Raw genomic sequence first — 72089 nt, 5'->3', positions numbered from 1 at the left:
TAAACTACACCGCCACATCTGCATCGCATCACTTGCTGGCCGGGTCGTGGCGTCACGTGCCACTGCTGGATCCTGCTTATGCGCATTGTGGAGTGCGCAGTTTGGCCCGGCTGCAGTCTACCACGAGGCGGCGCATCACTTCCCAAGATCGCCTATAAAAAGGGGCGGGTTCAAGACGGCAGCTGCAGTTGGCGGCATGTTTTGAACTGGCACTGACCATTGTTTTGCATTACTGCAGGTCGACGTTTTTTTTGCTTTCTTCTCCTCCTTGCAATGGACGCGTTCCTGCTCGCCATCACTCTTCATTGAACTACACCGCCACATATGCATCGCATCAATTGCTGGCCGGGTCGTGGCGTCACGTGCCACTGCTGGATCCTGCTTATGCGCATTGTGGAGTGCGCAGTTTGGCCCGGCTGCAGTCTACCACGAGGCGGCGCATCACTTCCCAAGATCGCCTATAAAAAGGGGCGGGTTCAAGACGGCAGCTGCAGTTGGCGGCATGTTGTGAACTGGCACTGACCATTGTTTTGCATTACTGCAGGTCGACGTTTTTTTTGCTTTCTTCTCCTCCTTGCAATGGACGCGTTCCTGTTTGCCATCACTCTTCATTGAACTACACCGCCACATATGCATCGCATCAATTGCTGGCCGGGTCGTGGCGTCACGTGCCACTGCTGGATCCTGCTTATGCGCATTGTGGAGTGCGCAGTTTGGCCCGGCTGCAGTCTACCAAGAGGCGCCGCATCACTTCCCAAGATCGCCTATAAAAAGGGGCGGGTTCAAGACGGCAGCTGCAGTTGGCGGCATGTTGTGAACTGGCACTGACCATTGTTTTGCATTACTGCAGGTCGACGTTTTTTTTTGCTTTCTTCTCCTCCTAGCAACGGACGCGTTCCTGCTCGCCATCACTCCTTATTGAACTACAACGCCATATCTGCATCGCATCACTTGCTGGCCGGGTCGCGGCGTCACGTGCCACTGCTGGATCCTGCTTATGCGCATTGTGGAGTGCGCAGTTTGGCCCGGCTGCAGTCTACCACGAGGCGGCGCATCACTTCCCAAGATCGCCTATAAAAAGGGGCGGGTTCAAGACGGCAGCTGCAGTTGGCGGCATGTTGTGAACTGGCACTGACCATTGTTTTGCATTACTGCAGGTCGACGTTTTTTTTGGTTTCTTCTCCTCCTTGCAACGGACGCGTTCCTGCTCGCCATCACTCCTTATTGAACTACACCGCCATATCTGCATCGCGTCACTTGCTGGACGGGTCGTGGCGTCACGTGCCACTGCTGGATCCTGCTTATGCGCATTGTGGAGTGCGCAGTTTGGCCCGGCTGCAGTCTACCACGAGGCGGCGCATCACTTCCCAAGATCGCCTATAAAAAGGGGCGGGTTCAAGACGGCAGCTGCAGTTGGCGGCATGTTGTGAACTGGCACTGACCATTGTTTTGCATTACTGCAGGTCGACGTTTTTTTTTTTGCTTTCTTCTCCTCCTTGCAACGGACGCGTTCCTGCTCGCCATCACTCCTTATTGAACTACAACGCCATATCTGCATCGCATCACTTGCTGGCCGGGTCGCGGCGTCACGTGCCACTGCTGGATCCTGCTTATGCGCATTGTGGAGTGCGCAGTTTCGCCCGGCTGCAGTCTACCACGAGGCGGCGCATCACTTCCCAAGATCGCCTATAAAAAAGGGCGGGTTCAAGACGGCAGCTGCAGTTGGCGGCATGTTGTGAACTGGCACTGACCATTGTTTTGCATTACTGCAGGTCGACGTTTTTTTTTGCTTTCTTCTCCTCCTTGCAACGGACGCGTTCCTGCTCGCCATCACTCCTTATTGAACTACACCGCCATATCTGCATCGCATCACTTTCTGGCCGGGTCGTGGCGTCACGTGCCACTGCTGGATCCTGCTTATGCGCATTGTGGAGTGCGCAGTTTCGCCCGGCTGCAGTCTACCACGAGGCGGCGCATCACTTCCCAAGATCGCCTATAAAAAGGGGCGGGTTCAAGACGGCAGCTGCAGTTGGCGGCATGTTGTGAACTGGCACTGACCATTGTTTTGCATTACTGCAGGTCGACGTTTTTTTGCTTTCTTCTCCGCCTTGCAATGGACGCGTTCCTGCTCGCCATCACTCCTTATTGAACTACACCGCCATATCTGCATCGCATCACTTGCTGGCCGGGTCGTGGCGTCACGTGCCACTGCTGGATCCGGCTTACGCGCATTGTGGAGTGCGCAGTTTCGCCCGGCTGCAGTCTACCACGAGGCGGCGCATCACTTCCCAAGATCGCCTATAAAAAGGGGCGGGTTCAAGACGGCAGCTGCAGTTGGCGGCATGTTGTGAACTGGCACTGACCATTGTTTTGCATTACTGCAGGTCGACGTTTTTTTTGCTTTTTTCTCCTCCTTGCAATATACGCGTTCCTGCTCGCCATCACTCTTCATTGAACTACACCGCCACATCTGCATCGCATCACTTGCAGGCCGGGTCGTGGCGTCACGTGCCACTGCTGGATCCTGCTTATGCGCATTGTGGAGTGCGAAGTTTGGCCCGGCTGCAGTCTACCACGAGGCGGCGCATCACTTCCCAAGATCGCCTATAAAAAGGGGCGGGTTCAAGACGGCAGCTGCAGTTGGCGGCATGTTGTGAACTGGCACTGACCATTGTTTTGCATTACTGCAGGTCGACGTTTTTTTTGCTTTCTTCTCCTCCTTGCAATGGACGCGTTCCTGCTCGCCATCACTCTTCATTGAACTACACCGCCATATCTGCATCGCATCACTTGCTGGCCGGGACGTGGCGTCACGTGCCACTGCTGGATCCTGCTTATGCGCATTGTGGAGTGCGCAGTTTCGCCCGGCTGCAGTCTACCATGAGGCGGCGCATCACTTCCCAAGATCGCCTATAAAAAGGGGCGGGTTCAAGACGGCAGCTGCAGTTGGCGGCATGTTGTGAACTGGCACTGACCATTGTTTTGCATTACTGCAGGTCGACGTTTTTTTTTGCTTTCTTCTCCTCCTTGCAATGGACGCGTTCCTGCTCGCCCTCACTCTTAATTAAACTACACCGCCACATCTGCATCGCATCACTTGCTGGCCGGGTCGTGGCGTCACGTGCCACTGCTGGATCCTGCTTATGCGCATTGTGGAGTGCGCAGTTTGGCCCGGCTGCAGTCTACCACGAGGCGGCGCATCACTTCCCAAGATCGCCTATAAAAAGGGGCGGGTTCAAGACGGCAGCTGCAGTTGGCGGCATGTTGTGAACTGGCACTGACCATTGTTTTGCATTACTGCAGGTCGACGTTTTTTTTGCTTTCTTCTCCTCCATGCAATGGACGCGTTCCTGCTCGCCATCACTCTTAATTAAACTACACCGCCACATCTGCATCGCATTACTTGCTGGCCGGGTCGTGGCGTCACGTGCCACTGCTGGATCCTGCTTACGCGCATTGTGGAGTGCGCAGTTTGGCCCGGCTGCAGTCTACCACGAGGCGGCGCATCACTTCCCAAGATCGCCTATAAAAAGGGGCGGGTTCAAGACGGCAGCTGCAGTTGGCGGCATGTTTTGAACTGGCACTGACCATTGTTTTGCATTACTGCAGGTCGACGTTTTTTTTTGCTTTCTTCTCCTCCTTGCAATGGACGCGTTCCTGCTCGCCATCACTCTTCATTGAACTACACCGCCACATATGCATCGCATCAATTGCTGGCCGGGTCGTGGCGTCACGTGCCACTGCTGGATCCTGCTTATGCGCATTGTGGAGTGCGCAGTTTGGCCCGGCTGCAGTCTACCAAGAGGCGGCGCATCACTTCCCAAGATCGCCTTTAAAAAGGGGTGGGTACAAGACGGCAGCTGCAGTTGGCGGCATGTTGTGAACTGGCACTGACCATTGTTTTGCATTACTGCAGGTCGACGTTTTTTTTTGCTTTCTTCTCCTCCTTGCAACGGACGCGTTCCTGCTCGCCATCACTCCTTATTGAACTACAACGCCATATCTGCATCGCATCACTTGCTGGCCGGGTCGTGGCGTCACGTGCCACTGCTGGATCCTGCTTATGCGCATTGTGGAGTGCGTAGTTTGGCCCGGCTGCAGTCTATTACGAGGCGGCACATCACTTCCCAAGATCGCCTATAAAAAGGGGCGGGTTCAAGACGGCAGCTGCAGTTGGCGGCATGTTGTGAACTGGCACTGACCATTGTTTTGCATTACTGCAGGTCGACGTTTTTTTTGCTTTCTTCTCCTCCTTGCAACGGACGCGTTCCTGCTCGCCATCACTCCTTATTGAACTACAACGCCATATCTGCATCGCATCACTTGCTGGCCGGGTCGTGGCGTCACGTGCCACTGCTGGATCCTGCTTATGCGCATTGTGGAGTGCGTAGTTTGGCCCGGCTGCAGTCTACCACGAGGCGCCGCATCACTTCCCAAGATCGCCTATAAAAAGGGGCGGGTTCAAGACGGCAGCTGCAGTTGGCGGCATGTTGTGAACTGGCACTGACCATTGTTTTGCATTACTGCAGGTCGACGTTTTTTTTTGCTTTCTTCTCCTCCTTGCAACGGACGCGTTCCTGCTCGCCATCACTCCTTATTGAACTACAACGCCATATCTGCATCGCATCACTTGCTGGCCGGGTCGCGGCGTCACGTGCCACTGCTGGATCCTGCTTATGCGCATTGTGGAGTGCGCAGTTTCGCCCGGCTGCAGTCTACCACGAGGCGGCGCATCACTTCCCAAGATCGCCTATAAAAAAGGGCGGGTTCAAGACGGCAGCTGCAGTTGGCGGCATGTTGTGAACTGGCACTGACCATTGTTTTGCATTACTGCAGGTCGACGTTTTTTTTTGCTTTCTTCTCCTCCTTGCAACGGACGCGTTCCTGCTCGCCATCACTCCTTATTGAACTACACCGCCATATCTGCATCGCATCACTTTCTGGCCGGGTCGTGGCGTCACGTGCCACTGCTGGATCCTGCTTATGCGCATTGTGGAGTGCGCAGTTTCGCCCGGCTGCAGTCTACCACGAGGCGGCGCATCACTTCCCAAGATCGCCTATAAAAAGGGGCGGGTTCAAGACGGCAGCTGCAGTTGGCGGCATGTTGTGAACTGGCACTGACCATTGTTTTGCATTACTGCAGGTCGACGTTTTTTTTGCTTTCTTCTCCGCCTTGCAATGGACGCGTTCCTGCTCGCCATCACTCCTTATTGAACTACACCGCCATATCTGCATCGCATCACTTGCTGGCCGGGTCGTGGCGTCACGTGCCACTGCTGGATCCGGCTTACGCGCATTGTGGAGTGCGCAGTTTCGCCCGGCTGCAGTCTACCACGAGGCGGCGCATCACTTCCCAAGATCGCCTATAAAAAGGGGCGGGTTCAAGACGGCAGCTGCAGTTGGCGGCATGTTGTGAACTGGCACTGACCATTGTTTTGCATTACTGCAGGTCGACGTTTTTTTTGCTTTTTTCTCCTCCTTGCAATGGACGCGTTCCTGCTCGCCATCACTCTTCATTGAACTACACCGCCACATCTGCATCGCATCACTTGCTGGCCGGGTCGTGGCGTCACGTGCCACTGCTGGATCCTGCTTATGCGCATTGTGGAGTGCGCAGTTTGGCCCGGCTGCAGTCTACCACGAGGCGGCGCATCACTTCCCAAGATCGCCTATAAAAAGGGGCGGGTTCAAGACGGCAGCTGCAGTTGGCGGCATGTTGTGAACTGGCACTGACCATTGTTTTGCATTACTGCAGGTCGACGTTTTTTTTGCTTTCTTCTCCTCCTTGCAATGGACGCGTTCCTGCTCGCCATCACTCTTCATTGAACTACACCGCCATATCTGCATCGCATCACTTGCTGGCCGGGACGTGGCGTCACGTGCCACTGCTGGATCCTGCTTATGCGCATTGTGGAGTGCGCAGTTTCGCCCGGCTGCAGTCTACCATGAGGCGGCGCATCACTTCCCAAGATCGCCTATAAAAAGGGGCGGGTTCAAGACGGCAGCTGCAGTTGGCGGCATGTTGTGAACTGGCACTGACCATTGTTTTGCATTACTGCAGGTCGACGTTTTTTTTGCTTTCTTTTCCTCCTTGCAATGGACGCGTTCCTGCTCGCCATCACTCTTAATTAAACTACACCGCCACATCTGCATCGCATCACTTGCTGGCCGGGTCGTGGCGTCACGTGCCACTGCTGGATCCTGCTTATGCGCATTGTGGAGTGCGCAGTTTGGCCCGGCTGCAGTCTACCACGAGGCGGCGCATCACTTCCCAAGATCGCCTATAAAAAGGGGCGGGTTCAAGATGGCAGCTGCAGTTGGCGGCATGTTTTGAACTGGCACTGACCATTGTTTTGCATTACTGCAGGTCGACGTTTTTTTTTGCTTTCTTCTCCTCCTTGCAATGGACGCGTTCCTGCTCGCCATCACTCTTCATTGAACTACACCGCCACATATGCATCGCATCAATTGCTGGCCGGGTCGTGGCGTCACGTGCCACTGCTGGATCCTGCTTATGCGCATTGTGGAGTGCGCAGTTTGGCCCGGCTGCAGTCTACCAAGAGGCGGCGCATCACTTCCCAAGATCGCCTATAAAAAGGGGTGGGTACAAGACGGCAGCTGCAGTTGGCGGCATGTTGTGAACTGGCACTGACCATTGTTTTGCATTACTGCAGGTCGACGTTTTTTTTTGCTTTCTTCTCCTCCTTGCAACGGACGCGTTCCTGCTCGCCATCACTCCTTATTGAACTACAACGCCATATCTGCATCGCATCACTTGCTGGCCGGGTCGTGGCGTCACGTGCCACTGCTGGATCCTGCTTATGCGCATTGTGGAGTGCGTAGTTTGGCCCGGCTGCAGTCTATTACGAGGCGGCACATCACTTCCCAAGATCGCCTATAAAAAGGGGCGGGTTCAAGACGGCAGCTGCAGTTGGCGGCATGTTGTGAACTGGCACTGACCATTGTTTTGCATTACTGCAGGTCGACGTTTTTTTTGCTTTCTTCTCCTCCTTGCAACGGACGCGTTCCTGCTCGCCATCACTCCTTATTGAACTACAACGCCATATCTGCATCGCATCACTTGCTGGCCGGGTCGTGGCGTCACGTGCCACTGCTGGATCCTGCTTATGCGCATTGTGGAGTGCGTAGTTTGGCCCGGCTGCAGTCTACCACGAGGCGCCGCATCACTTCCCAAGATCGCCTATAAAAAGGGGCGGGTTCAAGACGGCAGCTGCAGTTGGCGGCATGTTGTGAACTGGCACTGACCATTGTTTTGCATTACTGCAGGTCGACGTTTTTTTTTGCTTTCTTCTCCTCCTTGCAACGGACGCGTTCCTGCTCGCCATCACTCCTTATTGAACTACAACGCCATATCTGCATCGCATCACTTGCTGGCCGGGTCGCGGCGTCACGTGCCACTGCTGGATCCTGCTTATGCGCATTCTGGAGTGCGCAGTTTCGCCCGGCTGCAGTCTACCACGAGGCGGCGCATCACTTCCCAAGATCGCCTATAAAAAAGGGCGGGTTCAAGAAGGCAGCTGCAGTTGGCGGCATGTTGTGAACTGGCACTGACCATTGTTTTGCATTACTGCAGGTCGACGTTTTTTTTTGCTTTCTTCTCCTCCTTGCAACGGACGCGTTCCTGCTCGCCATCACTCCTTATTGAACTACACCGCCATATCTGCATCGCATCACTTTCTGGCCGGGTCGTGGCGTCACGTGCCACTGCTGGATCCTGCTTATGCGCATTGTGGAGTGCGCAGTTTCGCCCGGCTGCAGTCTACCACGAGGCGGCGCATCACTTCCCAAGATCGCCTATAAAAAGGGGCGGGTTCAAGACGGCAGCTGCAGTTGGCGGCATGTTGTGAACTGGCACTGACCATTGTTTTGCATTACTGCAGGTCGACGTTTTTTTTGCTTTCTTCTCCTCCTTGCAACGGACGCGTTCCTGCTCGCCATCACTCCTTATTGAACTACAACGCCATATCTGCATCGCATCACTTGCTGGCCGGGTCGTGGCGTCACGTGCCACTGCTGGATCCTGCTTATGCGCATTGTGGAGTGCGTAGTTTGGCCCGGCTGCAGTCTACCACGAGGCGCCGCATCACTTCCCAAGATCGCCTATAAAAAGGGGCGGGTTCAAGACGGCAGCTGCAGTTGGCGGCATGTTGTGAACTGGCACTGACCATTGTTTTGCATTACTGCAGGTCGACGTTTTTTTTTGCTTTCTTCTCCTCCTTGCAACGGACGCGTTCCTGCTCGCCATCACTCCTTATTGAACTACAACGCCATATCTGCATCGCATCACTTGCTGGCCGGGTCGCGGCGTCACGTGCCACTGCTGGATCCTGCTTATGCGCATTGTGGAGTGCGCAGTTTCGCCCGGCTGCAGTCTACCACGAGGCGGCGCATCACTTCCCAAGATCGCCTATAAAAAAGGGCGGGTTCAAGACGGCAGCTGCAGTTGGCGGCATGTTGTGAACTGGCACTGACCATTGTTTTGCATTACTGCAGGTCGACGTTTTTTTTTGCTTTCTTCTCCTCCTTGCAACGGACGCGTTCCTGCTCGCCATCACTCCTTATTGAACTACACCGCCATATCTGCATCGCATCACTTTCTGGCCGGGTCGTGGCGTCACGTGCCACTGCTGGATCCTGCTTATGCGCATTGTGGAGTGCGCAGTTTCGCCCGGCTGCAGTCTACCACGAGGCGGCGCATCACTTCCCAAGATCGCCTATAAAAAGGGGCGGGTTCAAGACGGCAGCTGCAGTTGGCGGCATGTTGTGAACTGGCACTGACCATTGTTTTGCATTACTGCAGGTCGACGTTTTTTTTGCTTTCTTCTCCGCCTTGCAATGGACGCGTTCCTGCTCGCCATCACTCCTTATTGAACTACACCGCCATATCTGCATCGCATCACTTGCTGGCCGGGTCGTGGCGTCACGTGCCACTGCTGGATCCGGCTTACGCGCATTGTGGAGTGCGCAGTTTCGCCCGGCTGCAGTCTACCACGAGGCGGCGCATCACTTCCCAAGATCGCGTATAAAAAGGGGCGGGTTCAAGACGGCAGCTGCAGTTGGCGGCATGTTGTGAACTGGCACTGACCATTGTTTTGCATTACTGCAGGTCGACGTTTTTTTTGCTTTTTTCTCCTCCTTGCAATGGACGCGTTCCTGCTCGCCATCACTCTTCATTGAACTACACCGCCACATCTGCATCGCATCACTTGCTGGCCGGGTCGTGGCGTCACGTGCCACTGCTGGATCCTGCTTATGCGCATTGTGGAGTGCGCAGTTTGGCCCGGCTGCAGTCTACCACGAGGCGGCGCATCACTTCCCAAGATCGCCTATAAAAAGGGGCGGGTTCAAGACGGCAGCTGCAGTTGGCGGCATGTTGTGAACTGGCACTGACCATTGTTTTGCATTACTGCAGGTCGACGTTTTTTTTGCTTTCTTCTCCTCCTTGCAATGGACGCGTTCCTGCTCGCCATCACTCTTCATTGAACTACACCGCCATATCTGCATCGCATCACTTGCTGGCCGGGACGTGGCGTCACGTGCCACTGCTGGATCCTGCTTATGCGCATTGTGGAGTGCGCAGTTTCGCCCGGCTGCAGTCTACCATGAGGCGGCGCATCACTTCCCAAGATCGCCTATAAAAAGGGGCGGGTTCAAGACGGCAGCTGCAGTTGGCGGCATGTTGTGAACTGGCAGTGACCATTGTTTTGCATTACTGCAGGTCGACGTTTTTTTTGCTTTCTTCTCCTCCTTGCAATGGACGCGTTCCTGCTCGCCATCACTCTTAATTAAACTACACCGCCACATCTGCATCGCATCACTTGCTGGCCGGGTCGTGGCGTCACGTGCCACTGCTGGATCCTGCTTATGCGCATTGTGGAGTGCGCAGTTTGGCCCGGCTGCAGTCTACCACGAGGCGGCGCATCACTTCCCAAGATCGCCTATAAAAAGGGGCGGGTTCAAGACGGCAGCTGCAGTTGGCGGCATGTTTTGAACTGGCACTGACCATTGTTTTGCATTACTGCAGGTCGACGTTTTTTTTGCTTTCTTCTCCTCCTTGCAATGGACGCGTTCCTGCTCGCCATCACTCTTCATTGAACTACACCGCCACATATGCATCGCATCAATTGCTGGCCGGGTCGTGGCGTCACGTGCCACTGCTGGATCCTGCTTATGCGCATTGTGGAGTGCGCAGTTTGGCCCGGCTGCAGTCTACCAAGAGGCGGCGCATCACTTCCCAAGATCGCCTATAAAAAGGGGTGGGTACAAGACGGCAGCTGCAGTTGGCGGCATGTTGTGAACTGGCACTGACCATTGTTTTGCATTACTGCAGGTCGACGTTTTTTTTTGCTTTCTTCTCCTCCTTGCAACGGACGCGTTCCTGCTCGCCATCACTCCTTATTGAACTACAACGCCATATCTGCATCGCATCACTTGCTGGGCGGGTCGTGGCGTCACGTGCCACTGCTGGATCCTGCTTATGCGCATTGTGGAGTGCGTAGTTTGGCCCGGCTGCAGTCTATTACGAGGCGGCACATCACTTCCCAAGATCGCCTATAAAAAGGGGCGGGTTCAAGACGGCAGCTGCAGTTGGCGGCATGTTGTGAACTGGCACTGACCATTGTTTTGCATTACTGCAGGTCGACGTTTTTTTTGCTTTCTTCTCCTCCTTGCAACGGACGCGTTCCTGCTCGCCATCACTCCTTATTGAACTACAACGCCATATCTGCATCGCATCACTTGCTGGACGGGTCGTGGCGTCACGTGCCACTGCTGGATCCTGCTTATGCGCATTGTGGAGTGCGTAGTTTGGCCCGGCTGCAGTCTACCACGAGGCGCCGCATCACTTCCCAAGATCGCCTATAAAAAGGGGCGGGTTCAAGACGGCAGCTGCAGTTGGCGGCATGTTGTGAACTGGCACTGACCATTGTTTTGCATTACTGCAGGTCGACGTTTTTTTTTTGCTTTCTTCTCCTCCTTGCAACGGACGCGTTCCTGCTCGCCATCACTCCTTATTGAACTACAACGCCATATCTGCATCGCATCACTTGCTGGCCGGGTCGCGGCGTCACGTGCCACTGCTGGATCCTGCTTATGCGCATTCTGGAGTGCGCAGTTTCGCCCGGCTGCAGTCTACCACGAGGCGGCGCATCACTTCCCAAGATCGCCTATAAAAAGGGGCGGGTTCAAGACGGCAGCTGCAGTTGGCGACATGTTGTGAACTGGCACTGACCATTGTTTTGCATTACTGCAGGTCGACGTTTTTTTTGCTTTCTTCTCCTCCTTGCAATGGACGCGTTCCTGCTCGCCATCACTCGTCATTAAACTACACCGCCATATCTGCATCGCATCACTTGCTGGCCGGGACGTGGCGTCACGTGCCACTGCTGGATCCTGCTTATGCGCATTGTGGAGTGCGCAGTTTCGCCCGGCTGCAGTCTACCATGAGGCGGCGCATCACTTCCCAAGATCGCCTATAAAAAGGGGCGGGTTCAAGACGGCAGCTGCAGTTGGCGGCATGTTGTGAACTGGCACTGACCATTGTTTTGCATTACTGCAGGTCGACGTTTTTTTTGCTTTCTTCTCCTCCTTGCAATGGACGCGTTCCTGCTCGCCATCACTCTTAATTAAACTACACCGCCACATCTGCATCGCATCACTTGCTGGCCGGGTCGTGGCGTCACGTGCCACTGCTGGATCCTGCTTATGCGCATTGTGGAGTGCGCAGTTTGGCCCGGCTGCAGTCTACCACGAGGCGGCGCATCACTTCCCAAGATCGCCTATAAAAAGGGGCGGGTTCAAGACGGCAGCTGCAGTTGGCGGCATGTTTTGAACTGGCACTGACCATTGTTTTGCATTACTGCAGGTCGACGTTTTTTTTTTGCTTTCTTCTCCTCCTTGCAATGGACGCATTCCTGCTCGCCATCACTCTTCATTGAACTACACCGCCACATATGCATCGCATCAATTGCTGGCCGGGTCGTGGCGTCACGTGCCACTGCTGGATCCTGCTTATGCGCATTGTGGAGTGCGCAGTTTGGCCCGGCTGCAGTCTACCAAGAGGCGGCGCATCACTTCCCAAGATCGCCTATAAAAAGGGGTGGGTACAAGACGGCAGCTCCAGTTGGCGGCATGTTGTGAACTGGCACTGACCATTGTTTTGCATTACTGCAGGTCGACGTTTTTTTTTGCTTTCTTCTCCTCCTTGCAACGGACGCGTTCCTGCTCGCCATCACTCCTTATTGAACTACAACGCCATATCTGCATCGCATCACTTGCTGGCCGGGTCGTGGCGTCACGTGCCACTGCTGGATCCTGCTTATGCGCATTGTGGAGTGCGTAGTTTGGCCCGGCTGCAGTCTATTACGAGGCGGCACATCACTTCCCAAGATCGCCTATAAAAAGGGGCGGGTTCAAGACGGCAGCTGCAGTTGGCGGCATGTTGTGAACTGGCACTGACCATTGTTTTGCATTACTGCAGGTCGACGTTTTTTTTGCTTTCTTCTCCTCCTTGCAACGGACGCGTTCCTGCTCGCCATCACTCCTTATTGAACTACAACGCCATATCTGCATCGCATCACTTGCTGGCCGGGTCGTGGCGTCACGTGCCACTGCTGGATCCTGCTTATGCGCATTGTGGAGTGCGTAGTTTGGCCCGGCTGCAGTCTACCACGAGGCGCCGCATCACTTCCCAAGATCGCCTATAAAAAGGGGCGGGTTCAAGACGGCAGCTGCAGTTGGCGGCATGTTGTTAACTGGCACTGACCATTGTTTTGCATTACTGCAGGTCGACGTTTTTTTTTGCTTTCTTCTCCTCCTAGCAACGGACGCGTTCCTGCTCGCCATCACTCCTTATTGAACTACAACGCCATATCTGCATCGCATCACTTGCTGGCCGGGTCGCGGCGTCACGTGCCACTGCTGGATCCTGCTTATGCGCATTGTGGAGTGCGCAGTTTGGCCCGGCTGCAGTCTACCACGAGGCGGCGCATCACTTCCCAAGATCGCCTATAAAAAGGGGCGGGTTCAAGACGGCAGCTGCAGTTGGCAGCATGTCGTGAACTGGCACTGACCATTGTTTTGCATTGCTGCAGGTCGACGTTTTTTTTTGCTTTCTTCTCCTCCTTGCAACGGACGCGTTCCTGCTCGCCATCACTCCTTATTGAACTACACCGCCATATCTGCATCGCATCACTTTCTGGCCGGGTCGTGGCGTCACGTGCCACTGCTGGATCCTGCTTATGCGCATTGTGGAGTGCGCAGTTTCGCCCGGCTGCAGTCTACCACGAAGTGGCGCATCACTTCCCAAGATCGCCTATAAAAAGGGGCGGGTTCAAGACGGCAGCTGCAGTTGGCGGCATGTTGTGAACTGGCACTGACCATTGTTTTGCATTACTGCAGGTCGACGTTTTTTTTGCTTTCTTCTCCGCCTTGCAATGGACGCGTTCCTGCTCGCCATCACTCCTTATTGAACTACACCGCCATATCTGCATCGCATCACTTGCTGGCCGGGTCGTGGCGTCACGTGCCACTGCTGGATCCGGCTTACGCGCATTGTGGAGTGCGCAGTTTCGCCCTGCTGCAGTCTACCACGAGGCGGCGCATCACTTCCCAAGATCGCCTATAAAAAGAGGCGGGTTCAAGACGGCAGCTGCAGTTGGCGGCATGTTGTGAACTGGCACTGACCATTGTTTTGCATTACTGCAGGTCGACGTTTTTTTTTGCTTTTTCTCCTCCTTGCAATGGACGCGTTCCTGCTCGCCATCACTCTTCATTGAACTACACCGCCACATCTGCATCGCATCACTTGCTGGCCTTGTCGTGGCGTCATGTGCCACTGCTGGATCCTGCTTATGCGCATTGTGGAGTGCGCAGTTTGGCCCGGCTGCAGTCTACCACGAGGCGGCGCATCACTTCCCAAGATCGCCTATAAAAAGGGGCGGGTTCAAGACGGCAGCTGCAGTTGGCGGCATGTTGTGAACTGGCACTGACCATTGTTTTGCATTACTGCAGGTCGACGTTTTTTTTGCTTTCTTCTCCTCCTTGCAATGGACGCGTTCCTGCTCGCCATCACTCTTCATTGAACTACACCGCCATATCTGCATCGCATGACTTGCTGGCCGGGACGTGGCGTCACGTGCCACTGCTGGATCCTGCTTATGCGCATTGTGGAGTGCGCAGTTTCGCCCGGCTGCAGTCTACCATGAGGCGGCGCATCACTTCCCTAGATCGCCTATAAAAAGGGGCGGGTTCAAGACGGCAGCTGCAGTTGGCGGCATGTTGTGAACTGGCACTGACCATTGTTTTGCATTACTGCAGGTCGACGTTTTTTTTGCTTTCTTCTCCTCCTTGCAATGGACGCGTTCCTGCTCGCCATCACTCTTAATTAAACTACACCGCCACATCTGCATCGCATCACTTGCTGGCCGGGTCGTGGCGTCACGTGCCACTGCTGGATCCTGCTTATGCGCATTGTGGAGTGCGCAGTTTGGCCCGGCTGCAGTCTACCACGAGGCGGCGCATCACTTCCCAAGATCGCCTATAAAAAGGGGCGGGTTCAAGACGGCAGCTGCAGTTGGCGGCATGTTTTGAACTGGCACTGACCAGTGTTTTGCATTACTGCAGGTCGACGTTTTTTTTGCTTTCTTCTCCTCCTTGCAATGGACGCGTTCCTGCTCGCCATCACTTTTCATTGAACTACACCGCCACATATGCATCGCATCAATTGCTGGCCGGGTCGTGGCGTCACGTGCCACTGCTGGATCCTGCTTATGCGCATTGTGGAGTGCGCAGTTCGGCCCGGCTGCAGTCTACCAAGAGGCGGCGCATCACTTCCCAAGATCGCCTATAAAAAGGGGTGGGTACAAGACGGCAGCTGCAGTTGGCGGCTAGTTGTGAACTGGCACTGACCATTGTTTTGCATTACTGCAGGTCGACGTTTTTTTGCTTTCTTCTCCTCCTTGCAACGGACGCGTTCCTGCTCGCCATCACTCCTTATTGAACTACAACGCCATATCTGCATCGCATCACTTGCTGGCCGGGTCGTGGCGTCACGTGCCACTGCTGGATCCTGCTTATGCGCATTGTGGAGTGCGTAGTTTGGCCCGGCTGCAGTCTATTACGAGGCGGCGCATCACTTCCCAAGATCGCCTATAAAAAGGGGCGGGTTCAAGACGGCAGCTGCAGTTGGCGGCATGTTGTGAACTGGCACTGACCATTGTTTTGCATTACTGCAGGTCGACGTTTTTTTTGCTTTCTTCTCCTCCTTGCAACGGACGCGTTCCTGCTCGCCATCACTCCTTATTGAACTACAACGCCATATCTGCATCGCATCACTTGCTGGCCGGGTCGTGGCGTCACGTCCCACTGCTGGATCCTGCTTATGCGCATTGTGGAGTGCGTAGTTTGGCCCGGCTGCAGTCTACCACGAGGCGCCGCATCACTTCCCAAGATCGCCTATAAAAAGGGGCGGGTTCAAGACGGCAGCTGCAGTTGGCGGCATGTTGTGAACTGGCACTGACCATTGTTTTGCATTACTGCAGGTCGACGTTTTTTTTTGCTTTCTTCTCCTCCTAGCAACAGACGCGTTCCTGCTCGCCATCACTCCTTATTGAACTACAACGCCATATCTGCATCGCATCACTTGCTGGCCGGGTCGCGGCGTCACGTGCCACTGCTGGATCCTGCTTATGCGCATTGTGGAGTGCGCAGTTTGGCCCGGCTGCAGTCTACCACGAGGCGGCGCATCACTTCCCAAGATCGCCTATAAAAAGGGGCGGGTTCAAGACGGCAGCTGCAGTTGGCGGCATGTTGTGAACTGGCACTGACCATTGTTTTGCATTACTGCAGGTCGACGTTTTTTTTTGCTTTCTTCTCCTCCTTGCAACGGACGCGTTCCTGCTCGCCATCACTCCTTATTGAACTACACCGCCATATCTGCATCGCATCACTTGCTGGACGGGTCGTGGCGTCAAGTGCCACTGCTGGATCCTGCTTATGCGCATTGTGGAGTGCGCAGTTTGGCCCGGCTGCAGTCTACCACGAGGCGGCGCATCACTTCCCAAGATCGCCTATAAAAAGGGGCGGGTTCAAGACGGCAGCTGCAGTTGGCGGCATGTTGTGAACTGGCACTGACCATTGTTTTGCATTACTGCAGGTCGACGTTTTTTTTTTGCTTTCTTCTCCTCCTTGCAACGGACGCGTTCCTGCTCGCCATCACTCCTTATTGAACTACAACGCCATATCTGCATCGCATCACTTGCTGGCCGGGTCGCGGCGTCACGTGCCACTGCTGGATCCTGCTTATGCGCATTGTGGAGTGCGCAGTTTCGCCCTGCTGCAGTCTACCACGAGGCGGCGCATCACTTCCCAAGATCGCCTATAAAAAGGGGCGGGTTCAAGACGGCAGCTGCAGTTGGCAGCATGTTGTGAACTGGCACTGACCATTGTTTTGCATTACTGCAGGTCGACGTTTTTTTTTGCTTTCTTCTCCTCCTTGCAACGGACGCGTTCCTGCTCGCCATCACTCCTTATTGAACTACACCGCCATATCTGCATCGCATCACTTTCTGGCCGGGTCGTGGCGTCACGTGCCACTGCTGGATCCTGCTTATGCGCATTGTGGAGTGCGCAGTTTGGCCCGGCTGCAGTCTACCACGAGGCGGCGCATCACTTCCCAAGATCGCCTATAAAAAGGGGCGGGTTCAAGACGGCAGCTGCAGTTGGCGGCATGTTGTGAACTGGCACTGACCATTGTTTTGCATTACTGCAGGTCGACGTTTTTTTTGCTTTCTTCTTCGCCTTGCAATGGACGCGTTCCTGCTCGCCATCACTCCTTATTGAACTACACCGCCATATCTGCATCGCATCACTTGCTGGCCGGGTCGTGGCGTCACGTGCCACTGCTGGATCCGGCTTACGCGCATTGTGGAGTGCGCAGTTTCGCCCGGCTGCAGTCTACCACGAGGCGGCGCATCACTTCCCAAGATCGCCTATAAAAAGGGCCGGGTTCAAGACGGCAGCTGCACTTGGCGGCATGTTGTGAACTGGCACTGACCATTGTTTTGCATTACTGCAGGTCGACGTTTTTTTTGCTTTTTTCTCCTCCTTGCAATGGACGCGTTCCTGCTCGCCATCACTCTTCATTGAACTACACCGCCACATCTGCATCGCATCACTTGCTGGCCTTGTCGTGGCGTCACGTGCCACTGCTGGATCCTGCTTATGCGCAATGTGGAGTGCGCAGTTTGGCCCGGCTGCAGTCTACCACGAGGCGGCGCATCACTTCCCAAGATCGCCTATAAAAAGGGGCGGGTTCAAGACGGCAGCTGCAGTTGGCGGCATGTTGTGAACTGGCACTGACCATTGTTTTGCATTACTGCAGGTCGACGTTTTTTTTGCTTTCTTCTCCTCCTTGCAATGGACGCGTTCCTGCTCGCCATCACTCTTCATTGAACTACACCGCCATATCTGCATCGCATCACTTGCTGGCCGGGACGTGGCGTCACGTGCCACTGCTGGATCCTGCTTATGCGCATTGTGGAGTGCGCAGTTTCGCCCGGCTGCAGTCTACCATGAGGCGGCGCATCACTTCCCAAGATCGCCTATAAAAAGGGGCGGGTTCAAGACGGCAGCTGCAGTTGGCGGCATGTTGTGAACTGGCACTGACCATTGTTTTGCATTACTGCAGGTCGACGTTTTTTTTGCTTTCTTCTCCTCCTTGCAATGGACGCGTTCCTGCTCGCCATCACTCTTAATTAAACTACACCGCCACATCTGCATCGCATCACTTGCTGGCCGGGTCGTGGCGTCACGTGCCACTGCTGGATCCTGCTTATGCGCATTGTGGAGTGCACAGTTTGGCCCGGCTGCAGTCTACCACGAGGCGGCGCATCACTTCCCAAGATCGCCTATAAAAAGGGGCGGGTTCAACACGGCAGCTGCAGTTGGCGGCATGTTGTGAACTGGCACTGACCATTGTTTTGCATTACTGCAGGTCGACGTTTTTTTTTTGCTTTCTTCTCCTCCTTGCAATGGACGCGTTCCTGCTCGCCATCACTCTTCATTGAACTACACCGCCACATATGCATCGCATCAATTGCTGGCCGGGTCGTGGCGTCACGTGCCACTGCTGGATCCTGTTTATGCGCATTGTGGAGTGCGCAGTTTGGCCCGGCTGCAGTCTACCAAGAGGCGGCGCATCACTTCCCAAGATCGCCTATAAAAAGGGGTGGGTACAAGACGGCAGCTGCAGTTGGCGGCATGTTGTGAACTGGCACTGACCATTGTTTTGCATTACTGCAGGTCGACGTTTTTTTTTGCTTTCTTCTCCTCCTTGCAACGGACGCGTTCATGCTCGCCATCACTCCTTATTGAACTACAACGCTATATCTGCATCGCATCACTTGCTGGCCGGGTCGTGGCGTCACGTGCCACTGCTGGATCCTGCTTATGCGCATTGTGGAGTGCGTAGTTTGGCCCGGCTGCAGTCTACCACGAGGCGGCGCATCACTTCCCAAGATCGCCTATAAAAAGGGGCGGGTTCAAGACGGCAGCTGCAGTTGGCGGCATGTTGTGAACTGGCACTGACCATTGTTTTGCATTACTGCAGGTCGACGTTTTTTTTGCTTTCTTCTCCTCCTTGCAATGGACGCGTTCCTGCTCGCCATCACTCTTCATTGAACTACACCGCCACATATGCATCGCATCAATTGCTGGCCGGGTCGTGGCGTCACCTGCCACTGCTGGATCCTGCTTATGCGCATTGTGGAGTGCGCATTTTGGCCCGGCTGCAGTCTACCAAGAGGCGGCGCATCACTTCCCAAGATCGCCTATAAAAAGGGGTGGGTTCAAGACGGCAGCTGCAGTTGGCGGCATGTTGTGAACTGGCACTGACCATTGTTTTGCATTACTGCTGGTCGACGTTTTTTTTGCTTTCTTCTCCTCCTTGCAATGAACGCGTTCCTGCTCGCCATCACTCCTTATTGAACTACAACGCCATATCTGCATCGCATCACTTGCTGGCCGGGTCGTGGCGTCAAGTGCCACTGCTGGATCCTGCTTATGCGCATTGTGGAGTGCGTAGTTTGGCCCGGCTGCAGTCTACCACGAGGCGGCGCATCACTTCCCAAGATCGCCTATAAAAAGGGGCGGGTTCAAGACGGCAGCTGCAGTTAGCGGCATGTTGTGAACTGGCACTGACCATTGTTTTGCATTACTGCAGGTCGACGTTTTTTTTGCTTTCTTCTCCTCCTTGCAACGGACGCGTTCCTGCTCGCCATCACTCCTTATTGAACTACACCGCCATATCTGCATCGCATCACTTGCTGGACGGGTCGTGGCGTCACGTGCCACTGCTGGATCCTGCTTATGCGCATTGTGGAGTGCGCAGTTTGGCCCGGCTGCAGTCTACCACGAGGCGGCGCATCACTTCCCAAGATCGCCTATAAAAAGGGGCGGGTTCAAGACGGCAGCTGCAGTTGGCGGCTTGTAGTGAACTGGCACTGACCATTGTTTTGCATTACTGCAGGTCGACGTTTTTTTTTGCTTTCTCCTCCTCCTTGCAATGGACGCGTTCCTGCTCGCCATCACTCTTCATTGAACTACACCGCCACATCTGCATCGCATCACTTGCTGGCCGGGTCGTGGCGTCACGTGCCACTGCTGGATCCTGCTTATGCGCATTGTGGAGTGCGCAGTTTGGCCCGGCTGCAGTCTACCAAGAGGCGGCGCATCACTTCCCAAGATCGCCTATAAAAAGGGGCGGGTTCAAGACGGCAGCTGCAGTTGGCGGCATGTTGTGAACTGGCACTGACCATTGTTTTGCATTACTGCAGGTCGACGTTTTTTTTTGCTTTCTTCTCCTCCTTGCAACGGACGCGTTCCTGCTCGCCATCACTCCTTATTGAACTACAACGCCATATCTGCATCGCATCACTTGCTGGCCGGGTCGTGGCGTCACGTGCCACTGCTGGATCCTGCTTATGCGCATTGTGGAGTGCGTAGTTTGGCCCGGCTGCAGTCTACCACGAGGCGGCGCATCACTTCCCAAGATCGCCTATAAAAAGGGGCGGGTTCAAGACGGCAGCTGCAGTTGGCGGCATGTTGTGAACTGGCACTGACCATTGTTTTGCATTACTGCAGGTCGACGTTTTTTTTTGCTTTCTTCTCCTCCTTGCAACGGACGCGTTCCTGCTCGCCATCACTCTTCATTGAACTAAACCGCCACATCTGCATCGCATCACTTGCTGGCAGGGTCGTGGCGTCACGTGCCACTGCTGGATCCTGCTGATGCGCATTGTGGAGTGCGCAGTTTGGCCCGGCTGCAGTCTACCACGAGGCGGCGCATCACTTCCCAAGATCGCCTATAAAAAGGGGCGGGTTCAAGACGGCAGCTGCAGTTGGCGGCATGTTGTGAACTGGCACTGACCATTGTTTTGCATTACTGCAGGTCGACGTTTTTTCGTTGTCTTCTCCTCCTTGCAACGGACGCGTTCCTGCTCGCCATCACTCCTTATTGAACTACAACGCCATAACTGCATCGCATCACTTGCTGGCCGGGTCGTGGCGTCACGTGCCACTGCTGGATCCTGCTTATGCGCATTGTGGAGTGCGTAGTTTGGCCCGGCTGCAGTCTACCACGAGGCGGCGCATCACTGCCCAAGATCACCTATAAAAAGGAGCGGGTTCAAGACGGCAGCCGCAGTTGGCGGCATGTTGTGAACTGGCACTGCCCATTGTTTTGCATTACTGCAGGTCGACGTTTTTTTTTCTGTCTTCTCCTGCTTGCAACGGACGCGTTCCTGCTCGCCATCGCTCGTCATTGAAAGTCACCGCCATATCTGCATCGCATCAGTTGCTGGCCGGGTCGTGGCGTCACGTGCCACTGCTGGATCCTGCTTATGCGCATTGTGGAGTGCGCAATTTCGCCCCGCTGCAGTCTACCACGAGGCGGCGCATCACTGCCCAAGATCGCCTATAAAAAGCAGCGGGTTCAAGACGGCGGCTGCAGTTGGCGGCATGTTGTGAACTGGCACTGACCATTGTTTTGCATTACTGCAGGTCGACGTTTTTTTTGCTTTCTTCTCCTCCTTGCAACGGACGCGTTCCTGCTCGCCATCACTCCTTATTGAACTACAACGCCATATCTGCATCGCATCACTTGCTGGCCGGGTCGCGGCGTCATGTGCCACTGCTGGATCCTGCTTATGCGCATTGTGGAGTGCGCAGTTTCGCCCGGCTGCAGTCTACCACGAGGCGGCGCATCACTTCCCAAGATCGCCTATAAAAAGGGGCGGGTTCAAGACGGCAGCTGCAGTTGGCGGCATGTTGTGAACTGGCACTGACCATTGTTTTGCATTACTGCAGGTCGACGTTTTTTTTGCTTTCTTCTCCTCCTTGCAACGGACGCGTTCCTGCTCGCCATCACTCCTTATTGAACTACAACGCCATATCTGCATCGCATCACTTGCTGGCCGGGTCGCGGCGTCACGTGCCACTGCTGGATCCTGCTTATGCGCATTGTGGAGTGCGTAGTTTGGCCCGGCTGCAGTCTACCACGAGGCGCCGCATCACTTCCCAAGATCGCCTATAAAAAGGGGCGGGTTCAAGACGGCAGCTGCAGTTGGCGGCATGTTGTGAACTGGCACTGACCATTGTTTTGCATTACTGCAGGTCGACGTTTTTTTTTGCTTTCTTCTCCTCCTAGCAACGGACGCGTTCCTGCTCGCCATCACTCCTTATTGAACTACAACGCCATATCTGCATCGCATCACTTGCTGGCCGGGTCGCGGCGTCACGTGCCACTGCTGGATCCTGCTTATGCGCATTGTGGAGTGCGCAGTTTGGCCCGGCTGCAGTCTACCACGAGGCGGCGCATCACTTCCCAAGATCGCCTATAAAAAGGGGCGGGTTCAAGACGGCAGCTGCAGTTGGCGGCATGTTGTGAACTGGCACTGACCATTGTTTTGCATTACTGCAGGTCGACGTTTTTTTTTGCTTTCTTCTCCTCCTTGCAACGGACGCGTTCCTGCTCGCCATCACTCCTTATTGAACTACACCGCCATATCTGCATCGCATCACTTGCTGGACGGGTCGTGGCGTCAAGTGCCACTGCTGGATCCTGCTTATGCGCATTGTGGAGTGCGCAGTTTGGCCCGGCTGCAGTCTACCACGAGGCGGCGCATCACTTCCCAAGATCGCCTATAAAAAGGGGCGGGTTCAAGACGGCAGCTGCAGTTGGCGGCATGTTGTGAACTGGCACTGACCATTGTTTTGCATTACTGCAGGTCGACGTTTTTTTTGCTTTTTTCTCCTCCTTGCAATGGACGCGTTCCTGCTCGCCATCACTCTTCATTGAACTACACCGCCACATCTGCATCGCATCACTTGCTGGCCTTGTCGTGGCGTCACGTGCCACTGCTGGATCCTGCTTATGCGCAATGTGGAGTGCGCAGTTTGGCCCGGCTGCAGTCTACCACGAGGCGGCGCATCACTTCCCAAGATCGCCTATAAAAAGGGGCGGGTTCAAGACGGCAGCTGCAGTTGGCGGCATGTTGTGAACTGGCACTGACCATTGTTTTGCATTACTGCAGGTCGACGTTTTTTTTGCTTTCTTCTCCTCCTTGCAATGGACGCGTTCCTGCTCGCCATCACTCTTCATTGAACTACACCGCCATATCTGCATCGCATCACTTGCTGGCCGGGACGTGGCGTCACGTGCCACTGCTGGATCCTGCTTATGCGCATTGTGGAGTGCGCAGTTTCGCCCGGCTGCAGTCTACCATGAGGCGGCGCATCACTTCCCAAGATCGCCTATAAAAAGGGGCGGGTTCAAGACGGCAGCTGCAGTTGGCGGCATGTTGTGAACTGGCACTGACCATTGTTTTGCATTACTGCAGGTCGACGTTTTTTTTGCTTTCTTCTCCTCCTTGCAATGGACGCGTTCCTGCTCGCCATCACTCTTAATTAAACTACACCGCCACATCTGCATCGCATCACTTGCTGGCCGGGTCGTGGCGTCACGTGCCACTGCTGGATCCTGCTTATGCGCATTGTGGAGTGCACAGTTTGGCCCGGCTGCAGTCTACCACGAGGCGGCGCATCACTTCCCAAGATCGCCTATAAAAAGGGGCGGGTTCAACACGGCAGCTGCAGTTGGCGGCATGTTGTGAACTGGCACCGACCATTGTTTTGCATTACTGCAGGTCGACGTTTTTTTTTTGCTTTCTTCTCCTCCTTGCAATGGACGCGTTCCTGCTCGCCATCACTCTTCATTGAACTACACCGCCACATATGCATCGCATCAATTGCTGGCCGGGTCGTGGCGTCACGTGCCACTGCTGGATCCTGTTTATGCGCATTGTGGAGTGCGCAGTTTGGCCCGGCTGCAGTCTACCAAGAGGCGGCGCATCACTTCCCAAGATCGCCTATAAAAAGGGGTGGGTACAAGACGGCAGCTGCAGTTGGCGGCATGTTGTGAACTGGCACTGACCATTGTTTTGCATTACTGCAGGTCGACGTTTTTTTTTGCTTTCTTCTCCTCCTTGCAACGGACGCGTTCCTGCTCGCCATCACTCCTTATTGAACTACAACGCTATATCTGCATCGCATCACTTGCTGGCCGGGTCGTGGCGTCACGTGCCACTGCTGGATCCTGCTTATGCGCATTGTGGAGTGCGTAGTTTGGCCCGGCTGCAGTCTACCACGAGGCGGCGCATCACTTCCCAAGATCGCCTATAAAAAGGGGCGGGTTCAAGACGGCAGCTGCAGTTGGCGGCATGTTGTGAACTGGCACTGACCATTGTTTTGCATTACTGCAGGTCGACGTTTTTTTTTGCTTTCTTCTCCTCCTTGCAATGGACGCGTTCCTGCTCGCCATCACTCTTCATTGAACTACACCGCCACATATGCATCGCATCAATTGCTGGCCGGGTCGTGGCGTCACCTGCCACTGCTGGATCCTGCTTATGCGCATTGTGGAGTGCGCATTTTGGCCCGGCTGCAGTCTACCAAGAGGCGGCGCATCACTTCCCAAGATCGCCTATAAAAAGGGGTTGGTTCAAGACGGCAGCTGCAGTTGGCGGCATGTTGTGAACTGGCACTGACCATTGTTTTGCATTACTGCAGGTCGACGTTTTTTTTGCTTTCTTCTCCTCCTTGCAATGAACGCGTTCCTGCTCGCCATCACTCCTTATTGAACTACAAAGCCATATCTGCATCGCATCACTTGCTGGCCGGGTCGTGGCGTCAAGTGCCACTGCTGGATCCTGCTTATGCGCATTGTGGAGTGCGTAGTTTGGCCCGGCTGCAGTCTACCACGAGGCGGCGCATCACTTCCCAAGATCGCCTATAAAAAGGGGCGGGTTCAAGACGGCAGCTGCAGTTAGCGGCATGTTGTGAACTGGCACTGACCATTGTTTTGCATTACTGCAGGTCGACGTTTTTTTTTGCTTTCTTCTCCTCCTAGCAACGGACGCGTTCCTGCTCGCCATCACTCCTTATTGAACTACAACGCCATATCAGCATCGCATCACTTGCTGGCCGGGTCGCGGCGTCACGTGCCACTGCTGGATCCTGCTTATGCGCATTGTGGAGTGCGCAGTTTGGCCCGGGTGCAGTTTACCACGAGGCGGCGCATCACTTCCCAAGATCGCCTATAAAAAGGGGCGGGTTCAAGACGGCAGCTGCAGTTGGCGGCATGTTGTGAACTGGCACTGACCATTGTTTTGCATTACTGCAGGTCGACGTTTTTTTTTGCTTTCTTCTCCTCCTTGCAACGGACGCGTTCCTGCTCGCCATCACTCCTTATTGAACTACAAAGCCATATCTGCATCGCATCACTTGCTGGACGGGTCGTGGCGTCACGTGCCACTGCTGGATCCTGCTTATGCGCATTGTGGAGTGCGCAGTTTGGCCCGGCTGCAGTCTACCACGAGGCGGCGCATCACTTCCCAAGATCGCCTATAAAAAGGGGCGGGTTCAAGACGGCAGCTGCAGTTGGCGGCATGTTGTGAACAGGCACTGACCATTGTTTTGCATTACTGCAGGTCGACGTTTTTTTTGCTTTCTTCTCCTCCTTGCAACGGACGCGTTCCTGCTCGCCATCACTCCTTATTGAACTACAACGCCATATCTGCATCGCATCACTTGCTGGCCGGGTCGCGGCGTCACGTGCCACTGCTGGATCCTGCTTATGCGCATTGTGAAGTGCGCAGTTTCGCCCGGCTGCAGTCTACCACGAGGCGGCGCATCACTTCCCAAGATCGCCTATAAAAAGGGGCGGGTTCAAGACGGCAGCTGCAGTTGGCGGCTTGTAGTGAACTGGCACTGACCATTGTTTTGCATTACTGCAGGTCGACGTTTTTTTTTGCTTTCTCCTCCTCCTTGCAATGGACGCGTTCCTGCTCGCCATCACTCTTCATTGAACTACACCGCCACATCTGCATCGCATCACTTGCTGGCCGGGTCGTGGCGTCACGTGCCACTGCTGGATCCTGCTTATGCGCATTGTGGAGTGCGGAGTTTGGCCCGGCTGCAGTCTACCAAGAGGCGGCGCATCACTTCCCAAGATCGCCTATAAAAAGGGGCGGGTTCAAGACGGCAGCTGCAGTTGGCGGCATGTTGTGAACTGGCACTGACCATTGTTTTGCATTACTGCAGGTCGACGTTTTTTTTTGCTTTCTTCTCCTCCTTGCAACGGACGCGTTCCTGCTCGCCATCACTCCTTATTGAACTACAACGCCATATCTGCATCGCATCACTTGCTGGCCGGGTAGTGGCGTCACGTGCCACTGCTGGATCCTGCTTATGCGCATTGTGGAGTGCGTAGTTTGGCCCGGCTGCAGTCTACCACGAGGCGGCGCATCACTTCCCAAGATCGCCTATAAAAAGGGGCGGGTTCAAGACGGCAGCTGCAGTTGGCGGCATGTTGTGAACTGGCACTGAACATTGTTTTGCATTACTGCAGGTCGACGTTTTTTTTGCTTTCTTCTCCTCCTTGCAACGGACGCGTTCCTGCTCGCCATCACTCCTTATTGAACTACACCGCCATATCTGCATCGCATCACTTGCTGGCCGGGTCGTGGCGTCACGTGCCACTGCTGGATCCTGCTTATGCGCATTGTGGAGTGCGCAGTTTGGCCCGGCTGCAGTCTACCACGAGGCGGCGCATCACTTCCCAAGATCGCCTATAAAAAGGGGCGGGTTCAAGACGGCAGCTGCAGTTGGCGGCATGTTGTGAACTTGCACTGACCATTGTTTTGCATTACTGCAGGTCGACGTTTTTTTTTGCTTTCTTCTCCTCCTTGCAACGGACGCGTTCCTGCTCGCCATCACTCCTTATTGAACTACAACGCCATATCTGCATCGCATCACTTGCTGGCCGGGTCGCGGCGTCACGTGCCACTGCTGGATCCTGCTTATGCGCATTGTGGAGTGCGCAGTTTCGCCCGGCTGCAGTCTACCACGAGGCGGCGCATCACTTCCCAAGATCGCCTATAAAAAGGGGCGGGTTCAAGACGGCAGCTGCAGTTGGCGGCTTGTTGTGAACTGGCACTGACCATTGTTTTGCATTACTGCAGGTCGACGTTTTTTTTTGCTTTCTTCTCCTCCTTGCAATGGACGCGTTCCTGCTCGCCATCACTCTTCATTGAACTACACCGCCACATCTGCATCGCATCACTTGCTGGCAGGGTCGTGGCGTCACGTGCCACTGCTGGATCCTGCTGATGCGCATTGTGGAGTGCGCAGTTTGGCCCGGCTGCAGTCTACCACGAGGCGGCGCATCACTTCCCAAGATCGCCTATAAAAAGGGGCGGGTTCAAGACGGCAGCTGCAGTTGGCGGCATGTTGTGAACTGGCACTGACCATTGTTTTGCATTACTGCAGGTCGACGTTTTTTTGCTTTCTTCTCCTCCTTGCAACGGACGCGTTCCTGCTCGCCATCACTCCTTATTGAACTACAACGCCATATCTGCATCGCATCACTTGCTGGCCGGGTCGTGGCGTCACGTGCCACTGCTGGATCCTGCTTATGCGCATTGTGGAGTGCGTAGTTTGGCCCGGCTGCAGTCTACCACGAGGCGGCGCATCACTGCCCAAGATCACCTATAAAAAGGAGCGGGTTCAAGACGGCAGCCGCAGTTGGCGGCATGTTGTGAACTGGCACTGCCCATTGTTTTGCATTACTGCAGGTCGACGTTTTTTTTTCTGTCTTCTCCTGCTTGCAACGGACGCGTTCCTGCTCGCCATCGCTCGTCATTGAAAGTCACCGCCATATCTGCATCGCATCAGTTGCTGGCCGGGTCGTGGCGTCACGTGCCACTGCTGGATCCTGCTTATGCGCATTGTGGAGTGCGCAATTTCGCCCCGCTGCAGTCTACCACGAGGCGGCGCATCATTGCCCAAGATCGCCTATAAAAAGCAGCGGGTTCAAGACGGCGGCTTCAGTTGGCGGCATGGTGGGAACTGGCACTGACCATTGTTTTGCATTACTGCAGGTGAGAATGGTCATCCAATTTCCTTATTTTTTTTAGAATCTGCCGCCAACTACGAGTTTCTGTGAAATGTCCGATCTAAAATGTGTACATTGTTCTGAAAACATTACCGCAGACCAACAACATTTGAAATGCTCTGTGTGTTTCGGCGCGCATCACTTGGGGCCGGTTTGTGCTGGTGTCGCTGGAGCAACGTTTGCTTCTATGGGAGCGAAGAGGGATACGTGGCGATGCAAAGAGTGCCGTGGCCAAGCGGCTTGGCAGTCAGATCCCTATACCGTGTCCGAGCAACTAGCTGACATTACTGAAAAGCTAGACATCCTCGTGTCTATTACGAAACGTGTCGAGTAGCTCTCATCCATGGACATCAAATATATGAGCTTCTTACCCTGAAACCTCAAGTTGAATCGCTGAAATCTGTTGTTAGGGAAGTTCAGCATTCCCTAGACAACCTTTCGACAAAATACGACACTATTGTGACTGAAATTGATGCTCGAGACGCTACGGCAACTGCTTTGTCATCACAGGTGCAAGAGCGTGAGACTTGTGTAACCTCACAAGCCTGAATTATTGAACAATTTCAGAGTGACTTCAATGAGTCTGAACAGTACAGCCGACTAGAAAACCTAGACATTCACTGCCTTCCCGTAACACCCGATGAGAATCTGCCTGCTATACTCACAAATTTTGCTCAAAAGCTTGACACCCTTTTTTCTTCCGGTGACATTGTTGCTGCTCATAGGTTAGCCCCTCTTCGAAATAAACCGTCCCCTGTTTTGGTTAGGTTCACTTCGGTCAAAGTTAGTAATCTCTGGTTGGATAAGCGTTCAAAACTCAGAGAATGTGCTGAGAACGGTGACCTTCCAGTTGTGGTTTCCTCAGAAAACTTGACGAAGAAAAACAGGGAGCTGTACTGGGCTGCGCGTACGGCGGCGAAGGACAAATCATAAAAGTTCGTTTGGGTAAAAAACGGCCACACGTTCCTCAAGAAGAGGGAGGGTGATCCTTCTATTCGGGTCTCACCTGCAACTGACCTTACACAGCTGGCTTAAAGGGGATAAGTAATCCTTCGTACCAGATTCTTTCATGGCGTCAGACTCCCTTTTAAGTTCAATGCACTTCTTAAGCGCCCCTGAACCTGCGTCCACCGGCGATGTCCGCGCACGTGGAGATGGGCGCGTGCAGCCTGGCCGCTGACATGGGACATACTTACGTGGGGGATTGGCCAGGAATCTCCTCGTCTTCCTTGGCAACGAGGGAGATGGGCGCGCGCTGCCTGGCCGCTGACATGGCACATACCCACGTGGGGGATTGGCCAAGAATCGGGCGTGAGAAGGGCTAATGCACCTGTTTAAAGGAGTACTGACAGGAAATTTCAAAGCTGAGATCCGCTCTAGCAATCAAGTACAACGACAACACAAATAGGTGTCTGTGAATAAAGTCATCTTTCTTTCTTTGTAGTTGTGTGTGTGTGTGTGATCTCTCTTTCGCCAACATTACCGAACCGCGCAAATTGAAATCGTGCATTCGCACTTTCACATTCTTCCCCTCGGGGAAATGCGGGGAATTTTTATTTAAAGATTTCTCGGGTTTTCATAATATTTTTTTATCAACCACTGTTTGTTTTTTTATATGTATTCATGTTTACTTTCGAAGTGTACGTAAGCACTGGGATGAATTTTCTTATATTGTTCACAATTTAAAAGATGCAGTTGATGTTTTCGTACTAACTGAAATAAACGTTGCGGAGAACATAACCCCCCCATTTTCGTTAGCAGTCTATTCTAGTTTTTTTCGAACGAGTAGCAATAATGCGGGGGGCGTCATCGCATTGTTCATGAAGAATAACTGGGCTTCTGATCTGCTCGATTTTTCCCTCGTGACCGCGGAAACCCTCATGATTGATGTTCAGAAGTAACGTCAGATATCAGATTGCTTGCAATCTATAGGCCCCTAACCTAAACCCTCCATGCTTTATCGAAGAAATAAATGACATACGCATTCCCTCCGGTTACTTTTGCGTGTTGGGGGACGTAAATATCAACACAATAAAAAATAAGCTACCATTGGTTATTGAATATTTAAACACTCTTGCAGATAAATAAATTGAAGCTGCGATAAATAGTCCAACCCGTGTCGAGCTTCGAGGTGACAAGATAGTGTCATCATGCATTGATCATGTGAATTTCCGCTTCGAACATAAGAAATAAATCTTTCAATATTGAACAGAAAATGTCAGATCACTTTTTCGTCGGGTGCCAGGTATTCAGTGATTCTAACAATGCTGTATCGAATGCTCAGAAATCCCACTCCGTAGTAATTACAGATAAACGACAAATGGACTTGACAGTAGCAAATTTTGACTGGAACCTTTTGCTTGCTTTTACTCCTTCGGGCGATCTTTATGGCTTCTTTGTTCCCAGTAACTACGATACTGGAAGCTTCGAAAAAAACAGTGATTTTAAAACAGAGGGGAATTGATCGTCCTTGGATTAATTCTTCGGTGCTTGCAGCAATAGCAGAAAGAGAATGGGCCTGGGCCTGTTGCAGACGCTCACCCAAAAATGACCATTTAAGAACCCAATTTAAATCGGCCCGTAACAAACCAAATGCTGTGCTTCACTCTGAAAAAATAAAATATTTTCACAGCGTATTCAGCGATTCCTGAAATATACCGGCCAAAACATGGTCTACCATTAATCGGTTACGGGGCAAAACAGCCAAGCATTCCTCTGATATAATTGCCCAAAACTTTTGCGCGGCATCACTCACCTTCGGTAATGAGTTCAACTGTTTCTTTTCCTCTGCCGGTCAAGCCGTTAGTAGAAATCCGAAGACTCAAAGTATTAGTTCTGTTAAAGATTCTGCTTTTCCTCTCCCATGTACCGAGAAAGTTTTAAGGTATATCTTATCTGGATTTCCCCAGCGGAAATCACCAGGTTTGGATGGTGTATCCATTGAATACCTTTGTAAGCATTTTGATAAACTTAAATGTGTAATTCTTGCCATCATCAACAATATTATTGCAACCCAAATCGTGCCACAAGGTTTAAAAAGTGCTCTTGTAAGACCTCTTTACAAGAAAGGCGTAAAAAATTGTGTCAATAGCTACCGAGGTATATAAATTTTTCAACAATTGGCCTCGTACTAGAAAAACATTTGGCTTTTACAATGACTTCCTTTATCGAAAAACACGACATACATTTGTCCAACCAATACGTTTTTACCGCTAGTAGGGGTACACAAAAAGCATTGGATGACCTTTCGGATGTACTTAATAATGCCAATGATCACAACGAATTTGCCTGTTCTGTGTTTCTTGATGTATCAAAAGCGTTTGATTCTGTAAACCACGATATAATGCTCGACAAACTGCACCAATATGGTTTCCGTGGGCCTTTCCTGTTGCTATTAGAAAATTACATTCGTAACCACCGACAGAATGTCGTATTGGGCAAAATTACAAGTTCCCCACAAGTACTACACTCTGGCGTTCCGCAAGGGTCTATCTTGGCACCATTGCTTTTTAACTTATATGTTAATGATATTTCAAACTGTGTACTTCATTCCCGGGTATTTCAGTACACGGGTGACACTCTGCTTGTTTCTAGGCATAGTGTCTTCGATCATGCCGTTGGAAATCTGCAACATGATTGTGAACAGATAATGAAGTGGTTTAGCAGCAACGAAATTCGAATCAACACTAAAAAAACTCACTTTGTTTGCTTTCGTAATAGTCTAAAGCTAATACCGAATGTTACATCATTTTTTTTGCATGTCCCTGGTTGTTCGAACTGTAAATGCACTCCTATTTTGCCTGTGGACTATGGTAATACTTGGATATATTTTTTAACTCTAACATGTCTTGGAATACGCATTTGACCTTTATACGTTCTCAGCTGAGGAAAACTGCCTGTTTGATGTACGGGCTCAAATCACTTTGTTCCTTAAGAGTACGTAAGCAAATTGCTTTTGCCTTAGCCTGTTCCGCTTTAAGGTACGGAATTTGTTGTTTTTACTTTTGCTATGATTTCTGGAAAAATAAGGTGGATGCTATTTTACGTCCGACACTCAAACACGTTTTGTATGATACACCAGAGATTGATAACAAAGATGTCTTTCGTGTTTTCCGCATGCCCGATTTTACCTTGTTGTTTAAACAAACAATTGTACTTGAGTGTAATTGGTCTCTGCAATTTTGCCAGCCGTACACTCCTGTGCGGGATTTACGCCCTCGCGATCGTTTTCTTTTACCACGAACTAGAACTAGATTTGGTGAACATGTTCGCGAATACTATGTCCCAATGGTGCTGAATTCTTTGCCAGACGACTTCTTTTTGATGAATAGTCGAAGTAAAATTAAAAATAGTCTCATAGACCTTCACTATCGCCTTTAGCAGTGCTGCTTTTCTTTCTTTTCTTTCTTTTCTTTCTTTTCTCTTCTTTCCCTTTCTTTTTCCTTGTTCTTTTTTTGTGTAAATTATCATTGTTTTTTTTTTCAACTTCTGCCTGTTGGTTGGTTTGCGGCGTGTTGCGCTGCTGGGCACTGCCCTTCAAGCCCTTGTGGCTTTGGCAGACCCACATTTGTATACTGTTTTTTGGAATCAATAAACACCAATAATATTATTATTATTATTATTATTATTATTATTATTATTAGGCCCAAAATATTTTCACACTCTTGTGTTAGGCGGGTTGGGGCAGTCACCATTTGTGAGAGTTTAAAATGTGAGCAAACGTCCAGGAAAGCCCCGGCTTCACCTTGGGCCTGTGAGGGCATGGTTTGGTTTAGCCAATTAATACCCGTAAAATTAAAATAACTGAACAAAACTATGAGGGCATTGGGACACTTTTTTGTAACTTCATTTAATACGTCATTAAGGTTATTAGGAAAGTCAGGAAAGCTATTCCTGGGCCTGTAACAGACGCCAAGTAATATTGACAGGGGCTTACAGAACAAAGAATCCAAATAATTTAAAGGTCAGATGACAGGTGAACTAACGAGCTGGACATTTTTTTGGTTAATGGCAATAAGAACCCCTCCTCCGCATTCTCTTTGCGACCCATCCGAAATCGTTGAAAATTAGGCAAATCGGACAAGACCTCTTGATCAGAGACGCTGTCCCTTAACCATGTTTCGGTCAATATAAGAAATTCGCTGTTGGATTACAAAACCACAGTAGAAACATGTTCACGCTTCGAAATGATACTTTTATTGTTAGTAAAGATCACGGAAAACGAAAAACCTTATTTGGGTACAATTTGGTAGGAGGTTGGCTTTGGTCGAGCACGGGATGATTGCTATTTTAATTATTTCACTGTCTGCGATGACTCGTCAAAGATGTAGCGTTTAGTTCCGAGAAGAAGGGTTTCGAAGCGCACCGTGAAAGCTGTTTACTTAGTTCTTGCAAAAGCAATTAGATGTTTGCGCGCATGACGTACCGCAGGGGATAAGTCCTCACCCACGCCGAAGTCTGTGTCCTTGAGTTTGCGGCCGTTTGAAAGGATAAGTTCTTTGGTCTTATATGATTGAAACTTTACAATTATGGGTCGAATGCGTTCTTCTGAAATGCGCCCGAACCGGTGCGCCCGCTCATATGCTGAGGGAGGAATTCTTAGTTTGTGTGTGTCGGAGCAGTGACGAATGATTATTTCTTCCGAGTCCGAAAACGTTTCAGTTTTAGTAGTGTCCGGAATGCTATAAAATATAAGATTGTTTCATCGCGAGCGGTTCTTGCTGTCGTCTACACGGGATTCCAGATTACAGATCTTGCCAGTCATTTCGATTGTGAGTGTCTTTATGCCATCTAGCTCTGTGCGCATGAATGAAAGGGCAGTGCAATATTTTTCAGGGTCAGTGATGCGTTTTGCACAAACCTGTTATTATTACGGCCGTCTTTGTTAGTTGATTTTTATATATCCTGAATGTCAGAAATGTGCTTATTTTTCCCGGCAGATAGCTTTTTCAATTCAGGCAGCAAGTCTTCCGCAGTGGGAGGCCCAGGGTTAGTTTCGACATCCCCCGCCAAAAGCAATAAAGAGCGTATGACCTGCGCACACTCGACAATTATCGCAACGCAGCACCGTGGGCTCGGCAGCTGAACTAGAAAATAATTACTCGATTTCTTAGCAAAAAAGCACTTCTGTTACTGACATGCATGATGAAGGCAAACGGATTAGGCTGCGCGTTCACACAGCTACCGAGTACACAATGCGGCGCGGACAGGAAAGGTTGTTTTGTAGTCGTGACTGCAGATGATGTCTGTCTTGATGGGGTAGTCCACGTGTGGTCGAAGGTCAAGGTTTGCAGTGGCGGCGCTGTTGCTGGATGCGGTGCGATGGTAGCGGGATTGAAGTTTCAAATGCCGTTGTGGAAGGCGGCGGGAACTGTTGACAGTCCGATGAAGCCAGGCATGAGAAACAGCAGCAACAACATTGAAGGCACCGTGAGTACCTGCATGATGAAGGCAAACGGATTAGGCTGCGCGTTCGCACAGCTACCGAGCCCATCAAATTTATATCTGGGAAATTCGCCGAACTTCTCGCAACAAATAGCAGCACTGTATATTTTTGGATTGTTTCCAAAAGTGTTGTTGTAGATATTCGCGACGTTTTCACCTAATGGCGCAATTCAGCTAGAAATAGGCTTTTCCGCACTGAACCAAAATATTTTAAAACAGCAAGAATGTTTGTGGGGGTGCGGCTTGGCGCAATGCCTTCTGGACTGGAAGGTGTTGCTCGGATGGCTTCGGTGCCCCTCACCGCGACCCTTCCCAGTCCCCGCCTTTCGATCGCACACAAGCCGCTGGAGCTGGGGACGCCGGCGCCCGAGAGATGGCGCCGCTGGACACGGAGCAGCGGCCAGCGGTGAGGGGAGAAGGGTCGCCTGTCGGAGATTTCGACTCGGGAGGCCAGGGGGTTCTTCTGGTGTGTGTCTGGACGCTGTACTGAGAGTGAGCTCCATGTGAATAACCCGTTTTCTTTTGCTCAACCGCTGTGTGTGCGCCTCGTTTTTGGCATGCCGTAGAGAGCAGGTTCGCATCTGGCGCCCAAACGTGGGGCTTATTTCAAGCCCACCAGTGGGCATTTACTCTCTGCGGCGGCTGGGAAGGGGCTCAATGCGGTTTCAGCCAGCATTCCTTTGTTCCGTCAAGGAAGCGCCATTTTGGGACACTAGGCTACTCGGACCTTTATGGCGTACCGATGCATGTATGGGAGAAATGTTCGATGGCGGTGTTTTGGTTTTCTAGTTTAGTTTTTATGATAGCTGCGGAAGCGAGAAGTTTTCTTGCATCCTTCGTTCGGTGTTTGTGTAACGGCTTAAGTAAATATATAACATTGCGGGTATATATCAGTAGTGTCTTGTAGGAAGGTATATACCGTTTGAGAAGTGGCTCCTGTATGTATTGTGCGTCTACAGGAGCTTTTCGCATTTTGATGTGCATTTACTTGCATATTTCAGTTATATATTGCGTGGATGCCTCTGTTCCTGTTGTAGATTTCTGAATGTGGTTTGTTTTTCGCGTTACCTGGTAGCTAGCACGAAGTATTTTGTACCTGCCTGTGTAGGGTTTGCGTTTTCGATACAGCTGATTCTTTTACAGAGTTCTCTCGCGATGGCCCCGACCACAAGAAGTGAAAAGGGACAGAACGAGAGCCTGCAGAGCTCGGGGGGAGACGCGGCGGCGGATGACGTTGCGCTGAGGCTGCTGAGTAGTTGCAGCCACCAGATCTCGGCTCAATGACGAGACAGATGACCGCGATGTTCGCGGAGATTACCCGAACCCTCGGTTTGGTGCCGGTGGCCCCCCGCCGCGGCCCCATTAGAGTCGGGCTCGCGGCCGCGCCTTAATGTTGAGGTCCTGTAATACTCCGGCTACGGGCACGCGAAATTGGCGTACGAGTTCCTCTAACAACTGGATTTCTACAAAACGGCGCTAGGCGCATCGGAGGAGGATGTACTGAGGAAGGTCCTGCCCGTGGCACTGGTGGGAACCGCTGCGCAGTGGAGGCGCTGCCGGCCGGCGTTTACGTTGATGGCAGATTTTAAGGACCGCTTCCGAGCGGAGTTCGTGCCACCCGATTACGAACATCGTATGAGGGAGGAGCTCAGTCTGCACACCCTGCCTCCCGATGAGAGCCTCCTGAAGTAGATGTGGGCGATGCAGGAGCTCTACGAACTGGCCAACCCCGCGGAAGCCAACGCGGACGACGTAGCACGGGTGTGCAGGCAATGCCACACGCGTTTTAGAGCGTACTTCCAGGGCGGGAGTTTTCTTAACCTCGAGGCCCTGGAACAGGAAGCGCGCATAGGTTAGGCAGATTTGCTCACCGAGCTGCACTACAGGCTGCCGCGAAGGCCTGGAGAATCGCTCGAACCGGGTGGCGCTTGGACAGGAGCATCGGTGCCCAGCACCCATCAAGCCGACGCAATTGCAGTGAGGGAAGAGACTACAGTGGGTAACTGCGCCTCTCTCAGAACGCTAGACCAGTACTGTTACGAGCAAAGGCGCCGTTCGGGGCTGGACGACCACCGATCGGCCCCTCAACAAAACTGCGGCTTTCGAGTACAAGGGATAGCAAATAGCGGCCACCGGAACTCCTCGGAAGGAAACAACGCAGGCGTCGGATGGGGGCAGCAGGAAGAAACGGCCCGTTTGTGCTGGTTTTGTCGCAAGCCTGGCCACTTCTCCCTTCTATGCACCGAGAACATGCGTACTACGTAGGAAAACTCGAATCGCCGGCGGCGGTGAACGGCGGTAGCTCGTCGTCGCCGGCGGGAAGCGAGAATGGGGGGGGGGCAGACAGAGGGGTGCGAGGGAGCCCCAGAGCACCCCGACGTTGCGCCGCCGGGCAAATGCCCCCTCAGCATTGGGGGTGCATGGAGATCCCTCTTCGTCTGCCCCACAAATGAGAGTGGAATGAGTTGGCCAAGACCTTTTTGCACTGGTCGACACAGGTTCGACGGTTTCTCTAATCGGGGAAGAAATTTCGAAGCCCGCCGGAGAAGATGTGTCCGGGTCAAGTCAGTTGGGACACTCTTGAGCTTAGCAGCAGTGTTAGCGAACGCAGAGGGTGCCGTTAGCGTTGTGCTCACTTTGGACGGCAAGAATCGCGGGCAGCATTTTGTTTACTTGCCTTGCTTGTGTACCTCGGTCATACTCGGGAGAGACTTCATTTCAAGGGAGGGCATTGTGCTCGACATTGCGAGGAACGGCTACCAACACGGGCCGCTAATCCAGTTTTTTCCCTTCCCGAACACGCCCACGCCCGAATTACGACTGCGGCAGGAAACCAACCTTTACTGTGAATTGGTTGGCTAGAGGGATGCTTCAGGAGAGATGAGTGCCGAGGTCGAGGCAATTGTCGCATCTTTTGCAGCATGCTACGATCAGCGTCGAATGTTGGCGGAAATATTGCTCCCCTTTTCGGATTGCTTTACCGAGAGACCTGGGCTGACATTTATGCTGGCGCACGAAATGGTCACGGGGGATGCTTGGTAATTCCTGTTAAATCCGAGACCGATAAGTGTCCAGAGGAGGAAGTTTCTTGACTGCGCACTAGATAAAATGATAGAGACAGGCACAGTGAGACCCTCACAAACCCGCTGGGCATCCCTAGTGGTCTTGGCACTGAAAAAAGACGGTTCAGTACGGTTGTGCGCAGACTACAGAAAGCGGAACGCACTGACCGAGAGATGTTTTGTCGTAAGAACTCGTGGGCGAGTGGCGGCCAGTCGCTTTCGCGAGCCGCACGCTCACACCGGCGGAGCGGAATTACTCTGTAACCGACATGGAGTGCTAGGCTACCATGTTCGCATTGTCAAAGTTCGACATGTACCTAGATGGAGAGGTTTTCACCTTGCAGACGGATAACCAGGCACTGAAGTGGCTAAAGAGCCTTAAAAACCCTGGAGGCAAGCTCGGAAGGTGGGCGCTTACGTTGCAACGTTACCCGTACACAATCGAGTACCGCCGAGGCTGCCCCAATAAGCTAACCGATGCTTTGTCGCGCGCGCGGCTGGAGATGGGGGCACGCGGGGCGAGCAGCACTATAAAGGTTGCAGAAGCACGCGCACCGAGTTGAACGGTTTTTTGGCAGGCGCGCGCCGCCCAGAGATGTGGAGGCAAGGGCCGGACGGAGGAGTCACGGCCGGCCGCAAAGAGAAAAGAACGCGGAATCTCCCAGCGGGGATTTCTCGCCCCCAAAAATGGAAGCAAAAAGGAATCTGTCGTGGGGGGAGTTAGTGAGTAAGGAAGAGCTCATTGAGGCCCAGAAAGCAGATGGTCTGTGCCAGCGGGTGCTGAAAAGGTTAGCGAGCGGCATAGCTTGCACCGGTAATGCTTAGGGGTTAGACACGTATCTGCTTGGCGACGATCGCTGATTACTTCGCAACATTCCCCAACTGGACGACGAACAGGCGGTTTCATCCACCTTTCGAGTCATGGTCCCAAGGAAGCTGCGGAGAAGGTTCATGCGGTACTTTCATGACTCAGCGCTAGCAGGAAATCGCAGCGGCAGTAAGATTTACGCCACGTTATGCCGTGTCGCGACGTCGCTAGGCATGAGGATAGACGTGCTGAGCTATTCCCCGCTTGTCCTGAGCAGTATAACTAAGGCCGTCGTCAACTTGCGTACAACGGTGACCTAGTGCTCAGGAGAACGCACCCACTCAGCAATGCTGCGCGGGGCTTCGCCGCTGCACTAGCACACAAATGGCAAGGGAAATACCGAATTACGGCGCAGACAACTCTGCTCACGTATAAGTTGCAGTCCCTTGAAAGCGATGAGCTCGTGGGTCCTGTGCACGTTAGCGACATCAAGGCCCATCACGTTCGCACTGGCGATGACGAACAAGTGGTAGCGGAACCAGAAGGTGGTAGCCGCGCTTCTAATGACAGAACGACCGGCGATAGGGTACGCACCCATCGCTACGACCTGAGGGTGCGGTAGTGTCTACCCCCGATTGGTCTGGGTCCAACGTGGTTCTACCACAGAGTAACCCACAGCGCTGCACAGTCTTTGCTTCAAGTTTCATCGCGCTAACGGCATGGTGGGTCGAGGAGTGGTTATGTGCCTGGCCGTTACGGTGCCAGCCTGGGCCTGCCGACAGCCGGCCCTCCCGGTGCGACTCAGAAGCTTCGCGCGAACGGCCTAGTGGTGCAGAGCAATACGTTCGCGCCTGGGCTTCGCGAGTCCGGCCCGGTACTGCCGAGGAGAGGTCCTTGCTGGTTCGACCCGGAATCTGCTGCCACAGTCCGCGGGTCCTAATGTCCTTCGGAGAAGTGAGGCGGCTGCGGTTCGCCTCCTTGTCAGCGGCAGAGTCCTATTCATGGATTGCAGGACTGCTGAGCTCCACGAGGAGCTGTAACCCTGGAGTGGAGGTGCCGGTAGGCGCAGAGCCTACAGCTCGTTCGGGAACTTTGAGCCTCTACGAACGCCCGTCAACCGGGTTTGCCCCGGGCACTAGGACTCGGGAGGCCAGGCGGTTTTTCTGGTGCGTGTCCGGACGCTTTACTGAGAGTGAGCTTAATGTGAGTAAAGTGTTTTCTTGTACTCAAGCGCAGTGTGCCTCGATCTTGGCTTGCCGTGGAGAGCTGGCTTACATGTTTCAGTTATATTTTCTTTAAAATCGTTAAGACAAGTAGCAATTCAAATGAGCGATCGATATTTTCAGAAGTACGTGGTAAGTTTCTTTGTGCAATGTTAATATTACAAATATATCCGTTGAAGCAAATTGGCCCAAAAAAGCAGTTTTCTTTTTAGGAATAGAAAAACACAAACAATTGTAACTCAGGTTTTTAACTGGTATGTGTTCATAAAAAGAAACTCTTGATTGCTTGATTTTATTGTGTTCAAATACGTGGAATCTTTTGAGCCTTCTCCATCGACCACGTTACGTGTTAGATATTCGTTCTGCACCAGATATAGTAACTCTTGGAAAATCAGGTTAGTAAGGCCATTTCGACTGCGCTTGGGTAGGTGTTTTCTTAATTCCTATAAATGTGTTCTATAAATTTTTGTTATACATTTTTTCTAACATTTTTTGTTTTGTCACATTTTGATTGTATACATTTTTAAATTATTTTATTGCTCGCCTAACTTGCATAACCTATAAGCAAGAAGCTTTACTTCGCAAGAACCCTCAACGACTCTTTGACCAGATACGTTGTGGCCTAGCATGCGCTATAAATGTACAAAAATAGTGTAATTGAAGCAGTTTTGAACAACATATTTACATAAGCTGGAGTGTTCAATGTGTATCGTTATGATGTCGCTAGTAGTCGGTGCAGTAAAAACTGTAAACTGCAAAAACCAAATGATAAAGGTGTGACAAAAGGTATAACGGGTCACTTAGCTCGCCGCTCAGAAGACGACGAAAACGACCACGCATAGTGCCCGAGGGTCAACCTGTACAAGCAGAGTACGGTCAACACGTACGCCACGACGTACCCAAAGTCGGAGTAAAGCGACCTCCAATTTTTAGCTATCTATTGACGGCTTTGTAGTAGTCGCCCTCACCGACACGGGAGCAGACTACTCAGTAATTAGCGGACTATTTGCGCCTAAGCTGAAGAAAGTTAGGACCGGATGGGACGGTCCAGACATACGCACAGCAGGAGCCTATCTCGTGGCGCCAAGTGGAACGTGTACATCGCGCGTCGCCATTGACGGCACAATGTACCCTGCGGCGTTCGTCGTTCTGCCTAAATGCTCTTCCATATTTCTCGAAATGGTCTTTTTGACCGACAACGTTGCAATGACTGATTTACATGCCAATGTTATAACATTTTCCACCGATCACTACATGACGCTGGAAGCGAACCCCACAACGCCTGCTGCTGTAAGGATCACCGACAATCATGTCACCCTGCCACTCCGCGCAAGCTTGATTATCAGAGACTACTGTGAAGATGCGGTTCCTGACGTTGACATTATCGAGGAGAGTTATCAAAGGTTGCTTCTCGACCGTGGTGTGTCTGTCCCAAGAGGCATTGCGTGGTTTAAGCAACGCAGATCCCACGTTTTCTTCACCAATTTCACCGAGCAATACCAGCATTTAAAGGAGCCATGAAGAGAAAACAAAAGTTTGTTTTATTCGAAAGATTAGGTGTTTCATAGTACCCCAAGCGCTTTCCCGGAAGCAAATGATGCTTTATTCACTGAGAAATAGGGCAATTTAAGCCAAAATTTTAAACCTCCCCCTAAAATTGCACATTTCGTAACGTGAACAATGGCATCATACGAGCCGGTCCATGAAATAGATACTTAGTATGTCGACTCAATATAGCACACACACGCGGGAGTCGACCCAGGCGGCGGCCATTTTAAAAATACTAGTAAAACCTAGTGCACCCGCAGCCCTAGTCATGGAATCGCCTGATCCGGAGAACAAAACTATCGCCGAGGAGCTTCGGCTTGCATTTAACAACCTCACACCACTTGAACGCTCAATGCTTCTAAGTGCACGAGCGGGAAGAATTGTGGGATTCGCGGTGGACGGGAAAGCGACCATTCCGCGATAGCCACAACAGACGAACGCCCAGCCGTCGGCACCGCTGCCTCGTCAGCCCCGTCGCGACGGACTAATACAGACTGGTACGTATGTGCCGTATTTTCAATTTCAGTAGCAGTATCGCTTATGCCAGTTGGCCGGTATCGTGTATGGAAAGCCGTTCGCTCGCGCTCTCTGCTCCGACCAGAAAGATTCGAGCGTCAATGCGCGGTGTGTACGGCAATTTTTTCCCCCAAGGTCAGAGCGCTCTTGACGAAGTCGGCGACGAGCGCCAGCGTGTCCGGGTCCCTGCCGAAATCACTTCCTCGGAAATGAAGCGAGCACACTAGTACTTCCTTCAGCTCTTTTTATCCTCCCTTAGCAAAGTTCACAAAACGTAGCCACTTGCTTCGCCGAGGTTCGTCGTTGGGCAGCACGCGAAAGGGGATCTCACCGGCGGGGATGTCGCTTTCCCTCGACGATTTGCCCGTGCAACATGGGCATTTTAAAACACAGCAACGAAATTTCATTGTAAAGTACTCGAACAAACTAAAGTTTTCAGTGGTTGTAAACTGTAAACGAGCTCGTAACGACAGCAGCAAGCCAACACGACCTCCATACCAAAACCTGTGCGACGAGTGGCACTATCTCGTTGCTGCTCTGTGTTCCTTACTCCCCTTGTTTCTATTTTTACCTTTGCTGGTTGGCGACATGATGGCCAACCTCCTGTGAAGGGATTAGGATACCAAGCAAGGTCGCGGCTGTGCGTGCTGGGACGGTTCGTTGGCCCCGAAGAGCTTTGTACCCGAAAATTCGTCAGCGCGATGGTGGCGACGGCGAGATGTCGAGTTCGGCTGGCGGTAGTTTCGTACGCATTGGCATACACGCTTGCGTGTTCGTTCGGCACTTCAACCGTTTACTCCACCGTTCTTTGTCATAAGAAGAATGTGCAGTCTGTTTCACGAGCATTTAGGTCGCTATGCAAATTGTGAGCCCTGCCGAACATGCGTTTGCTTTTGCCGGCCTCCGCCAATCGCAGAGCATTCTCAAGTGACATCATAGGTTTTGTTGCGGAAAATGAGCTGGTGGGTCGCATGGTCGTTTTCTTTTTTCCTAATTATTTAGCTTATTTGAGCGAAGTTTGTGTTATAAGTGTTGTCGTTATGGTTCTAGCGAGGGAATCTTTCGAATGAACCAAACTTGTGTTTTCGCTTCATGGCTCCTTTAAACAAGTGCCCTACAATTGCGTTCCTAGAAGAAACGCAAGAATCAAGTGACGTGATCGCGGTTGCCGAATTTGAAAGTGCACCTCAAGATACCTTCAAGTTTCCGCCTCCCTTCGACTTCAATCCAGCGTTACTGCAAGAAGAACGGAAGACATTATTAGAAGTGGGGTGTCGAAACAAATTGTGTTTTTCGTGGAACTCAAACCTACGTCAGACACCTCTAGGGAAGCACACATAATAAGCGAATATTGAGCCCGACCAGCCGGACAGTCACCGTACCGCGTCTCTTCACACGAGCGGGAAGCCATCCGGATTTAAGTCGACGACGTGCTCAACGACGACATTAAACAGCAATCGAAAAGCTCCTCCTGGGCTGCGCCGGTCGTACTGGTGAAGAAAAAAGACGGCACAATAAGATTTTCGTTGACTACGGGTGGCTAAACAAAATCACCAAAAAGGACGTTTAACCCCTGCTACGAATCGACGACGCCCTTGACCACCTCTGCCATGCGAAGTACTTCTCATGGATGGATCTGAAGACCGTATACTGGCAAATTGAGCTGGACGAGAGAGACCGAGAGAACACCCCATTTATAACACCGGATGGCCTATACGAGTTCAAGGTGATGCCGTTTGGGCTGTGCACGCCGCCAGACGTTCCAAAGAGTCATGGACACTGGGCTAGCTCGCCTGATTTGGTGCACCTGTCTCGGATACCTCGACGACGTTGTGGTATTCGCCCGGACTTTCGAGGAACCCTTGCAAGGTTGGAGTCTATAGTCGAATCCATTTATACGTCGGGGTTTACGCTGGCGCTTGAAAAGTGCGGTTTCGCGTACGAGGAGCTCAAGTTTTTGGGCCAAATCCTCCACGCCGCGGGAGTCCTTCCTTACCTATTGCGACCTTCCAAGGCCGAAGACAGGAACGGCGTGGGAATATTTTTCGAACTGTGCGCATACTACCGGCGTTTCGTCACAATCTTCGCACGCATTGCGGAGCCACTCACACGATTGACAAAATATAGTACCCGTTTTATATGAGAAAACGGCAGAGAAAAGGCATTCTGTGAGTTGCAAAAAGTCCGGCAAAGCCCGCCGGTAACTCGCTTATTTCGACGAAGGAAACCCAAACGCAAATGCACACGGACACCATCGCTGTAGGCTTGGGTGCCATCCTCGTTCAAAAACAAAGAGGTTCCGAAAGAGTAATCGTCTTTGCCACCCGTGGTCTGTCGAAGGAGGAGAAAAGCTACCCAGCGTCTGAAAAAGAGTGCCTCACTGCTATATGCGTGATTTAAAATTTTTGCCCATACGTGTATGGTAGACCATTCAAGGTTGTGACAGACCACGATGCACTGTGTTGGCTCGCCGATTTGAGGGACCCCCCAGGCCGTTTTGGGCGGTGGAACGTTCGTCTGCAAGCGTTCGACGTTACAATCATCTACAAATCCGGAAGGAAACACTCTGATGGCGATTGCCTGTACCGCCCTCCCGTCCACCCACCAGCACAATGATGAAGACAGCGCGTTCTGCGGAGTCGTGACGGAAGGCGACCTAGCCGCCCAGCAGCGTGGCGACCCCGGCTTACGCGTCAGGATTGACTACCTCGAAGGAGGCAACGTCGCCGTGCCTGGGACCGTCAAACGCAGCCTACCAGCATTTACCCTTAAAACGTCCGTTCTCGTAAAGAAGAATTTCAGCCCCAGAACGAGAAGGAATTATCTTCCGGTCATCCCCGCAGACCTTCGTGACAAAATTTTGGAGGCGTGCCAACACAATCCGTCTTCCGGACATCTCGGTACAGCCCGTACAAATGGAAAAATCAAAGCGAAGTACTACTGTCCCCGCTTTACATCCGACGTCACCCACTACGTCCGGAGTTGCCGTGACTGCCAGCGACACAACACACCACCGACGATACCCGCCGGACTTCTGCAGCCGATAGCCAACCCATAGAGGGCCATCCAACACATTGGAAAGGACATCGTGGGCTCGTTCCCAACGTGACGATTCGCTTTAAAAGTGGACTTTTGTAGCGACAGGATACATGACGCTCTACGCAGAGACCGGCGCTCTTCCGATGGGGGAAGCACAAGAGGTCGATCAATTCTTCATGAGCCAAGTTGTGGGACGACATGGAACGTCGGAAGTCCTAATCACGGACCGCGCAACGGCATTTACTCCAGAGCTGGAGCAAGAAATATTACGCTACAGCAACACGGATAACCGAAGAACGATGGCATACCACCCCCAAATGTACAGGCTGACAAAACGTCTTTACAAGACATTTGCAGATATACTGTCTATATACGTCAACGTTGTACATAAGACTTGGGACGAAGTGCTACCGTATGTCACCTTTGCGTAAAACACGGCTATCCAGTAAACTACGCAGATGACGCTGTTCGAGCTGGTGTACGGAAGATGGCCGACTACGATGCTTGACGCCATGCTTCCACATGTAAAAGACGGCGACATCAACCCCCACGTCCAAAGATACCTACAGCGTGCAGAGGAGGCCCGCCAGCTCCCTGTAGTTTGTACAATGGACCAGCAGCTGGTGGATGCTTGGTGATATGCCCTCCAACGTCGAGACGCCGAGTACCACCCAAGGAATCCTGTGTGGGTTTGGAATCCCATCCGATGACCTGGACTCAGTGAGAAGCTTCTGCGACGGTATTTCGGACCCTACCAGCTTCTACGACGTGTAGGTCAACTTACTTGAGAAGTGATCCCCGATGCTGATTCCAGACCATCACGACGATGCATGCGGCCCGCAGTTGTCGACGTTGTTTGCTTGAATCTTTACTATGCAAGATGACGGACTTTATTTGTTGTTTGTTCGGGTTGTCATTTCTTTTAGCATCGTGCCGATGCACTCTTATAGGGTGGGTAATGCCGCGAACGATGTATCAAATTGTATACTGATTGTTTGTTTTTGCTGACTGACTGCAACTGGCTCTGTTATCTGCGTCCCAAGGGAAGCACGTCTTTCATTCTTATATTTTATGCCACACGGGCTACCTCATTCAGATATGCAGACTGTTTCGCCCTAACCTCACTAGCCGAGAAAAATCTTCTCTGATCTACAATGTTCTGGATGTCAATCGAGGTTCCAGAAACACTGGCGGCGGAAGATAAAATCCCGGAGAGCGGACGCCGCGGCATTTTTCAATCATCGACGCTCACCTTCGCGTGTCACTTGGTTGGCTGCTTTTTCGCCGCCTGTGTATTTATTTTAGTTATTAAGGGAAGCACAATGTCGCTCCAAAAAACTTGTTTCCTTGAAGTGTCTTTGGCTTCGGGACAATGTGATATGTAAATGCTTCCACTGTGTGAGTAATCAACTTGCAGTTAAAATCATAACAGTATATTTGTATCGTTATTTGCTAAGTAATTATGTAATAAAACGATATATTTCCCCAAAATGATTAAAATCAATTCAAGAATTCAGTTTCAAACTTTCTGGAACAAAAGAAATAAATCATTGGGTTTATTCCACTTTCTGGAAATGTGATCTTAGGTGCAACTACAGTTCCATCGGTTGAAAAAATCGAGTTCTTTCTTTTCACCCCAACGAAATGCGCAAGATATTTTTACGATAGTTTCGTCTAGTTTAGCTACAAACAAGCAGATGTAGAATTCCGTTTTTTAGAAGTTTTTATTAGTAAGAAATTCCGCATCGGCAGCCGGTTTCCAAAACGTCCAAATGTATAGAACCTTCAGAAAAAAAACGATGCCGAGTAATGTGCGTGACACGTTTCGTAATGTTTATGATTATAACGTCCTTAATATCTTCTTAAACCAACCTCTGGCCCTGAGTGGGAAATTGTACAGAAATCTTTCATACAAGTCTAATATTTTATTCTATTCTAGTCTAACCAGTATTTTTGATCAAATCCACGTGAACGAAGCTTTCGTCGCAAGCACCTTCCAACTTGCAGAAATTACAGTTTTATTTTTCCTTTGATTGAAAAGAGACATAAATGTAACAATTTCACGGGCTGTATCCTGAAGGCAGCGAACAATAATCACCTCGTTTTATTATTACGGCTGTATCAAAGATCGTTTTGCCTCAAGTATAGGACGTTACCTCACCAGTAAAAAAACGTTACGTTTCTGGGATCATGTCAGGACGCCAGTAAAGTACTGTCGGCAAGGCTAAATATAATAAATAGCTAAGTTACAAAATGTTTACAGTGCAGACCTTTTTTGTTTGTTATAACTACCGTATAAAATGTGTAAGGGTAAATACCGAAACGCCATAACGTCCCTACTGGCCTCTTTTTTTTTTTTAAACAACTTCCAAGGGAAGATTGCTGCGTCCGCATTGTTATACATTCTATCGTGAATTCTCGTGGACAGAGTATATTATACAGCACCTCGTTTCATTACAAAGAGCAGACATTTTTGGGGTGTGAGGATGCAGTGACTTCAAGTAACAAATCACGAGACTTTGCAATTAGGTAGGGTGGATGACAGGACAAGATTTTAGCATTCGAGGAAAAGAAGGCAAACCATTTATATGAATGGCGTGAATTTCATTTTTAGTTATGGTATGTATCCCGTCTGCATTTCATATTTAGAACCCTGCCTAAAAACTCTCCGCGAAAAGTTGAGGAAGTTGCTGTTTGGGCACGTTGATTTTCTGGGCTGGTGGAATATTTGTATAACATTGGTGCTTCTTCCAGGGACCGAGGGGGGGGGGGAGACTGGGAGGGTCCTTATGCTAGCCGTTTTTCATCGCGAAATTCAAATTCTTGTCTTTCGAGTCTTATTTGGCGGTGGTCCGAACCTCTTCCTTCGCGGATTATCCATACCATCGGACTTATCTCGAAGATGGGGCTCGACTCATAGCGCATCGAACCCAAAACTATGTAACAAAAACACGTAAAGCAAAGGCTTCCTGTCGGGGTTTTTGATAAAATTTTGTTCCCCACAAGAAGGTTTGCACGCATCAAAAGAAAGTGTATCTTGATTATGCCATTCCCAAATTTTACCAACACAATCCGGGAGGAAAGACCATGAACGATATAGACGAATGGGTGTCGAGTGCTTCGTCTGGGCGTAATTCCAGAGCTTTTATCAGAAGGAAGAACTTAACGATGACGTCGATGACTGTTGGTGGACCATCAAAATATTGGGCTATTTAATATTTAAAAGGACACACACGAGCAGGAACGTTTTCTAACGCTTGTGCATTTATCACATGAGGCCTCCAAGGCACCTGCCGTTCTAAACTTTTACAGCGAAGCTGTATTTGCATCGGATACTACAAATACCTTGCTGAGAGAACAATGGTTGGAAAAGATATTTGTAAAAACTACAATCACAGAAAACAGCTGTGACACTTTTCAATATTAATTATTCCAAAAAAATTACACGTGGTTGCGTGAACAAGAAAATCATTACATCGAAACATGTTTAGAAGTTTTAAATTGTTCGTAAAAACTCAGCCTTAAATTCTACTAATTGGTGTGTACTCTCAAAACAACGACGCTTGCCGTAGAAGAGTGGTCCTAGGAAACAGCACTAGCCCTTTATTTGTTCATTTTTAACCACTATTCCGAAGAAATCCTTTATACAGATGGCGCCCAAGATGACCTTCACGAGACAACAAACTTTTTTTATAGTTTGAATAAAAACCGTGCCGTAAATTTGTACATTTTCCAGAATATACGGCGCTTCTTAGGCACTGAACCCTGAGGCTAAACTGGTGCACTAAAATAAAATGTAGTTTTCGCACAGTTGCATTCCGCTACGTAAAGGGGAAGTAGGTTCACGTCAAGCACTAGCCTTGTCGTGGCCAGAAACAGCAGCCCAGAATGGCTGAACTGAAAGACCGGGAAGGTACAAAAAACGTTGCCTGTGTTTGCGACCATCAGCAATTTATATCAGGCTTTCTTCTGTCGATGTTATAAGCACGACGTGGTCAGAAGCAGTTCTGATACTCTTGCTTACACGCCGGGATTTGATCTTCCTCGGGAGCACCATTGTCAGACAATGCCTCCAAACAAAAAAACCGTGGCTCCTGTGTCCAGTACGGGTATACTCAGGCCGGCTGCCTTAACGTTACCGAAAGGTGCATTGTCTAAATTTGCCGACTGATCTGGAATGGAAAAGGAAAAACAGCTCACCACGAAGTGATTGTTGCTCACTCGAGGTCGTTCGTGTGCCTTCTGAACAAATGTCCCGCCTTCCAAGTCGCCCAATAAGGGTGCGGCATTCTCGAAATAAGCTGGTGTGGAATGTTGGCTCTTCTCCTGCACCCAGCGTCCGCGCCAAGCTTTCGGCGGCTGTTTTTGCAGCTTTGGCGGCAGTGTGGCTTTGCACTGCTGCATCTGTGGGTTTATGCACTCCTGCATGCCGCGATGCGGGGAGTCTATCCACAGTTTCGAGTGGCGTATCTCGTTTGGTTGCACCAGAGGGTGTGCACAGCGTTCCGCTGGGTAGTAGGATGACCAGAATACCAATACATTGGCATTGGCGTCTGTTGACTGCACTGTGTCACGGAACGGCTTTGCAGTGAGCTTTGCAGTGAGCTTGGCTCAGCGCCTGTCTTCAAACTCGAGAGCTTGAGTACACGGGCTGGTAGTAAGCTCCTTGTAGCCTGTCCTTGTTGCTCGAGTCGGGGGATGTGCACACGATTTTGTTGCTGATATCAGCAGAAATGGATTTGCGATGTTTCGAAAATATCTCTCCCTTTCGCGGCGTTTTGCTCTGGGCATTCCGGACCAATAGGCGACCCAACAACGGGGCGGTACCGCTGGGTTGAGTTGGCGCATGAAAACTATCTCCCACGGGGTTGCCGCACCTCTGGGGCGAGTCAGTGCTGCAACCATCTCCCACGGTTACCCTGTACCGTTGGGGTGAGTCAGCACTACAACCATCTCCCACCGTGGTGTAGAACCGCTGGGTTGAATTTGCGCTGCAACAACCTCACACGTTGGCGCTACACCGGTGGCGTGAGTTGGCGTTGCAAACACGTTTGCCATGAATGATCTCCGCTGCTGGCCTGTGGAGTTGCTCCTGTGATTGCCGGTTGTCCCGTTGCGCGCCTATAAACAAGACCACATTCCTTCCTCGCTGCGTTGATCGCTTTGATCGGGGCCTCCGCTGGTCCAGCACTGGGGGTGTGGGGTAGGGGCACGCACACGAAGCCTTTAGGCATTACTCCTTAGGTGAAGGTGGGTGGTAGGATTCTCCTGCCAGCATCGAAGCTTGTAGTGCTGTTGCCGGTTTGGCAAGCTCATCAAAGTCCGAGAGTCGCCAGATCCTCAAGTTCGGCTGCAACCTAAGGTGGCACTGTCGGATGTACCGGAAAACCTTTATCACGTCTGGTGCCGCAGGTTCAGTTCCCTCGTACCGGTCCTGCATAGAACGCAAATATCCCCGAAGTCTTTCCTCCTCTCCCTGTTTCCGCGCACGGCGCTCGTATTTGATTCGGTACTGACCCCCAGGTGGCAGACATTCCAGCTTAAAACATTCCTTCTGGTGCGTCATTTCCTCGAATGGTTTCTGGTGACGTCTCAAAAGGCCGGCTGCCGCCCGCAAAGCAACTTGCAAGATCCTGCTAATGAGCACGATATCTAAACTTGCCATGGCTTGTTGGAAGTCCCACAATTCATAAAAAAAGTCAAAAACAGACTTCTTCTGGGTGTAATATGCATCCGTTGGCATGGCCAATTTGTGGCTCCCGATTACTCAATAATGACTTATTGTTAAACTTGGTATCCTGAAGCGCCAAGAGTTGCTGTTCAAACTCACCTTTGATTCTGGCAGTTGGGTCATCAATTAAAAAATCGGCTTTTTTTGTCCGATAGCGGATCAGTCTGCACAATACTATCCGACAGAAGTACAGAGACATCTTTGCTAACGATGGGAACAGCATTCTCGTCCATCGACATATATGTAGCTGCAAAATACTGTCAACATGACCTGGAATACTGCCTTTCTTGCAGGCGCAGATAGACAAAAATCTTTGAATGGGGCACACACGTTGAATCAGCGATTACACTTTTGCAATGAGCGCAGTTGTTTTGACAAATCGCTCACAGGGTTTGTCGCACAGCTTTCGACCGCTCCTCCGCACGCCAGCTTCTCCGTTGAGCGGTGGCTTGTGGTAGACGGTTGAAATAATTCTCCACTGGCTGAGTGATGCTCGAGAAGTAGGCACGCCCGGCCGTTGGGTCGTTTAATCCGCCGGTCACTGATGCGTCCAAACGTTCCGCGACCCGAACAAAGCATACACATTTCCTAAACATTCTGCAAGAATTACCACATGCAGGAGGCAGTGTAGCTTGCGGGGCGTGTCAAGGCTCAAATGCAATAACAGAAAAAAAGAAATAAAGAAAGAAACCACGTTGGGCGCCAGTTGGGAAAGCTGTTCAGCGTAAAGAGTTCGTGAGCGCGAACCCACCTTACGAACGAAAGGTGATCCATATGAAAAAAAAAGATCACTGGTGTATTACGGCAAAACAAAGGCGGAAACAACAAAGAAAGCAATCTACGAGGGTTTTACTACACTACAGCAACCATGAACGTAAGGTGCATAAATAAAACATCACGGCAGTTGAAGGACTGGTTGGCCAGAAAGTTATGGCACGGTGCTCCCTCACGATAACGCCTTCAGTCACTTGGGCCGACGACGGGTGAAAAGCAGGCGCCGCGGACGCTGGTTGCTCCTCGCTTTCCGGGCGTCATAATTGTTTCTCGCCGCCTGTCGATCCCGTCCGCAACCCGCTGCCCCAGCTGCACTCGCGTGTGCCGCGTTGCGGACTCCCCTCTGTCCTCTTGTAAGCGCCGCTTTTAAGAGCCACTTCGTTGGTTTTGCGCATGTTCCGGGATTAGTGCGCACTACTCCTACTTGTTCCGACTCAGTGGCCATCACACACGCGAGCACGGGCACATGATGCGCTGACACCACTATTGCCGTTCGACACATGAACTGCACTCTAATCACTACGGGAACATCTCTAACTGCTGCGTCCCTATAAATGTTTTACAAAAAGTCTTAAATTAGCGACAATCAGATAACAGTGTTTATATCTACAGCCAGGACACTAGAAAACTTCGAATTAACATTCGAACTTTACAACGAGAGGGGTAAGGCTACTGCCGCTTGACAACGTGCACGCGTGGCCAGGACCCTCTTATTGAGAAACCCCCGTAGGCGGACACCGAAGGATTATCGAATATAATACACTGCACACGAGATAGCCGGAACATTGTGGCTTATAGTCTGCACACAACCTGCATTAAGCGAATCGTAATGTATTGCTTCCAGCGGAATTTTGCGGCACTTAGTCCTTCACTTTGTTGCTAATTCCTATTCTGCCAGGTGTGCCTAAAACAACAGGAACTCCTGTTCAAGCTGTAACCTCATTAACCAGTAAAAAACGTCCCTAATAAAGAGATGATTTTTAATATCCGGATACTCACTCATAGGTTGCTTGGCTACCTATTTTTACGTATTGGGGATTTTTAACGCTCTAATTCTATGAACATTATTACGGTTTTTTGGCGTGTTGATCAAAGAACTGGCACGAGGTGTTGAAACCCCAGACTCAGTGCTCAGAAATACGGCAACGCCGCACCTCGGAAGCCTGGCGCATTCAACCACAATTCCTCCTCGTCGTCGGCCATCGACGCATCTACGTAACGCCAGCTAACACCGCTATTGGGTCGTTCCATGCCAAACGTTCTGGCCGTAAAGCCGACCATAGCGGATTTCTTCAGTAAAAACTTTATGTCGTCTTTCCATGGCCCAGAATGCTCCCTCAAAGTATTCTTTCGAATGCTACCTTTTATATACTAGGTTTGGAGCAAACTTAGGTCTGTTAAAAATTATAAAAGAGCACTTCTTATCCAATCAGTACCACATTGTCGTGGATATCATGCTGAAGCCCTGCGCTGCTCTTTGCCGAATTAAAAAAGATTTCTGCTTTTTTTGCTCCCCTTACGCAAATAAGGAAATACAAAACAAGCACACTCCATCAGCGAATTAGGCACTTTTTCTTAAAAATCAAAATTTGGACAACTTGTTAAAAAAATATAAATTCAGAAACAACAGATGCGACGAAAAGTTTGTCAAATTTGGAAAAAAACTCTGTTTTGGCCCATATTCACTTAAAATGATGCATTGTTGTAATCGTAGAAAAAATACAAAGCTCAAGGCATTAACTAGTAAAGACCATTCGAATTGATTTTAGAAAGACTATTGCAAGTTTTTGTTTTAGCGTTGAAAAACTTGAATTTTTACTGCGACACTTAACGTCGTTTTAAGAAGTTTCCTCTCTGTAGGGCGTCCGCTTGCATTCATCAAAGATGCGCGAGCCATCGGCTTTGCGTTGCATGATAAGCTTTCGCTGCAGGCGTATTTCGTAGGTTCAAAATCGGAAAAACAGATAGTTGGGCATTGTTGCGAAAATTGCAGCGTGAGGCCAGCGGTGATGCCGCTATTTTATGAGTACGCATCGAATGAATGGCTGGCTAGACATCAGAGGTGTAGTTAATGCACGTCCTAATATTTGTTATTCAATTCATTTTGTCATACTGAATCGTATATCATTCAACTTATTCGGCTACACTTAAATATTTGTCATTTAATAGAATTTGCCACATTGAATCGTTTCGCAGCAGTTAAATATCAGGTCACACTTTCTACGTATACGGATGAGGCAACAGCATTTTGTTCCTTCGTCTGTTCATCTTGATGAAAACTGCATGAACAGCCGACGATGGTCCGGCTACGTTGACGACGACAAGTGTATAGTAATACAGAATCCAAAGTACATGTGGTGCACTCCTGAAACAAACTGCAAATTTTTTTATTTCGCACCAGCTGAAATCGACCGTGGTGTGAAAGCAAAGGTTGTTTATTAAATATACTGTGTTTAGAATATTAAGCCTCCCACGCTCCCTGCTGGTTTCGATCGGGAGAGCTATGGAAGGGAACATAACCTGCCTAATATAACTTAAAAGAAACTATGCCGGGGCAACAAGTTAGGTGGGAATTGGTGTTGTGGCGACGTTTGAGGAAGCTAATAAGCTGAAGACAATTTCTGCAAAAAACCTCTCGACTATTTGGAATGCAGTCGCGCCATGGAGATTCCAGTCAACGGTACGTTTTCTTTCTTAGAAACGTCAACTTATCAATACGGGTGTTGCGACTACTTGGCGTGAACAGTGAGGGTGGGAAGATTGTTCATTTTCCTGCGACGACAAAGTATATCAATCAAACAATGCTAAAGTATAACGTTGAACCACTGTTCCTTTTCATCAGCCCGTGGAGGTGGCAGAAAGCTAGTGGCTTGCTAGCGCGGAAGTGGGAGCTCGTAGTGAGTCATGCTAAAAAGTCAGTTCTTAATAAGCAATAAATCAGCCTTTTTGTGTTAAGTAGTCCCACTATTTCCAGTGCGCGAAAGAACGCGCATTGTTTCAAAATTTTTAAACATGGCAACACACTTTCCTTGCTTAGGTACTGTTCATTCTTCTTCTTTATTCTTAGTCTGACTTCTCTGTTTATATTTTCTGGCCGGAGTGGGAATCACATTTATATCTGGGAAATTTGCCAAACGTCTCGCAACGAAAAAAGCGCTGTTTATTTTTGGGCTGTTTTCAACAGTCTTGTTATAGATATTAGATACCTTTTCACCTGGTGCAGCTATTCAGCTGAAAATGGGGTTTTCTGCACTCAACCAAGATATTTTTATTCCGCAAGAATCTTTTATTTACATTTTCTTTAAAATCGTGACGACAAGGGGCACTTCAAATGGACGATTGATATTTTCAGAATCACACAGTAAGTTTTTTTTCGCAGTGATAATTATTGCACATCTATTCATTGAAGCAAATACGTACAAAAGGCAGATTTTCTTTTAAACACTAAAAAACAGAAACAATTATAATGCCAGTTTGTAAACGGAATGTGTTCATAAAAAGAAACTCTTTATTGCTTGATTTTACTGTGTTCAAAAACGTGGAAGCTTTTGAGCTGTCGCCATCGACCACACACAGTTTTAGATATTCGTTTTGCAGCGGATTCAGAAGCTACTGGAAAATCCCGTTTGTGAGGCGATATCAACTGTTTTGGGGTAGGTGTTCTCTTATTACTTATATATCTGGACTGTACTTTTTGTTATATATATATATATATATATATATATATATATATATATATCTTTTATGAATTTTCATTTTGTCACATTTAGATTCTATACATTTTTTATATTATTTTATTACTCGCCCAGATTGCATAACCTATAAGCAAGAAGTTGTACTTCATAAGAAGACTCACCGACTCTGACCAGATATGTTGTGCCGTAACCTGCGGTTTAAATGTAATAAAATAGTGTACTGTAAACAGTATTGATCATATTTATTTACTTTAGACAAAGTGTTCTATGTGCATCATTAGGTATCTGCTAGTAGTCGGTGCAGTAAAAACTGTAAACTGCAATAACCAAATGATAAAGGTGTGACTATAAGGAGTATGTACGAGAAATACCTCATTGCAGTGTGTAAGTAATACACTTGCAGTTACAATCTTTACAGTTTATTTGCATTGTGATTTGCGAAATAAAGATGTAATGAAACGTTTGATTCCCCGAAATGAGTACAATATAGACTATAGTTCAGCTTGAAACTTTAAACAACGAAAGAACTAAATATAAACAACCCAAGTTCTTAAAATATGTTATTAGGTTCAAAATCACGTTCTTTTTTTGCACCGACAAGAAATGTGCGGAACATTTTTATAATGTTTTGTCTAGGTTAGCTACATACAAACAGATGTAGAACTCAGTTTTTAGAAGTATTTTAGAAGTAATTCTGCATCTGCAGGTGGGTTTCTAGAACGTCCAAAACGTACGGAAGGTCCACAATAAAAACGGCGCTGAGCTATTAGGCCTGTAAACGTTTTTGTTGTATTTCAGGTTTTAACGAACTCAATATCTTCGTAAAGTAACCTCCTGCCCTTAGCGGGAAATTGTACAGAAATCTTTTATTGTAGCCTCACAAGTCTAACCAGTACTTTTGCTCAAAACCACGGGAACGAAGCTTTCGTCGCAAGCACTTACCGTGTTTCAAAAATTACTGTTTTTAGTTGTCCTTTGGTTTGAAAAAGGCTGAAATACAACAATTTCACACGCTCTGTCTTCAATCCAGTGCACAATATACGCACAAATTATTAAATATTACGGTTGTATCTGGGATCGTTTTGCCTCCTTTAAGGAGATTACCTCGCCAATAAAAAAAAGTTAAGGTCTGGGGTTATGTAAACACGCCATTAATGTACTCTCGGCAAAACTATATTCATTAAATACCTATTTTACAAAGTCTTTGAGAGCGCAGACCTTTTTTGTTTGTCATTCTCTACGCTATAAAACGTGTATGGGCAAATATTGAAACGACAGAACGTCGCTAAAAAAATCTTTATTTGAAGCAACACCCATCGGAAGGTTGCTGGGTTATACATTATATCATGAATTCTCGCGGACAGAGTGTATTATACAGCACCTCGTTTTGTGAACAAAGAGCATACACTTTTGGAGTGTGCGGACGCTGTGACTTCGAGAAACGAAGGTACGAGACATTGAAAATAATTAGGGTGGATGACATGCCAAGATTTTAGCGTTTGACAAAAAGAAGGCAGACAATTTATATGAATGATGTGAATTTTAATTTTTTAATGGTATGTTTCCCGTCTGCCATTCATCTTTAGCACCCTGGTTACACATTCTCCGCGTAAAGTTGCGGAAGTTGCGGTTTGCGCGAGCTGGTTTTTTGGACTGTGGAAATATTTATTTTACGTTGGTGCTCCTTCTCTGGGGGTTCTGTATTTTAGCCATTTCTCGTCGGGAAATCCAATGTATTTTCTTTTGCTTCTGATTTGGTGGTTGTCCGCGCCCCTTTTTTCGTGGATTACCCCAGAAATTTAACTATAATCGGGGATGGGGCTCGACTAATGACGCTTCAACCCCGATAGTCTGTGGGGACGACCATTAAAGCAAATGGTTCCGATTGGGCTTCTGGATGAAATTTTGTTCACAAGAGAACTTTTTTGCACGCGTGGAAAAAAATTGCATGTAACATTTGATTATCCCATTCCGCAAATTTACCAACGCAAACCATGGCGAAAGAACATAATGACATAGACGCATTGGTGTCCTGTGCTCCGTCTGAGCGTAGTTGCAGAGCTATTTTCGCAAGGAAGCACTTAGCGGTGACGTCGATGACTGTGGGGTGGCCACCAAAATTCTGGGTCTTTTATATTTGAATAAATACACACGACAAATTCCGTTTTCAAACGTTTGTGCATTTTATCACCTGAGGCCTCCAAGGCACGTGCAGCTATAAGAGTTTTACAGCGAAGCTATAGATGGATTGAATTCTTTCACTAACTTACTGAGAGAACGCAAGTTGAAAAATATGCTCTTAAAAACTACGATCATAGAAAACCACTGTGAAACTTTTCTATATTACCTATTACAAAAAAATGACAAGTGGTTGCGTAAACACCATAATCATTACGAGGAAACTTGTTTATAATTTCAAATTTGTTGGTAAAGAAACTCAGCCCTAAATTCCACTAATTCTCGTCTACTCTTAACGCAAGGACTTTTTCGGTAGAAGTGTGGTTCTCGGAAACAGCACTAACCCTTCCTTTTTTCATTTGTAACCACTATCCCGAAACAATCCTTTTAACAATTAGCCACCAAGAAGACCTTCACATGACGCAGAATGTTTATATACTTTCAATGCCAATTTTGCAGTCCACTTGTAAATGTTCCAGAATATAAGGCGCTTCAAAGGAAGCCAACCATGATGGTACTGTGGTGCACTGAAATACAATGTAGTTTTTGCACAGCTGCATTCAGCTACGTAACGTGGAAATAGGTGCACGTCAAGCACTAGCCCTCTCCTGGCCATAAAATCGCCGCCCAGAATTGCTGAGCTGAAAGACCGGGAAGGTACAAAAAATGTTGCCTGTGTTTGCGACCATCAGTTACAACTTTCAGCTGTTTGGGACGTGTTCAGAAGCTATTCTGATACTGGTTTAACATGCGGAAGGCATGCTCGAAGGCAGCTATAGAATTTTGGCTGTGTTCTCCGCCTGCCGTCCGCAGCAGAAGTTTCGGTGGCCGTTTTGGCTGCTTTGGCGGCAGTGGGTCTTTGCACTGCTGTGTCTGCGGGTACGTGCACTGCTGGATGACGCGATGCGGGGAGTCTCTCCGCCTTTTCGAGTGGCGTATGTCAATTGTTTGTGCCAGGGGGTGTTCAGAGCACGCCCCTGGATGGCCAGAATACGAGTGAATTGGCGTGTGCGTCTATTGACTGCAATGCGTCATGGCGAGGTGGTGCCTCCGAGATAGAGAGCTTGAGTACGCGGTCTTGTGGAAAGCCGCTTGACGCCTATCCCTCTTGCTGGACTCGGGTGAGGGGGATACGACTTCCTTGCTGATGTCTACACAGATGAATTGGCAGTGGTTAGAAAATATCGCTCCCCTCTGCGGTACTTGCCTCTGGTCAATCCGGCGAAACGGGTGCCCCTAAGACGGCGCGGTACTGCTGTGGAAGTCGGCTCTAGAAAAACATCTCCCACGGGGGCCCCGCACCGCTGAGATGCGACAGCACTGACGAACTCCCATGGTGGCGCTGCAGCGCTGGGATGAGTCAGTGCTGCAACCATTTCCTAAGGTGGCGCCAGACTGCTTGGGTAAGTCAGCGCTGGAACCCTTTCAAACGCTGGTTCCGCACCGCTGGGGTTAGTTGGCGCTACAAACATCTTTCACGGTGGTGCCGCACCGATGGACGTTAGTTTGCGTTATAACCACCTTCCACAGAGTCGCCGCACCGCTGGTGTGAGTTGGCACTTCAACAATCTCCCACGGGTGTCGTACCACTGGGGTGAGTCGATCAGTTAAGTCAATCGGGAGAGGCTATTCGAGTGGGTGACATTACTGCCCACATTGAGCACCTGGGCGGATACACAGTCCACAACGGCAAACTCGTTCTAGATATGGGTGAATAACGTATTCTCATTGTATTAAGCAGAGAGAATAAATGTGAGGGACAAATTACTTGGGAACTACAGGAAATGCGGTCAAGTATAGATTTCAGCCTCCTTTCAGAAGGACTGTATAAAAGTTTGACTTTAATGAATGTACATAAAATAGGTGCCCACAGTTTGGAAGTCATTACAAATGGATAACTTTTACTTTTGGCAATATGCAAGGTTAAAACCCGAAAACGGTGGTACACGACGAAATGAAACGTTGCGAAGATGGCTATGCTTGTCAAAGGCCTGTAGACACAAATTCAGAAACAAACTACGAAAGATTGCGAATGCAGGGAACCTTACTAGTTTCGTTCAATAAAAGATAAGGAATGCAAAAGAAAGCAACTACTGGAAAGGAAAAGAAAGCCTAGAAGCTGGTGGGAGGGCTCGACAGCTGCTCCGACATGCCACAAGGCCTAACCCCGCTACTGTTCTTTCTGCAGGTCCTTTGTGCTCTTTCACCGCTGCCACAAAAATCAGAATAAAGCTATTGCCACAACACCGAACCAACCACATTATCTACCGTGCATCTCGAACCGGCAACGGCTCCCTTTCAGGCGAAGAATGCCCCCAACGTCAGCACTTCCTTGCGGCTGAAAGGATTGACGCCGCCGCAACCTACAACGACACCAACATTGCAGTTTGGTGTACAAGCGCACGCATCTGGATCGACACATCGTGGGCTCAGCAGCTGCTGTGACATGCCACAACGCCTAACCCCGCTACTGTTCGTTCTGCAGGTGCATACATACGAACCCTTATTTGCGAAGAAATGTAGCAATCGATGTTTATCGTAACTGCTGAGCCCACAGTGTCTTGCCGCCTTCTTTAGCCAGTGTTTAAATAACGCTAGATGGCATATGCTGCTGTCCGGAGACGTGGAAGAAAATACCAGTCCCACCCCACCTTGCACATCTAATGACCCTAGTTAACCGAACCTACAATTGAGTAACTGTTCGTTTGGGAAAAGCTGGTCAGGATTCAATTATTTCTGAATTAAAAGCTATCAACAGCAGCTTAGCCTCTACAGAAGACAGTCCTAATGATTTATTGACCCGAATTGCAAGAACAAAGACTGAATGTTCTTCCATTCCAGATTCGATCCGATGTTGCAAACCTAATTGCAACTGCTACAAAAAACACCGAAGCCATAACTATTATCGATGACGGAATCAATGACACAGAGGATAGGCCGCACCGCAAAAACTTACTTTTCTACGGTTTTGAAGAGAAGGAGTCACATAAATGGATTTACAGTGAGAAAGCCATGATCAAACTGTGCGAGACCAATCCTAATGTTACCATCGACCCAAAGGAAATAGCAAGGGCACAGCGTCTGGGTAGGGCACAGCGTCTGGGTTAAATCATCCACGGGAAGAACCGTCCCATATTGTTATTTTACATTTTTCATGACACGGGAAACTCTGCTATCCAACGCCGCTAAACTAAAAGGCACACATCACAGCATTGCAGAATACTTCTCTATCACCACCCGCTCAGTTCGAAGGGAACTTCTTCGATTCTCTCGCGTGCGGGATGCAGTCTTTAAAATAAAATACAAAAAGCTTGTAATTGGGTCCAAAAAGTATTGCTATGAGGCCACACACAAAAATGTTGACGAGTGCTCGTCACCCTAGCTAGGCCGCAATATTACCAGATCTTCATCCCCGTTACTACGCCCCCACGGCACCAAACGTCGTGTCACAGACAGTAATCTGAACAAAAGCTCATTCTCTGTTCTTTACACTAACATTCGTAGTATCATTTAAACACGCGAATCCCTTGCCGACCTAATTCAAACATGAGAATGTGACATTTTCATACTTAAACCTGGCTATCATCAATTATAGATGAGTATTTTCCCGTATTTACCAGATTTTCTTATCTATTGGCATGGCCATATACTACAACGAGAGGGCGGTGCAATGGTAGGAATTAAAGCATGCTTCCGCCACAGTAAAATCGAAATTACCACATACCTAGAGATGCTCTGGCTATCATGCAAACGCCCGCAAGGTCCCAATCTTAGGCGTGTGTTACCGACCACCAAAGCAGAACCTGGATTTCGTTAGATACCATAAGGATACTCTAAACCATCTGCACAAAAAGTATCCCAGTGCCGATAATACACTATTTGGAGACTTTAAATATCCAAATATAAATTGGAATAATCACTGCCAAAGCAGCTCGAGGGAATGCAGGGAGTTTGTTAATTGCATTTACAAATACCAAATACCACAACTAATTGCCCATGCTACAAGGGAAACAGAACAAACAGCTAACATATTAGATCTTATCCTCATGTCCGACCCCAGTGCCTTCAATACCTTCACTATCTTAAAGAATTATGGGACCACACAGTATTTCTAGCCTCATTTCACTTAATGTTGATAATTCGAAAAGCCAGCCCCAAACAAAATAAATTGTATGACCCCGGAAACTGTGCAGCAAGTAACACTGACCTCAGAAGTTTACACAGTATACAAAGAAAAATTCCATAGCCATTCCGTGGAAACAAACTGAGACATGTTTTGCGACAAACTAAATGAATTAACAATAAAATTCACCCCGTCAATTATGATATAAAACAAAAAGCCTGTGCCATGGTCTAACACTGCTATAAAAAGTTAACCAGTAAAAGAAAACGTCTTCTCAGGAAAGCCAAAGAAATAAACACAGTGTACACTTGGCGAGATTATCATAGTGGTGATAAAGAAGTGAATAAGGGCGCTCACACTGCTAAAAAGGTGTTTTATAAAACAACACTTCCAAACTTGCTTAAAATAAACCCTAAATAGTTCCAGAAGACCATAAATCCATCCGTCATTTCTAAGGTTGTCTTATCAGACAGCTCTGGAGAACAACTGAGCAATATTGAAGCTGCCAACTTATTTACGATGCTTTCTGCACCGTATTTACCAAAAAATCACGCAGCTCTTTTCAACAACTACGAACTGACCTCAAAGTGAAGTCATGCCACACGTAACAATAGCAATGAACGTAATTATTTGCATCATCAATAGTATGAAAATTTCACCAGCTGCTGGTATGGACAACATCACAAGTAAAATATGATAAAACACAAAAGAATTTAGAAGTGCTATTCTAGCTTTGCTATTTACGGAATCTCTTTCCTCGGCTTACCTCCTCATTGATTGAAAAATTGAAAAACCACCTCAGTTTTCAAAAGCCGCAATAGAGCATCCCCACTACATTATCGACTCATATCATTAACGACCGTCCCACCGAAAATATTGACACCCATCATATTCACGAACATCATCAACCACCTTGAAAGAAACCATTACTTACACCCTACGCAACATGCATTTAGCAAAGGGCGATCGTGTGAAACTCAACCTGCCGCGTTCATACATCATCTTCACGTCAACCTCGACAACAATAAACAAACTGATGCCATTGTGATGAGGTGTCGCTGGAGAGGCCAATCAACCCATTTCCATGGGTGTAGCCGACAAAATAGTCGCAAGGTACGAGGAAGAGGAAGAAGGCGAAGCTGGTTCGTTCTCAGCGGCAGGCAGATGGCCACCTTCGCAGTGTAGGCCCGACGACCGTCTCCTGCTCTCCCGTCTGAGCCACTGCCTGGGCTTCCGACGAAACGACCAGAAGCTGTTGCGCCCGTTGGAGTGATCATGGTTCCGGTGGCGTTGAGCGCAGGCAGCGAGCCCTGGCTGCAGACCAGGCCTCAGCTCCACACGCCCGTCGCTAGCCATCGGCCAACGTTCCTTCCCAGCGAGGCACCGGTTCGATGCTGGCAGCCACCTGCTCCGTCGTCCGACCGTACTCATCGTACACTACCGAGAAGTAGCTCTCCGATTTATGACTGCACGACGGTCTCGCCTCTACGAATGTCGCAAGTGTATGAATAGTTATTTTAACTGTGTCCTCTCTCGTTCGCCCCTGAGTGTGTTTTCACTCCTACTCCGTTGCGTGCGCTTGTGTCCATTCCGCTGTGTACATCTCTAGGTTAATATATTTGTGTGTGTGCGTTTGGCGAACGTAGTCCAGGCCCATAATTTGTACGCTGTCCGGCTTAACAATCCTTACAAAAGTGGCGAGCCTTCCAGGATCCACATTTTAACATCTGCAGAGAGGAGCCCTGCTACTGTTTCTGTTCGCATTTCGCCTTACACCAAAACGTACATAGCCGGACTGGAAAAACAAATGAAAGCCGGGCAGGAGCTAGGACTGACTGGGGCAGAGCTTCGAAAATATTTCGACACCGAGCGCGAAAATCTTAAGGCGCAGTTAGCACTGAACAGACAGGCCAGGCGACTTGGAGTCGATGTTGCTCTTTTGAAACAAAGTAGTGAGTCCGAAGAAGAGAGCGCCAGTCAGTGGAAGAAAAACAGAGATGAAGAAGAAAGGGAAGCCCTTTGGGAATACCAAAAGAGAAAGGAGGCGGAGGAACGACCGATAGCCGCACTCAAGAACCAAATCGCTCTTCTTGAATCTCGGTTACGTCCCGTGACTCCTGATGGCGTAGCTAAAACTACGACAGGCTCCAAACCTGGTCACATGTCGGATTCATTGGTGTCTCATCCAAGGGAACTTGAAATTAGCACAAAGACCACCTGTAGTGTGAAAGAGAGCTAAGGGCAAGGAACGATTCTTTATTAGGGGAGCACAAGGCAGCATTTTAAGGGGCGAGCCGGGGACCTGTCACAAGTCCTTCGAAAACTGACAATTCTGCTTTAAGAGCACCCTGTCATCATAATAAAATTCCAAGGGGTCCTCAGGAAGAAGGGTTGCAATGTTCACCTGGAGCATGGACATATCCGAGCAACAAGACGGTTATCAATGCTGGAGGGCCTTCCACCATCACGGAGCCCATATACTGTTTGGAAATGGGGTCGCAGAAAAGCGCTAACCGAAAAAGGACCTTCCCTGTATTGCACAGGAAAATATCTATCCCTGGTTCGCATAAAAGCGTGACCCAACCATGAGTGTGCTGTTGTTTTCCTAGCTTTCTAAGCCATTGCAAATCTTGGGGAGTCAAAGACCTAACGGTAAAGCGTGAACGGCCAGCTGGGTTGACTTCTCAATCAAGACAACAGGGTTTATTGTGCCATGCTAATGAAAGCTCGCACAAACTTCACATAAACCTCCTCTCCGATATCCTCATTTCGGCGCGAAAGGTCACTTTGCATTTGAAATCCCGAACGGAAAGTTCGCGTAGGCGAAAACAATGCAGACCGAAACAGGGGAGACAGCGTGGAAAGCGGAAAAACTATTTGTTTTTTAACTTTCAGGAAAGGCGCGGCACTTTATTTTCTCGAAACGTGATCCAAAACGTTGTTTCAGAAGGCGTAGAAACAGATACCGCAGTGTCTACCACACCAAAGGTGCATGCTGCCCAAGGCGGCAAAGGCACCGATTTACATTGCGAGCCACCTTTGGCTCTCCCGGATGACCCGCGCGTATACTGCAACTTTTCCTGTATGTAACCCTTTTCTCTACAAAGACCGGTACTGATCCTGCGTATTCCAGGTTTGGGAAATGGGTGGTACATATCAGAATATAAGTGGCACATCCGCCGTCGAACTTTCAGGTTTTTTAAAACGGCGCATACTTTAACTCACCGTCCAAAAGCGGTTACATTCAAGGAACTGTTTTGGTTAACCTTCCGACCTACCCCAGTGACTGTGCTGTGTAGTGTGTAGATTATTCTTTTAGGACTCATTTTTGAAGTATCAATCATAACCTCTCAGGACTTCTGATGGACATATATTATCCTCCAACCTACGACGTTTAAAATAGTTCTCCCAAGAACTTTCTTGAGGTGGGGTTAGTGTGATGAGGTGTCGCTGGAGAGGCCAATCCACCGATTTACACGGGTGTAGCTGGAAAAAAAACGCAAGGTACGAGGAAGACGAAGAAGGCACAGCTGGTTCGTTCTTCAGGAAACGGCCACCCTCGCGCTGTATGCCCAAGGACCGTCGCCGGCTTTCCCGTCTGAGCCACTGCCTGGGCTGCCAACGAAACAGCCAGAAGCTGCTGCGCCCGTTGGAGCGATCGTGGTTCCAGTGGCGTGGAGCGCGGGCAGCGAGGCCTGGCTGAAAACTAGGCCTCAGCTCCTCACGCCCATTACTAGCCATCGGCTACCGTTCCTTGATAGCGAGGCACCGGTTCGTTGCCCGCAGCAACCTGCTCCGTCGTCCAACCGTACTAATCGTCCACAACCGAGAAGTAGCTGTCCGATTTATCACTGCAGGACGGTCTCGCCTCTACGAATGTCACATGTGTATGAATAGTGCTTTTTAACTGTGTGCTCTCTCGTTCGGCCCTGAGTGTGTTTTCGCGTCTATTCCGTTCGTGCGCTTTTGTCCATTCCGCTGTGTACATATCTTAGGTTAATATATTTGTGTGTGCGTGTTTGGAGAATGTAGTCCAGGCTCGTGACTTTCTACGCTGTCCGGCCCAACATTCCTTACAGCCATATTCCTGGATTTTGAAAAGGCGTTTGATAAGGTGTCACATCACCACTTAATGGCCAAATTTGTACAGCCCAATCTGGACCCTGATTAATTAGCATGGCTCATCGACTTCCTTACCAACAGGAAACCGCTTATGTTAATTAACAAGTCCTCACCCACACACCCCATTCTTTGAGGTGTACCACAAGGCACAGTCCTGGGCCCTCTCCTCTTTTTGATATATATCAATGACTTCCTATGTTATAATGTTAGCCAGATCCACCCATTCGCAGATGATTGTGTCTGGTACACTACAATAAATAGCGCTGAAGACCAAACAAGATACCAAGCAGACCTTTGAGTAGTAGAAAAATGGTGCAAAATATAGAAAATGTCTCTAAATGTCCTAAATGCAAAGTAGTTTATTTCCACAGGTATACTCACTTACAAGTATACGTTTAATAACTCTGTCCTACCACCAGCAAACACATATAAGTATTTGGGCATTCACCTCACCAGTGATCTTTCATGGTCTGCTCATATCGCTCACATTTCATAATTAGTGCGAAAATCCCTTGGTTACGTACAACGCAACCTAAAACACTCCCCTCCGCCCCACAAAAGAGAGGCTTATACAATGCTCGTCCGCCCAAAATTGGAGTACAGTTCAGCAATGTGTGACCCTTACCCAACCTATCTCATCAATCAACTGGAAGCCGTTCAAAATCCCGCCGTTAAGTTTACATATTCTGACTTGTCTTCATTTACAAGCGTTACAGAATTAAAACAACGCACCAACCTGCCTCTCCTTAGTAACAGCCGCAAACTCGCCAAAATGGCAATATTTAATAGATACTACCATTCCCTCTCCCCCGGAAAGTTCATCACCCCGCGCCCACAAACTTCAAGCAGAAGTAATAATTCAATGTAGCTATTAATCCTCACCCTAGAACCACCACACTCGCAAACTCATTTTTTATAACCTGTGCAAAACTTTGGAATAATCTGCCTGACCATGTTGTACAAACAAGCGGCCCTGAACTATTCAAATTAGCACTGCTTGCCATCAATTCATTCTAGTTTATACGAAACTGCTATATTGACTCTGGTGCTAGGTTATCTATAAATTCTACTACTTGTGTATTGCTTTGCAACTCATGCCTTGTATTTTTGTCTTTTATTCACTGTGTTGTCAAATCAGCAGAAATATATCATACTTGCATAAGACATCAAAGGTGCTTTTGACAACGTAACATATAAGGCCATCCTGCGAGGGCTCAGCTCAATCAATTGTGAACAACTCCTTTACAACTATGTCACCGCATTCATCACCAACCGTACCGCCACAGTGGGCATTGGGCACCTCTGCTTGGACACCTTCACAACCATACCGCAGGGTACCCCACAAGGCTCTGTTATTTCACCACTACTTTTTATTATCGCGATGAGGGACCTCAAACAACTTCTGGAAGTGAACCCCAACCTCCGACATAAAATGTATGCAGATGATGTGACACGATGGACCCCACCAGGAACCTTCGGTGCCAGAGAAGAGGCCCCTCACACTGCAATACAGGTGACACAGCAATATCTCCAAGCCGGCGGTGTTGAATGTGCTCCTGAAAAATCGGCCCTTTTAACACTGAGCAAAAGAACAACCAGGAGAAACACGCAAGGTACACCCGACCCGGAATTCAAGATCTACAACCCCCCAGTCTCCAACGTCCCTATCTCCGTATAATGGGACTAACCATTCCAAAGGATGACACAGGTTCCCAAACGATCCTTCCTCTACAGCGTACCCTCGCACAGCTCATGCACCTCATACGTCGCGTCTCCCATCGTAGCTTCGGCTTAAAAGAAACTGACACGCTTCGCCTAATACAAGCCATCCTCATCAGCCGGATAGTATATGGTGTTCCAATTTTAAACCTTAAACCAGCCGAGATCCCCAAACTTAACTCAATGAGCCGCCAAGCATACAAGACAGTCCTAGGTCTCACTCCCGAAACCGCAACTACTTAACTCCTGCAGCTTGGCGTCCACAACACATGGGAAGAAATCGAAGAGGCACACCACACTTCTCAAATTCAATGGCTTAAACTAACTCCAACGGGTAGGGCAATGCTCTTGAAACTTCACTACTCTATACCACCCAACCACGACCAGAAAATTCGCATCCCCCTGGCTATACGACAAAACATTCGCGTTGCTTCGATCCCACAAAATATGCACCCCACCTACAGAAAATCACGCCGGGCAGCAAGTTCCCGCACTATTCATAATCAATACCACCACCTCCCCTGCGCCCAAAATACGGTTGCATCGCCATACCCCCCAAAATCTGCACAAGCCTCCAGCGTGGTCAATGCCAGAGGAGCTGACCTCGCTGCAGTGTCTGTTTTCACCAACTTCACCGAAACAGCTGAAGAGGTTGCCATTGCCCTTGCCGCCACAACAGGCCAAGACTTTTTACCCATTCTTACTGACTGCCAAGCCACTTGCAGGAACTAACTAAAACTACGCATATCACAATCCGCCTTCAAAATTCAGCAACAAGCGAAACCACTCCCAGAACTTCAAATAATTTGAACTCCAGGTCACGAATTCCTCTGGGGTAACGAAGCGGCACACGCCGCTGCCCGCGCTCATTCACACCGGGCTGTTTTTCACAAGAACCACAAAACCCCATCGGAATCAACGGTTAAGCACACCCCGCTGCCAACATACGCCGAAATAATCCCCACTACAAAAACAAGCGTCGCAAATATCGATTTCCCCCCACGATCCTCCCTCGTGATAAAGCAACTACCTTCCGGTGACTACAGACTAACTCCTACCCAAATAACACCCTGCTAAATGCCATGTATCCGACCCTATACCTTGCCACATTCAAATCCTGCCCCACCAGGCACCCCGTGCCACTTTGTATGGGAGTGCCAGCAAACCCTTCCCTCACCCCTAACCGCTACCCTACCTACGAGCAGTGGGTGGAGCTGCTGGCCAGCTCCGACCTTCCACACCAGCGACGATTGGTGGAGAGTGCACGGATGGCCAGCATATCCCAAGGCATCCCGGACAAAAGAAGCCTCCCACCGGGCGGGTGCCCTAACATAAGCTCCTGGTCTCCAATAAAGTTATTCATCATTATCCACTGTACTGCCTTTTCTTTTTATGTATACCTTACCCACCACTTATGTAATGCCCCTTCTCCATGAAGCCTTTGAGGTAACAAAAATAAAAAATAACTAAATAAATAAATAAATAAACAAGGAAATTGTGGAAGGTATAACACAAAGGCGGCAAACATCGAGAGAGCACAGGGAGGCAAAGCGAGTGGGAATGCAACCAGAGGAAATAGGTTTGATGTGGAATTGATACCGCCTAATGAAACTGGAAGTAGAAACACTTCTACAGAAAAAACCTAAACGAGAGACTGCGCGATGGGTCTAGGAAAAAAGTGAGAAAAGTACAATGTCATCTCCTAAACGGTGAAGGCCAGGTACTAAAAGTAGCAGAGGTGCTAATTCACATACACCCACTGATATAAGAAAAGTTCAGAAGAACAGAGAGAGGGCTACAGCATTTAGAGAGGGGGGCAACTGAGGTGTGTACTGATAGAGAGCTGAAGTTGGAGAATCTAAAGCCCGTTTTCTTTTGAGTCCGACAGAGCACAACATGGTCCGGCTGGGCCTGTCGTGCTCTGTCGGGGGGGCCCTGTCGGGCCAAGTTGGACGCCGAGGTCGAATTCGCTCGGCGAGCGAATTGTCCGGCTGGAGCCGTCCGGCTGGGCCGTCCGGCTGGAGTTGGCTCCGCCCATCGGCCTTCGGCAACATGGCGGCGGCGAGCTGCGGGGACGGTGTACGTCGCACAACTTGATTGTGATATCAAAAACGAACACCGACTTGCAGAAGTTACGACAGACCACCCCGGTCCTGAGTCGGTACTGCGATACGCGTTTATCGTTCGTCTATTTCAAATGTTCGCGCTTTGTGTGGAGCCGAGGCAGAAAAGGCACCAGTACCAGTGTCCGCAGAGTGGTGCGCCGTGTTTTCGTTCTCTATCAAGTGTGTAGAGATACGCTCGTCGCGCTCATCGCTAGCGCGAGACGATTGATAAGTCCAAATTCATCGTGGCCCCGCTCTCGCGTGCTCCGAGCTGTCAAGGTCCGTCTCCGCGCTTTGGATCATCGATAACGTTCAAAATATGGTCACTGTTAGTGAAAGCAACGCGCAGTGGCGGTCAGCGCTTGTGTACAGTGCAAGTTTTTCATATCAAGTGTGTACGCCGTGCTGTTATCTGTTTGATGTGTCGAAGTTCGGCTCTCGCGATCAGCCGTGTGTGGTGCGTCGCAGTTCTCCCGGAGTTGAATGTGTGTCTGTGAAGCTGCGGCGCCACTAGCTCCGATACTGCAAGAAACACATCGCATCCGAGGGGTGCACCTTTTACATAACTTTCCCGTTGCATATCTGCGCAGTTGGTAGCGATGTGTGGCGGTGTTTGTGCGTTTTAAAATGTGAGGGTGTTCCCAGTGCTTTAGTGCCGCTGGTGGACTGCAGCGTTCCCAAGCCAGCGTCGTGAGTGCTCCGCTAGTTCGCCTATTCTAGTGGCCGCGTGATGTGGTGGCAAGTGCGCTTTGTGCAGCAACTGCAGTGTGTGTCCAGGCTGTGCTTTTTTTTTCGCGTTCAGCACTGCCTGGTTACGTGATGTGTGCTTCATGCGAGATGCTGTTTCCGTTTGGGACTAGTTTTCGTGGTCATTTCACTTGCAGCTGTTGCTTGTTTACGTATGCAGAATATATGCGCTAGGTAAAGCTTCCATGCACCACTATCCGAAAAAGTACGTTTACTAATGAAGCACATGGTTATTGTAATGTAATCATGCAGTCATGACATATTCCTGTGAGTAAAGCAAAAACGCCCGTGTGTACGAGATTTCGGCGCACGTTAAAGATCCCCAGGTGGTCAAAATTAATCCGGAGCCCTCCACTACGGCGCGCCTCATCGCCTGTGTTGCGTCGGCGCGTTAAACCCTACAATCAATCAATCAATATTCCTGTGACTAGTGTTTACACACCAGGTTCACAAAATGGTTTCTATCATAAACCTTTTCAAATGCCTAATTAGGCTATTGTTATAGTTGTTTGCTTTAAGCCACACCAAAGTTGGCTATGTTGTGGTCTTCCCTGAACTCTTAAAATGCCAGCACTGTCAATCATCAGTGAACATTCTTAAAGCGGAGTTGGGGGTAATTCGTGTTCCGTGGGCGGCACACGTGACTTCTTTTGAGAATCCCTTTTTGCTCCCAACATATCAGGTATCGTTCAGCTTGATTAAGCTCGTCAGATATGAGGGGTCCCAATTTGCTGCTTTGTTGTTTGGTTCTAGCGATGAACTGAAAAACCCGAGCTGTGACTCTGATCAGCTTTAAGATTTTGCCGTAGTGTTCCAGATCGATCACGCCCGACTCAGTAGGTGGCGATGTTGCCGCTGGCAATGATCTTGTTTTCTTCCTTTCCCCTAGTTCGATTTCATCGTATATCGCTTTCGGAACCACTCATTCCCAATATGCATGCGGGACAAATCCACAGTGCTTTGCTCCGCTACAGTGCGTTTTTGGCCAGCTGCATGGCTGGGATGTCGCGAGCTAGATTTTCTCTTCCCGGATGATGTCTACATACGCACTTGTTCGCGAGGCGTTGAATTTTAGTGACTCAGTTGCGTGTGAACTGCTTCCAGCGGCCAACATCTTCATGAATCCAATAGAGTGCTGTTGTTGAATCTGTCCGTAGGTAGATGTTTGATGGCTGTTGCTTGAGTGCTTCCAAAATATAGCCACACAATCGACCAGCGAGCAGGCATGCCATCAGTTCCAGTCTCGCCAGTGTAATTTCCTTGCTTGGTGCAACCCTTTGTTTGCTTACCAGAGTTGTCGATCTTGTACTGTTTTCACCCTCCAGGGTGAGGTAGGCAACTGCCTCATATGGCATTGGACGGGTATCAGCAGAAATGTGAAAGCAGTCCGTCCTCCCTCCATTTGTTTGCGACCTGTAGTACCAGGGTACTTGAACCTCAGGGAGATAGGGAGTTCGTCTAGCTACCTTCCAGGCCGCCGTGCTGTTGGTAGGTAGCGTGTTGAAGTCGATGTTTTTACGCCACACTTCGTCGAACAGGACCTTGGCATGGACAATGAAAAAAGATAGCCCCCCCTTCCCCTCCCTTCCCGGTGGTCCATGTTGAACCTCAGCGCAAATGACAAGACGCAGTACGATAGCAACAGGACACACGAAGCGCTGCTTTGTCATGTCGTTTAGGCTAGGGTTCAACATGATTACCAACACTTCCAAGTTTTCACGTTGTGCCCTAGTGGGTCACATATCCACGCCGTTGTTTGTAGCATGGGCCAATTCGTGAATGGTTCTATGCCATGAATACAATCCATACATAGAGAGAATGTTAAGTGGTCGGCACACGGGTCCCACGTACCTCGCAAAACCTTCAGCACACCCGACAAATAATCGAGATGCACGGTAGCCCGGGAGTCACGTTGAAATCACTGGAATAGCATTTTACTGCTTCAAACATTTCAGTGGCATTTTTGTACAGCTCCACGGCAGCTTTCTCGCTTCCAGCACCTGTGAGCACGTCATCCGTGTATGTCTCACAGTTTGAGGGTACTGCTCTTTGTTTAAGTGGTGTTGAAGCATTTCGGGAAGTAGAAATGGGTTAGCCATCACTCTGAAAGGGATGCGGGTCATACAGCAAGTCAAAACTGGTGAAAGTGGTACACCCGGTTTTGGTATTGCTTGAAACCACAGGAAACGCAATGCATCTTTGTCCACCGGTTTTATGCCAACCTTTAAAAATGTTTCTTTGATATCCGACCCTTGCGCCACTTGGTGTCTTCGGGAGTTCAGCAATAGGGTGTATGCACTGGGCTTTTGGCCGTGCAGCAATGCTACATACACGACGGCCCCGACACCATATCCACAGTTGCATTCTGCCGTGCAGGCAGCATGTTTCCCGATGCAAAACGTGGTTTGCGGCGTGGTGTTGGTGAGAACGTTCGCGTGGGCAGTGTTTTTTTCGATTCGTGGGTTTGCGAATGCCTTGTCACAAGGAGTAGTCAGCATTGTTTTTGTTTCGAAATTTCGGACTGTGCTGTGCACACTTCTGCAACCGCAGATCCGAAAGCAGGCCGCACAACAAAAGCAAGCGTTTCGCTTTTTTTTTTCTGTTTTGAAGCGGTAGCTAGAGCAGTGCTTGAAGACGATCTGACTTCAGGCAACGAATTCGCAAAGAAGCTATCGATGATGGGTTTAATCAGTACCAAATCAGGTGTGCCCATTTTATTTCAGGTG

The 72089-nt window shown here is 49.7% G+C and overlaps 1 pseudogene; it reads right to left on the bottom strand.

The window, feature by feature from the left end:
* Positions 1 to 32822: 32822 nt before the first annotated feature.
* Positions 32823 to 33972, bottom strand: LOC144160718 (uncharacterized; annotated as a pseudogene).
* Positions 33973 to 72089: the final 38117 nt, after the last annotated feature.

Source organism: Haemaphysalis longicornis, unplaced genomic scaffold, assembly GCF_048455015.1.
Source record: "Haemaphysalis longicornis isolate Haplotype H1 unplaced genomic scaffold, Haemaphysalis longicornis Haplotype H1 scaffold_11, whole genome shotgun sequence".
In the NCBI taxonomy this organism is placed as follows: domain Eukaryota; kingdom Metazoa; phylum Arthropoda; class Arachnida; order Ixodida; family Ixodidae; genus Haemaphysalis; species Haemaphysalis longicornis.
The sequence above is the reverse complement of the archived record's forward strand: the minus strand, read 5'-3'. Positions and strand labels throughout refer to the sequence as shown.